Genomic DNA, 72,089 nt, shown 5'->3' with positions numbered 1-72,089 from the left:
ATGTGACACAGGAAGTGTCAACCTCTGATCTGAGGGATCCTGCCTCAACTTAATAGATTAACTGAACAAACAGAAAAATTATTCTTAGAAAATTATCACCGTCAAGGAATCTCAAAGGAGCCTCTTAGACTCCCTGGCTCTTTGCGTGAAGCGAATACTTGTTAAACCTCTCGGGAGCTCTGTTTCCCTTGTTCCTTTTGAACTGGCTGGAGTTCTGCTTCCTGTCCCTTGTAAACTTTGCAGAATGAACCCTGATCTGTGCCTGAGAGGTTCACTGACACCTACAACTCTTTAAAAGAACACAAGGGTCAGCCATTCAGTCCCTGGGGGTTGCTCTGTAAGATCATGGCTGATCTGATCTTGGTTTCAGCTCCATAGAGCATAGAACATCAAGCACAGAACACTACAGCATAGGGACAGGCCCACCATGTCTGTACTGACCAGGATGCCAGTCTAACTAATCCCATCTGCCTGCACATTGTTCTGTATCTCTCCATCCCCTGCCTGTCCGTGTGTCTGTCTAAATATCTCCTAAATGTTGCCGTCAAATCTGTTTCTACTGCCTCCCCTGGCAGCCTGTTCCAGGCACCTCCCAATCTCTGTGTAACAAGCTTATCACACACATCTTTAAACTTACCCCCTCTCGCCTTCAATGCATGTCCTCTAGTTCTTGTCAATTCCACCCTGGGGAAAAGGGTCTGTCTACCCTATCTGTGCCTCTCATAAGTTTATAAACTTCTATCAGGCCTCCCCTCAGCCTTCGATGCTCCAGAGAACACAACCCAAGTCTGTCCAACCTCTCCTTATAGCTCATACCCTCTAATCCAGGCAGCAGCCTGGTGAACCTCTTCTGCACCTTCTCCAAAGCCTCCACATCTTCCCTGTAACGGGGCGACCAGAACTGCACACAACACTCCAAATGTGGTCCAACCAAAGTCTTTACAACTGCAACGTGACTTCCCAGCCTTTATACTCAACAACCTTACAATGAAGACAAGTACGCTGTACACCGTCGTTACCACCCTATTCATTTGTATGGACATTTTCAGAGAACTATGGACTTGCACCCCAAGATCCCTCTAGATATCAATGCTCCTTAGGGTCCTGCCATTTACTGTGTACTTTCCTCTTGCAAATAAACCACCTCACACTTGTCCAGATTAACCGCCATCTGCCACTTCTCTGCCCATATTTCCAACTGGTCCATATCCTGCTGAATCCTTTCATAACCTCCCTCACCATCCACAAGTCCACCAATTTTTGTGTTGTCTGCGATCTTACTCATCAGACCAACCACCTTTTCATCCAGATCATGTATATATATCACAAACAACAGAGGTCTCAGCATTAATCCCTGCGGAACACCACTGGTGACAGACCTCCACTGTCTTACCTGTTCACTATGATCCTCAACTCCCCTACAGACCAAAGATCTATTCAGTGACTCCCCTCTCCACATCTTCCTGGGGTAGAGAATCCCAAAGACTCACAACTCTCTGAATTCCTCACATTTCTGTCTTAAAAGCCCCTTATTCTGAAAGTATGGTCCCTTGCTCTCATGAGGGCAAGTATCCTCTCTGGATTCAACCTGTCAATCGCCCTCAGAACCTTGTATGCTTCACTCAGATCATGGTCCAACCTGCTCAACCATTCCTCTGAAGACCAGCTCCCACTCCTTCTGGGGTTGCTGGCTGGGACTGGCAGGGTGATTGTGCCCAGCTATTCACAATCTGCATCTGTGATTTGGCTGAGGGGGCCAAACGTAACATTTCCAAGTTTATTGATGGCACAAAATGAAGTGGGAATCTGAGTAATGAAGAGAACGCAAAGAGACTTCAAAACAGCAGAGTCCTGGAGTTGTCCAACACAGGCCCTTCTGCCCACCAAGTCCATGCTGACCTTTTTGTCTATCCACACATATCCCACATGCCCACATTAGGTCTGTCTCCCTCTGTGCCGTGCCTGTGTAAATATTTAAATGGATATCTTAAAGTCGTAATGTCACATAGCACGAAATACCCTTCAGCCCAACTTGTCCATGCCAAACAAAATGTCTGTCCAAACTAGTCCCATTTGCCCGCATTTGGCCCATATCCCTCCAAACCTTTCCTATCTGCCTGCCTGTCTAAATGGCTTTGAAATGTTGTGATTGTACCTGTGTCAACCACTTCCTCTGGCAGCTCGTTCCATGTACACACCACCCTCAGGGTGAAAAAGTTTCCCCTCGGGTCCCTTTTAAATCTTTCCCCTCTCACCTTAGATCTATTTCCTCCAGCAGGTTGTTTGTTGCTCCAGGTTCCAGCATCTGCCGTCTCCTGTGCCTCCACATTAAATTTATGCCCTCTAAAGTTTTAGTCTCACCTACCCTGGAAAAAAACTGTGACCATCCACCTTATCTATGCCTCTCGCGGTGTTATAAACCTCAATAATGTCACCCCTCAGCCTCCTACTCACCAAAGAAAGTTCCTGCCTGTCTAGCCTCTCCTTATAACTCAAGCCCTCCATTCCTAGTAACACGTGTTTCTTACCTGAGCCCTTTGCAGCTAAACATGGAACAGTACAGCACAGGAACAGGCCCTTTGTCTGTCCTGAACACGATGCCAAATTAAACAAAATCTCTTCTGCCTGCACAGGATCCACATCCCTCCACTCCCTGCACATTCATGGGTCTATCTAACAGCCTCTTAAATACCACTATTGTATCTGCTTCCACCACCATCCCTGGCAGCCCGTTCCAGGCACTCACCACTCTCTGTAAAAATCTTGCCCCGCACATCTCCCTTAAATTTTCCCCCTCTCACCTTAAAGGCATGTCCTCTGGTACTTGACTTTTCTACCCTGGGAAAAAGGTTCTGACTGTCTATGCCTCTATCTATGCCTCTCATATTCTTATAAACCTTTATCAGGTCTCCCCTCAGCCTCCGACGCTCCAGAGAAAATAACCCAAGTTTGTCCAATCTCTCCTTATAGCACATACCCTCTAATCGAGGTAGCATCCTGGTGAACCTCTTCTGCACCCTCTCCAAAGCCTCCACATCCTTCCTGTAATGGGGCGACCAGAACTGCACACAATACTCCAAGTGCGGCCTAACAAAAGTTTTATACAGCTGCAATATGGCTTCCTGACTCTTATACTCAACGCCCTGACTGATGAAGGTAAGCGTGCCATACGCCTTCTTTACCACCCTATCTACTTGTGTGGCCACTTTCAGGGAGCTGTGGACTTGGACACCAAATTTCTTACTCGATTAACTCAAGCCCTCTTGTCCCAGTAACAACTTTGTGAATTTTTTTTTGCATCCTTTCCAGTTTAATGACATCCTTACAATAGCTAGGTGACCAGAACTGCACACAGTCCTCCGTATGGTCTCACCAACCATTTGTATGGTTGCAATATGACGTCCCAGCTCCTGACCAATGAAGGCAAGTGTGCCAGATGCTGTCTTCACCACCTTGTCTACCTGTGTTTGCCACTTTCAGGGAACTACGTACCGGTACCCCTTGGTCCCTGTGTTTTACACCACTCTCCAGGGCCCTGCCATTTACTGTGCAAGTCCTGCCCTGGTTTAACTGACCAAAATGCAACACCTCACACATCCTGCGTGGACGTGATGGATCGAAGGAAATGCTTCTGTACTGTACAACTCTAAGACTCTATGACTTTAGAAACCTGAAGGAAGATGGATGCAGAAGTGATTGCTTCACCACAAGGGCTGCGTCTGAGATGTTGCAACACTTTATGTTCCTCTGAATCAATGCACCAGAGCCTTTAGTCTGGTCCAAGTGCATCCCCCCACTGTAGGTCATCAGCCCTGGGCTGATTTTTCCATTGGACAATATAATTCTCTTGTCAGAAGGTTGTTGTGTTGTTCAACAAGCCATGCTCAGGAAGCTGGACTGAGTTTGAAACAACAAAGCTGCCAAACAACTGCAGGAAAAAGTGAGGCTTTAATTGGGTCTACCTGTAATCTCTGTAACTGTGGTCAGGACTTTCCCCAGATCCACGAGTCTTAGCCAGACTCAATTCTTTATTTTGTCTCAAAACTAATGTCTGTCAGTGTGTCTCAGTGTGAAAACATGACCCTTGCTCTCGGTACGTCATCTTTCCAGTGGTCTGACACTGGCACCTCAGCTCTCACAGTTCTTAGAACTACCCATAGTCGACCGGTTCAGCAATACAAGAGCCGTGGGTAGCACTCTCACCTCTGACTCTGAAAGTAATTAGGTTCACTGCCAACGTGATCACAGAAACGTCAGCCGTACTGAGGGAGGGAGTGAGGGAGTATGTGAATGAGTGAGTGACTGAGGGAGTGAGGCAGTGAGTGGGGGAGAGAGTGAGGGAGGGAGTGAATGAGGGAGGGAGTGAGACAGGGAGTAACATTGAGGGAATGAGTGAGTGAGGCAGGGAGTGAGTGAGTCCGTGCCGCACTCTCCGAGGTGTAATGATGAGACGAGACGTTACACTGGTTCTCTTGGCTGATTTTTGGGACTGTAGGTTATCCCATTTGTTGACCCCGTAACATTATCACAACCATGGCCGCGAATTGTAAAATACTCTGCGTTTTGGGAAGCACATTCAGGACATCTTGAGAGACGTGAGAAAGGTGATATAGAAATTCAGATCCTTCTATCTATGAATCTACCTCTGGTAATTGGAAACTGGGAACAAAAAATCAGTGGAATTTATAAATAATGGTTCTATCTCTTCAGGACAGATAGAAAGCATCCTACCGGATGCATCACATCTTGGTATGGCAACCGCTCTCCCCGGGGCTGCAAGGAACTGCAGAGAGTTGTGGACACAGCCCAGCACATCACGGAAACCACCCTCTCCTCCATGGACTCTTGTCTGCATTTCTCACTGCGTTGGTAAAGCAGCCAGCATGATCAAAGACCCCACACACCCCGGACATTCTCTCTTCTCCCCCTTCCCAATGGGCAGAAGATATAAAAGCCTGAAAGCATGTACCACCAGGCTCAAGGACAGCTTCTATCCCACTGTTATAAGACTATTAACCAGTTCCCTTGTACAATAAGATGGACTCTTGACCTCACAACCTACCTCATTATGACCTTGCACCTCATTGTCTGCCTGCACTGCACTTTCTCTGTAACTGTAACACTTTATTCTGCATTTTGTTATCGTTTTCCCTTGTACAACCTCGAAGTACTGATGTAATAAAATGATCTGTCTGGATGGCATGCAAAGTTTTTCACTGTACCTCAGGACATGTGGCAATAATAAACCAATTGAATTTACCTTTGCTGAGGTGTCTCTGCGATTGGGCAGTGAGTAGCCTTTCCCTTTTACTGAGACATCTACACTGTGAAAGCATCAAGCTGCAAGGAGACAGGAACTGCACAAGCATGACAAATCTGTGTGCAATGTCTGAACGTCCTTTCACGTTACGGGGGAGCAAGCACGTTACAAAACATTTCACAACATCACGTTGTGGCGGTCAGCACGAGTTGTCTCTGTGATCATTGCTTAAGGGCAGTACTTCCCGGTCTTACCTCACTGTCCCCTGACTCCCATGCGTCCAATTCAGCAGCTCGAGAACAAGTGACTTAGTTTGCAAATGCAACGTACGGCTCGTGACGGAAGTCTGAAACAAAAACAGAAAACGTTGGAAATGAGGAAAAGAACATAGGAAATGGAAGGAAGGTCATTTTCCCCCCTCACGCCTGCTCCACCATTCTATAAAATATCTCTCATCATTTACCGCGGGTCCACTTCCCTGTACTAACCCCACATTCCAACAACACCCATATTATCCAAATATCTCTCAGTCTCTGTCTTGACATGACTGTCAATGCACGGTTAGTAAGTTTGCAGATGACACTAAAATAGGTGGCATGGTGGATGGTCAAGGAACTTATCAAAAATTACAGGGAGATCTTGATCAGCTGAGTAAGTGGGCCGAGGAATGGCAAATGGAGTTTAATTCGGATAAGTGCAAGGTATTGAATTTTGGAAAGTCAAATCCAGGTAGGACTTTCACAGGGTACGGTAGGGCCCTGGGGAGTGTGGTAGAACAGAGGGACCTTGAAGTACAAGTACATGGTTCCCTGAAAGTGAAGTTGCAGGTAGACAGGGTGGTGAAGAAGGCTTCTGGCCTTCATAAGTCAGGGCATCGAATATAGAAGTTGGGAGGTCATGATGCAGTTCTACAGGACGTTGTGAGGCTGCACTTGGAATATTGTGTTCAGTTTTGGTCGCCCTGCTATAGGAAAGATGTTATCAAACTGGAAAGAGTGCAGAAAAGATCTACAAGGATGTTGCCAGGACTTGACGGACTGAGTTATAGGGAGAGGTTGGACAGGCTTGGACTGAGGGGTGACCTTCTAGAGGTGTATAAAATCATGAACAGCACAGACAGGCTGAATGTACTCAGTTCTTTCCCCAGGGTTGGGGAATCAAGAACTAGAGGGCATAGGTTTAAGATGAGAGAGGAAAGATTTAATAGGAACTTGAGGGGCAACTTTTTTACACAAAGGGTAGTATGTAGTGGAATGAGCTGTGAGAGGAAGTGGTTAAGCAGGTACAACTTTTAAAAGACACTTCGACAGGTCCATGGATAGGAAAGGTTTAGAGGGAAGTGGGCCAAATGCTGGCAATGGGACTAGCGTAGATGGGGATCTTGGTCGGCATGGACGAGTTGGGCTGAAGGGCCTGTTTCCGTGCTGTGTGTCTCTATGACTCTATGACTGTACTCAATGACAAAGCTCGGGAAGAGAATTCCAAACATTCGCAGGTGAAGGCAGTTTTTCTCACCTCTGCCCTGAATGACGATCTCCTTATTTTGAAGCTGTGACCCTGGTTCTAGGCCCTCCCTCCCCCCAGGGGATACACCCACTGCCCCTTCCTCACCTCCACCCTGTCAAGTCCCATAAGAACTTAGTATGTTTCAATGAGGTAAGCAGCTTTGGTGACAAAAGAAACAGGCTCATGTTTTGGCTGAAAGACCTGTCATTGAAATGACATATCTTCTGCAGCGCACCAGCCCTCAGTGTATGGGTCAAATCCATCAGTTGTCAGCATATAGTAAATGTCCTTGTCTTCCCAAGGCTGACTAGTGGATAAACATATATGAAGTGGGAAAAGCAGGCTGGTCTATCAATCCACTGTAGCTGATGCACGGGCTCTGGTGATGATCTCACCCAGAATCAGCAACTCAAGGACGTAGGTGTAAGGTGAGGGGGGAGAGATTTAATAGGAATCTGGGGGGGCAACTTTTCACCCAGAGGGTGGTCTGCATATGGAAATGTAAGTGGAAACAGTTGAGGCAGGTACATTAACAACATTTAAAAGTTGGACAGGTACATGGACAGGAAAGGTTTAGAGGGATATGGGCCAAACGTGGGCAAATGGGACCAGCTTAGATGGGGACCTTGGTCAACATGGACCAGTTGGGCCTAAGGGCCTGTTTTCGTGCTGTGTGTCTCTATGATTCTATGACTCTAATTCTTTGTTCACTCAATTCTGTTGCAGCTCTCAGGAGGCACGAGGGATTCCAAGTGATTTGGGGCTGTTCCAGTGTGTCACTTTGCAGCAACATCTGGTGACCCTGTATCCAGGGTGATGAACAAAACCAACTGAAGTCATTGGTGAGGAGGAAGCAGTGGGAGAGCTGAAGCTCACACCCGGTGGACTTCTCAGTAAGGAGTTGGGGACATGGGTAAAAGGTGGTCAAAACTACCCAAAGCCCCTTCCTCATTCTGAAAATGGCACGTTAAAGGAGGTTAGAAGAGTGTTGTTTGGAAGTATTGTCCACTCAGCTCTGTATACAGTAGCTCTATAATAACAACCTGCCAGTAAGATTGGGCAATGGACTTGGCTAGTTGCCATTGGTCTAATAGCGTGGGTGATTTAGCTTGCGGGAGGAGCAGGGAATGCTATTTCCTACTGTTAGCCAAGATGGGTGAAGATTATCCACAGTAAACAGTACCCAAGGTGCAAGGGAACACCATGCAGGTTCCCCACCTAGTTGTGCACCATCCTGGCTTAGAAGTGTAACACCATTTCTTCTTTGTTGCTGTGTCTAAACCCTGGAACTCCTTTCCCAAGGGCTCTGTGGCAGCACCTTCACCAGAAGAACTGCAGAGGTTCAAGAGGGTGGTTGAATCCCACCTTCTCAAGGCGGGCTGCTTTACCATGAATGGTGTTAAGCTGCTTCTGAGCTGTTTGAACTGCACTCATCCAGGGCAAGTGGAGAGTTTCTGTCACCTCCTGACGTGCCTTGTAGCTGGCTGAAGAGCTTGGGGAGTCAGGAGGTGAGTCACTCACCACAGGAAACCCAGTCTCTGCCCTGCTCCTGTACCCATTGTCTTTATGTGGCTGGTCCAGTTGAGTTTCTGGTCAACGGTGAACTCTGAGATGTTGATGGTGTGGTAGCTATACCATTGAAGATCAAGGGTAGGTGATTAGACTGTCTCCTACTGGAAATGATCTTTGCTTGGCACTTTCATTGCATGGGTATAACTTGCCACCTGTAAGTCATGCTTGAATATTGCCCTATTCTTTCTGCATGTGGGCATGGGATACTCTGTGTTCTGAGCCATTGTGAATGGAATTGACTATTATGCAGTTATCAGTGAACATCCCCACTTCTGACCTCATGATGGAAGGAAGGTCATTGATGAAGCAGCTGAATATGGCTGGGCCTAGGGCACTGCCCTGAGATTTACTGTCACACGGAACACTAGATGTTTTGCATTGAAATTTATGAATCTCTTGAAGTACAAAATCTGATTTAATGTTTCAAACAAACATTTGTAGGCTTTTGTAAATAGTATAAGAGTAGTGAGTGTTACTGACAGACGCTCCTTGATCATGTTTCTGTGGGTGGAGTGAGTCAGAAAAGATGAATTTAGTGGTTGCTTGCATAACTCCTTCTGAATTTTTGGAGTTGTGAATTTGAATGGTTCAAATGATCATCCATTTTGGTTAGCAATTACATTTTAACAATGGAAAATATCTCAAAATAACAGAGAGTAAAAAAATCCCAGAGTATATTTTTGTCAAAGTTGCTTTCAGTCAAATCAGAAAATGCGTATGAACTTCCTGGATTCTAAAAATAATTGTTATGGAAGATTTAGTTTAGAGCAAAGAGCTTTAGTGGGGACAGGCCATAAAAATCTACAGTTCAGCTACCAGAAAGTATTCAATACCTGTCTGTGGTTTAAATATTAAAATATCTATCCATGTTGCATTAAAAAAGGGCAATTTTACATTTCCATGGCACCTTTCACTACCTCAACACATGCTGAATTGCTTTGCAAACAATGGTATTCTTTTGAAGTATGGTAAGTATGGTCACCATAGCAATGTAGGAATCACAGCTGGCTGTTTGTACACAGCAAGGTCCCATCATGTGATCCTGACCAGGCAAGCTGTTTAATTGATGTAGTTTGAAGAATCAGCATTGGATAGGACTCGGGAATACTTCTCTGTTCCTCTACAAAATAGTGCCCTCGAATTTTCTACATCCAGCTGAGGGTCCCAAAGTAAAGTTTCATCCAAAACCCAATACTACTTCACTTCCTCAGTATCCAACTGCCATATCAGCCTACACTAGTGCTCAAATCACAGCCTTTTGGCTCACAGAAGTCAGAGAACAACTCACCACTACTCACATCTGGGGCACTAATCACATTAGTAACACTACTATTTTCTAACTGATTAATTATAAATTGGTAAATTGGTTTATTATTGTCGCATGTACCGAGGTCCAGTGAAAAACTTTGTTTGCATGCCGTCCATACAGATCATTTCGTTACAGCAATGCATTGAGTCAGTACAAGGGAAAACAATAACAGAATGCAGAAGCGTCACAGTTACAGAGAAAGTGCAGTGCAGGCAGACAATAAGGTGTAAGGCCATAACAAGGTAGATTGTGGGTCAAGAGTCCACCTTATTGTACTATTGTACTAGGGAACCATTCAATAATCTTATAACAGCGGGATAGAAGCTGTCCTTGAGCCTGGTGGTACGTGCTTTCAGGCTTTTGTATCTTCTGCCCATTGGGAGGGGGGAGAAGAGAGAATGTCCGGGGTGTGTGGGGTCTTTGATCATGCTGGCTGCTTTACCGAGGCAGTGAGAAGTGCAGACAGAGTCCATGGAGGGGAGGGTGGTTTCTGTGATGTGCTGAGCTATCCACTATTATCCACAGGCTCGTGACCTCCATCATTAAGACCAGAATTTTTTCCATCAACCAACTCCACATCATCAGCATGCCTCTGATCTTCCATGAATCAAACCTCGAATGCCTTCTTACAAACTCAGCGGTACAATGCTTAGCAGAAATGTGTCTGTTAGTCTTGGTTGCTAATCCTTTGTAAGTAACATATTAATATTTCTTTTACCTCTATATTTTTGATCTAGCTCGAGGAGCTTAACTAATTCCTCTTAGAGTCATAGAGTCATACAGCATGGAAACAGGCCCTTTGGCCCAACTGGTCCTTGCTGACCAAGATGCCCATCCAAGCTAGTCCCATTTGCCTGCATTTGGCCCATATCCTTCTAAACCTTTCCTGTCCATGTACCTGTCCAACTGCTTTTTAAAAAGTTGTTATTGTACCTACCTCAACCACTTCCTCTGGCAGCTCGTTCCACATACACACCACCCTGTGTGTAAAAAAGTTGCCCCTCAAGTTCCTATTAAATCTTTCCCCTCTCACCTTAAACATATGCCTTCTAGTTCTTGATTCCCCAACCCTGGGAAAAAGACTGAGTACATTCACCCTATCTACGCCCCTCATGATTTTATACACCTCTATAAGGTCACCTCTCAGTCTCCTACTCTCCAAGGGATAAAGTCCCAGCCTGTCCAACCTCTCCCTATAACTCAAGTCCCTCAAGTCCTGGAAACATCCTTGTAAATCTTCTCTGCACTCGTTCCAGTTTACTAACATCTTTCCTATAGTGGGGCGACCAAAACTGAACACACTACTCCAAGTACAGCCTCACCAGTGTCCTGTACAACTGCACTATGACCTCCCAACTTTTATATTCAATGCCCTGACTAATGAAGGCCAGCGTGCCAAAAGCCTTCTTCACCACCTTGTCTACCTGTGATTCCCCTTTCAGTGATCCATGTACCTGTACTGCAAGGTCCCTCTGTTCTATAACACTTCCCAGGACCCTGCCATTCACTATGGAAGTCCAACATTGATTTGAGTTTCCAAAATGCCACACCTCACACTTATCTGAATTAAACTCCATTTGCCACTCCTCGGCTGATCAAGACCCCCCGGTAATTTTTGATAACCTTCTTCAATGTCCACTATACCACCTATTTGAGTGTCATCCACAAACTTACTAACCATGCCCTGTACATTCTTATCCAAATCGTTGATATAGATGACAAACAACAATGGGCCCAGCACCGAGCCCTGAGGCACACCACTCGTCATGGGTCTCCGGTCCAAGAAACAACCTTCCACCATCACCCCCTGCCTCCTACCTTCAAGCCAATTATGCATCCAGTTAGCCAGCTCTCCCTGGACTCCATGTGATCTAACATTCCAGAGCAGCCTACCATGGAACCTTATCAAGGGCCTTACTGAAGTCCATATAGACCACATCTACTACCCTACCCTCATCAACCTTCTTGGTCACCCCATCAAAAAACTCAATCAAGTTTGTAAGACATGATCTCCCAAGCACAAAGCCATGCTGACTACCCATGATCTACCCCTGTCTTTCCAAATGCATGTATATCTTATCCCTCAGAACCCTCTCCAGTAACTTACTACCACAGATGTTAGACTTAATAGCCAATAGTTCCCAGGTTTTTCTTTGCCGCCCTTCTTAAATGAAGGCACAACATTCACTCCCCTCCATTCTACCGGCACCTCACCTACTGGAGGCTAATGACAATGCAAATATCTCAGCCTGTGTCTGTGATGCTGCTGCAAGTAAGTTTTTCATTGCACCCGTGCACACATGTACTTGTGCATCTGACAATAAACTCGACCTTGACTTTGACTTCAGTGTGGAGTCTGCATGTTACCTCTCCGTGTGGGCCTCCCCCGGGCGCTCCGGTTTCCTCCCACATCCCAAAGATGTGCGGGTTGGTGGGTTAACTGGCCCCTGTAAACTGCCCCCAGTGTGCAGGTGTTTGGGGGGGATAATGGGAACATGGGGAGAATAGACCAGAGGGAAAAAGGATGGGAAATGGGATTGATGGGATTGCTCCGTGAACTGGCAAAGACCCAGTGGTCCAAATGGCCTCCTGTTGTGTTGCTGTGAAATATTAATGAGAGGTAAATGGACAACTTTAAACAGCTGAGAAGTCTGATTGCAACATTCGGAATTGAAAAAGTCCCTAAAGGTGCAGTTTCTGTGGGAGACCTGACATCTCTCAGGCACGGCTGAAGGTGATGGCTCTCATGCTGAGCTGGGTTTCACTTTCCATTTCCATCCATTGCAAACAGAACACGATTGATCGCGCTGATTGAAACAAAACTGCAAGTAGTCAGTGAGCAGCGTTCCCAGCGAGAGAGCCAAAGGCCCAAGGAGCCCAGGTCCCAGAGAGCTGCTCCAGTTGTCACAGCAAAGTTTCCCATCTCTGTACCCCTCAACACACAGAGCCTCAGCACCCTTCTCATTCAAGCACTCAGATACCAAGGGGTAGCCATTCGTTTCAACTTTATTCACAGAAGAACTTATTTTGTGCAAAGCAGCATGTCTCACAGCAGCGTACACCACAGAGACAGCTTCTGGAAGTTTCTACGCTGGAACATTTGCAGCGACATACAGAGTGTGGTTGGTCATGTGCTATGATCCTTAAAGGGGTACACAGCTAAAGTCAAATCACCAGCATTTCTTGCCCATCCCTAGGTACTAAGATGAGCCACCTGCTCACATCCAATGGGAGGAGAGCAACCAGCTGTCCCTGCCTCTCTATCAACACACAATCTGTTGGAGGGACTCAGTGGGTCGAGCAGCATCTGTCGACATTTCGGGTCATAACCCTGCATCAGGACCTTTCCTTTCCTCCCACAGATGCTGCTCGACCCCCTGAGTTTCTCAGCAGTTTGTGGTCCAGATGACAGCATCTGCCATCTCCTGTGTCTCCAGCCTCTGTAGGTGGGTAGCCTGCCTGGTGATTTGCCCAGTGGTCTGGTATGGCTGACTGGGTCACTGAGACTTTTTCAGATGGCAGTAAAGAATTGGTGGTATGAGCCTGGAGTCACCTAAAGACCAGACCAGGTTAGGACAACAGAGTCCCTTCCCCAGTCAGTGATCAGATGTGTCTTACTGACAAACAGTATGCAGAGTTCCTGTCTATGTGCCCAGATCTCTGAATTACTCATCCAGCAAAGTAACAAATATTCTAGCATAACTTATAGAAGCATGGATGGCGGACAGACTAACAAGTTTTAAATGAAAATCGTTAGACATATACTTTGTCTTTACTTTCTTAGGAGGTTAAGGAGGTTTGGCTTGTCACCGAACACACCAACAAACTTCTACGGATGTCCTGTTGAAAGTATCCTGACTGGTTGCATCATGGTCTGGTACAGCAGTTTGAATGTGCAGGAATTCAAGAAGCTGCAGAGAATAACGGACTCTGCCCAATACATCACAGGCACATCCCTCCCCACCACGGGGAGTATCTACAGGAGGCGCTGCCTCAGCATCCATCATCAAAGATCCCCACCATCCGGGCCGTGCCATCTTCTCGCAGCTCCCACCAGGCAGGAGGTACAGAAGCCTGAAGTCCCCACACCACCAGGTTCAGGAACAGTGACAGTTCAGCAACACTATGACCACTTTGATCACTTTGGACTTTTTTTGTTCAGATTGTGCTCTTCCTTGTAAAAATTGTGTATAATTTATGTTTAATTTATGTTTTTCTTGTGAATGCTGATTATCTGATGCTCTGTGCCTGTGATGCTGCTGCAAGTAAGTTTTTCATTGTACCTGTGCACACATGGACTTGTGCAGATGACAATAAACTCGACTTTCACTTTGTTCATTCAGGACACAAGATGAATATTAAAAATAATTCAGGGCATAGAATTGAAACTGGCTGATTTCTTTGGTGCTAATGTCAGTTCTTGGTGTCTTCAGTTCAACAAAGTGAACGTTGTCTCACCAAGTGTTCCTGCTCTTGAGTTGAAAGGTTAGAAGTTCGAACAGCCCAGTACCTTCCAACATGGAACTGGCCTGGTCCTCACATCTAATGGAAGGGGGAGAGGCTCCCCACAGCCTTCCTAACCTTTGTAACTGGCAGTCCTTGTGGTTGAGCTTAGAGTTAAGTCTAATGGCATAAAAAACAAACTGCTGGAGGAACTCAGCGGGTCGAGCAGCATCTGTGGAGGCAGAGAAATGTTTCCGGTCCAGACTCTGCATCAGACTGAGAGGGTAGAGAGGATGCTGCCGGTATAGAGAGGTGAGAGGGAGGGGTGAGACAGGATGGTGGGTGATTGGTGGGACCGGCTGAGCTGTGGGATGATGGGCAGATGGGGTCAGGCGGGGGGAGGGGAGGGGAAGGTAGAGACAGCTGGAAGGTGATGTGGAACCAGATGGGGAGGGGATATGGAGGGGAGGGGAAGGGAGAAGCAAGCCAGGGGGATAGGGGCATGGGTCCTTCTAAAATGGGATGTTGTTGCGGAGAAACCAGGATGTGATGTGCAGGATGTTGGATGGTTTAGCTGGACTGCTGTGTAGCGAGGATAGGAGCAATCCTCCTGACACACCCCGTCCCCTGGACGGGGACAGCATAAGCCTACTCACGGTGCGCAGGGCTGGCAGGGGAGTGCAGGGCTGGGGGCAGGGGTTGGGTCCATCACCGGGTCAGCGTCTGGTCAACGGTCCTTCGGGCTGGGTCTCGGCAGATCGTTGCAGCGTTGTCCTCCCCATTTCCCACGGGGTCGGCTGGTGTGCAGCTTCAGCATGCTGATGTCCTCACCTCACAAGTCAGCATTTCACCTCCCACCACAGCCTGCCATCTGTACCCCACAGTCCAGGCATCCCAGACCGCTCCTCAACTGAACAGGACCGGCCGTCAGATGTCCGCTATCCCAGACATCTCCTCAGGACCAGCCGTCTGATGTCCGTCATCCCAGACCGCTCCTCAACTGGGCAGGACCAGCTGTCAGATGTCCGTCATGCCAGACCACTCCTCAACTGAACAGGACCAGCCGTCAGATGTCCGCCATCCCAGACATCTCCTCAACTGGGCAGGACCAGCCGTCTGATGTCTGTCATCCCAGACCGCTCCTCAACTGGGCAGGACCAGCTGCCAGATGTCCGCCCCTCTGTGGCAAGATCTTCTCGTGGCTCATCAAGGCAAGGGAGCAGCCTTCCAGATGGACTGGAGCTACAGTGGGGGTACTCAGTCATACACCATCCATGCCAACATTTGAGTACCCATCAGTGCTTATCCCATTTTCCATCCCTTGGCCCGTAGCCTTGCAGCAGCTGGACTACAGCCTGAGAGAGGACGTGTGAGCTGGTGCTCACCCTGTGCTTTAATTTCACTGGTTGTCTCCTGGTTTTCAGACGTTACGCAAGAGTCGGAACCCTGACCTGATGAAAATGATAGAGTGAAGGACAAGTCGTTCTGTAAGTGCTTTTGTTTGCTTGTTTAGCTGACAAGTATGTGGACAAATTGGAGTGCCAGCCGTAGGTTGAATTATTAAAATATCAATACTGTTGGTGAATAATCTTCAGATTGAATAAGGAAATCTGTCAGTGGTTTTTGTATAACAGGTCCGACATCTTGAGGAAAGTGGAGACCACCTGACACTGCTGTCTCTGTATGAAGGCAGACGCAGAGGGCCATGAGGAGCAGCAGATGATTAAAATTCTATAAACTGGTAAATTGGTTTATTATTGTCACATGTACCAAGGTACAGTGGAAAACTTTGCTTTGGATGCCATCCATACAGATCATTTCGTTACATCAGTGCATTGAGGTAGTACAAGGGAAAACAATAACAGAATGCAGAATGGAGACACAGGAAATTCTGCAGATGCTGGAATATAGTGTTACAGTTACAGAGAAAGTGCAGTGCAAGGTCACAATGAGGTAGATTGTGAGGTCAAGAGTCCATCTTATCATACTAGGGGACCATTCAATAGTCTTATAACAGTGGGGTAGAAGCTATCCTTGAGCCTGGTAGTACGTGCTTCGGGGTTTTGTATCTTTTGGGAGGAGAGAGAATGTTACGAAGAGCTAAGTAAAGATTAGAATGAGGATAGAAATTGAAGGTAGCTATTATATTAAAATCAATTATACTTTGAAATCGTTATCGGAGGGAATTACAATCCGATGACATAAAATTAGTGTTTCAGGACCATTGAGTTTGCTTGGCAGAGGCTAAGACTTGAAACACCATTACAAGCTTAGGTCTCAAGCAACAGAGTATTAAAGTTATCAGGGTACGGTGATAAGTATCAAGGGTTCACATCAATTCAACTGATAGTTTCCTGATTCTGTTGGAGAAGGCTGCAAACTCACAGTCTGCAGAGCGGGGCAGAATAACCACAGACAGCCGTTCATGGTCAATTTTTTAGTGTTCTGATGAACACGTTGACTACACAAAACGCAGGTCATTTTACAATACTCATGGACATCTGAGACTATGTCTTGCTTTCCATCCCACAATAGAAGTGGTCGTAGTTCTTCACATTCGCGCCTTGCAAACACGCTCCCAAAAAAGGGAACAAAAACTACTCTAGTTGAGAAACCATCTCCCAAATATTCATTAGAACAAAGTACACAGGAAATGGAACTGTGCATGGAAAGGACCCAACAGTCTTGTTCTAATCTGATCTCCACCGTTGGAGTTGGCCAACCTTTCACAAGGCGTGTAGCAATAGTGTACAATATCGCAAGAGTGCATTGCAAAAAGTCCCAGAAAACCATTCAAACTGTCAGATGTTCCCCTTGAAAAGGAAACTACTTTGCCAAAGGAGAAAGTCCAATGATAGAAAAGTATGAGTCTGTAATGTGGGTGATCGAAGAAGCTGGAATGATTAGAGTCATAGAATAACACAGCACGGAAACAGGCCCTTTGGCCCAACTCATCCGTGCCGACCGAGGTGCCCACCAAGCTAGTCCCATTTGCCCACATTTGGCCCATATCCCTGTAAACCCTTCTGATCCATGTACTTATCCAAATGACCTTTGAATGTTATTATTGTACCTGCCTCAAGCACTTTCTCTGGTAGCTCGTTCCATACACCCACCACCCTCTGGGTGAAAAAGTTGCCCCTCAGGTCCCTTGAATCTTTCCCCTCTCACCTTAAACCTCTGACCTCTAGTTTTTAGTTCCTCTGTCCTGGGGAAAAGACTGTGTGTGTTCACCCTATCTATGCCCCTCATGATTTTATACATCTCTGTAAGGTCACCCTTCAGTCTCCTACGCACCAAGGAATAAAGTCCTAGCTTACTCAATCTCTCCCTATAACTCAGGCCAAGTCCTAGCAACATCCTTGTAAATCTTCCCTGCACTCTTTCCAGCTTAATGGTGTCTTTCCTACAACAGGGCGACCAAAACTGAACACAGTACAACTGCAGTCTCACCAACGTCTAACTGAGTGCGGAGAAAGACAAAGGGAGAGTGTGAACAGGGAGAAACTCTTGCCACTGGTGAGAATTGAAAACCAATTCTGATGAAAGAACATTGACCTGAAACAGTGACTTTGTTTCTCAGAGAAAGAGCATATTGGCCCATCAAGTCCCTTCACCGCTCCTGAATCTAAACTTCGGGGATCCCTTCCGAACAGCACTGGGAGCTTCTCACACTTGGCTGAACCTAGAAATGCATCTCCATTATATATAGTTTCTTCATGATTCTAAGCAATGGGTTCCACTGCAGCGTTTGTCTCAGTTACGAAGAAATTCAATTGAGGCTGTATAATTGCTTCAAATTTTTTTTTTGTCTTTTTTGACAAATTGTTAAATCTCACCTCCAATGAACATCTCACAGGAGTGAGGCTAATCAAACGAGGAGCTCGTCAGCCTGTGCCGACCACAATCTGCAACCAAAGTCACCGGAGACAATCGGTAGTTGAGCTTTGCAAATGCCGCTTGTATCTGTGCACTCTCGGGAACTCAGATTCCAGCCTCGTCGGTTCATTGACTGAAGGACACGACAGGCTTTACCCTCACCGCCCACAAGACTAAGGTCCCCGACCAACCTCCCAGCTTCTGCACCACACTGCCTTCCGTTCATTGTGTGACCCTGGAAAGCGTCGCCTGGGAACCACCTCTTGGAGAAGGTAGGCGTCAAAGACGAAACCCACCAGTGCCATCAATGACCCAGATCAGTCTTTGGTTGATTGAGGAAACAGGCGTTTGAAGATCAAGACCTCAGACCTGGCCCAAAGCTCATGGACTACTGGGCATCAGTGATCCCTGCTCTCCTGTTTGTTTCTGAGACCTGAACTACTACAGCAGCCATTCTCAATGCACTGGAGAGGTACCACCGTTGTTGTCTCTGCAAATCCCCAAAATGCAGACAAGGCTTTTCACATGTGACAATAATAAGACAATCACCAATTTACTGGAAGGATCAATCAGTCGAGATCAGTGTCCCCTCCTCGGCCAACATCCTCAGCACTGAGGCCCCAGCTAGACCCAGTCACTCATTGGATGGCCACGTTGTTTGAGTGGAGGACATCTGAGTCAGAAACAGGAACTCTGCCAGCTCTATCATGGAGGAGGAAGATGTTCAAGGACACACTCAAAGCCCCCTTAAAGAAATGCAACATAGTCCTGGGAGTCTCTGGTCCCATCACTGCTCGAAGTGGAGGAGGAGCATTCGGGGTGGTACTGAGGACCTTGAGGCCGTGCATTGGAAGCAGACAGAACCCCAGCGTAAGTGGTGAAAGGAATTCACCACCTCACCAATTGCCCACTCACCTTCCCTATCAGTCATGGGCCCCACATCAGCTGCCTCAGAACCCAGAGTGGAGCCAAACCATCTTCCATTAAACCTACAGAACATAAAGAGGCCATTTGGCCCATCCAGGCTCTGCTGATGCTCAGCCTTGGACCACCTACCACCTGACTCTCTCTCTCTCTCTCTCTTTCTCTCTCTCTCTCTCTCTCTCTCTCTCCTCATTGGCAGGTCTGTCCACTGCCTTCCTTGCGCTTTATATGCACTGCATGAACTAATATATCAGCATCAGTGGAGTCTAGTTAACTGGCTCTGATGAAACTTTCAGATGGTTAATGCAAGTAACTGCTTCAAGTTTCCTCCTTGCTTTGAGCTAACACCTCTGTGGTAGAATGAGTAAAAAGGTAAAACAAACTGACCACAAGTAAGGCTCCTGTGTCATTTGTTAAAAGCACCTCATTGTCAATTAATATCTTTGAATTTGGGGGAAATTGTTTCAAGTTACAATTGCTTTAAACTCACTCTCTTGGTTTCTCTCTCTGCTGTTTTGGTAATAAGCGTGATGCACAGGTTTGCTGGCATTAATCACTCTTCACCACGTCTGTATATTCCCTGATGAAGTTTGAGGTCCCGCCTTTCGTTGTTGTCTTGGTCTGAAGTGGACGTGTTGAAGAGGACTGGGTGGCAGTGAGCTGAGCTATACGATGGGAAAATATTCTCTCTGAAACGCAAGTGAATGACTCAACCAAATCAACAGCCACAAAAGGGAAAGTGACTGATGTGGATTTAAGTCACGTAATGGCTTCAGAAAAGAAAACATTCTTTCGCAGTACCTTGTCCCTTTATGTAACTCTTTGTGCCAACCAAGGTCACTAATGTGATGGTGGATTACAGAAATAACCCTGGGGGAGCAGCGGTGATAATTTACATGGACTTACTGTTGGAGACTTGACAACAGTGATGACCACTTGGTGCTTAGTTTTCACTTTCAAGGACTGTCAATGGAAATAAAATCTGAGATATTACCCGTATTTTCTGATGGCATATAAAGAGGCCATTCAGCTCTTCAAGTTCATGCTGGCTCTCAGATAAATCTTGTTGATTTAGTTCTCCTGCTTATTTCCCCGTAAGGTATTCTCCCCACAATCCCATCAGCTTCCCCCCCCCCAGGTTCTACCACTCACCTATGTACAAGGGACAATTTACAGCAGCCAGTTAACCTACCAAACTCCACATCCTTGGGGTGTGGGAGGGAACCAGAGGACCTAGGGGAATCAGGGAGAACGTGCAAACTCCACACAGACAAGACCTGAGGTCAGGATTGAACCGGGGTTTCTGGAGCTGTGAGGCAGCAGCTCCACGTACCCTCATGTAAGGGCCTAAACCCAGCGATCACAGTCTAATAGGGTGTTGACCAATCAGGATGGAGATGAGATGGGAGAGACACAAGAGACCACAGATGCTGGAATCTGGAGCGACACACAATCTGCTGGAGGAACTCAGTGGGACAGGCAGCAGTTGTGGAGGCAGAGGGATGGTCGGCATTTGGGGTCAAAACCCTGCATCAGGACTGAATCTTTGGAACTCACTAAGCCAGAGGGATGTGAATGTTCAGTCATTGCGTATCTTCAAGTCTGAGACTCCTAGATCTTTAATCGTCGAGGGAAGTGATTTGGAAATCATGAAGGAAAGTGGACTTGAGCCAAATTCAAAGTTGAGTTTATTGTCAGATGCACAAGTCCATGTGTGCACGTACAATGAAAAACGTACTTGCAGCAGCATCACAGGCACATAGCATCAGATATGCAGCATTCACAAGAAAAATATTAATCATACACAAATTTTACAAGAAAGGAATCAATTAGAACAAAAGAAACCATGGTCTTATGTAATGGCAGAGCAGGTTCAGGGGTCAAAATGGCTTATCCCTGCCCCTGCTTCAGTCTTTCCCTCTGGATGGTCCTTTGTCCCCGCCTTGTACACTCTGCTGCGGCAAGCATATTGTGTTGCTGTCTTCTGGGTATCTTTCAATGCGGACAAGTTCTCTCACACTCTCAAACTAATCTATAAATCTGTGACAACATGCTTATACACCTCCTGGACATTTTGTCACTGTCAAACTTGATAAGAACGCCTATTTTCTATAACACTTACTCTACCAGCTCTGATAAGATGCAAGTGCTTGAGGAAGATATTGTTTTACCTGATGAAATGATTACTAATTCTAATTCCATTGCTGGAACTTCGATGCTATTCAGCATCAGTGTTTCCTGGCATCTGTGTGTATTCTTGTATCTAAATTTACAAAAGCATAATTGCTGGAAATAAATTTATAATTCAGATAAATTTTTTAAAACAATTTTTTAATAAGATAAGGTTTCTTTATAGTCACATGTACATCGAAACACACAGTGAAGTGCATCTTTTGCGTAGAGTGTTCTGGGGGCAGCCCGCAAGTGTCGCCACGCTTCCGGCGCCAAAATAGCACGCCCACAACCTCCAAACCCGTACGCCTTTGGAATGTGGGGGGAAACCGGAGCACCCTGGAGGAAACCCACGCAGACACGGGGAGAACGTACAAACTCCTTACAGACAATGGCCAGAATTGAACCCGGATTGCTGGCGCTGTAATAGTGTTACGCTAACCGCTACACTACTGTAAAGCAGTTTTACAAAACCTGCACTTTTGAGTATTTAATAGGCAAAGAGAAACAGTGGTACTGTACAGAAAGAGACCCTTTGGCCCACAGCGTCCAGGTTGACCATTGTACTGAGCTATACTGGGTCCCATTTTCCAGCACTTGGTCCATAGATTTCTGTGCCCTGGTGATTCAAATGCTTGTCTAGATGTTTCTTAACAGTTGTGAAAGTGGATTGACGAAAGGGTGATGGAAAGACAAGGACAAGTCCAAAGTAGTTCCTGTCAGCTGTCAACTGTGGCTGGAAAGGGTCTGGATCTCAAGGCTGGGAGTCCACAGTCAGTGCACAGCTGTGACTTAAGTTCAATAGTTTAAGAGCCTGAGGGAGTTGTGGAAGGCAGAGACCCTCAAAACACCCACAAAACCCCAACAAGGACTTGAATCATTGAGGCAGAGAAGGCTAAATGGGATTAGTGTAGATTGGTGTTTGATGGTGAACATGGAGGTGCTGGGCAGAAGGGCCTGTTTCTGTGCTGTGACTCAATGAGCTTAGGTTAACTCTCCTGTGGGATGTGGTACTGTTGGAGCCTCCTTTTGATATAATGTTAAATTGATGACTTGTTTGCTGGATTTAAACATTCCTATGAGGTTGTAGTGAAACAAAGCAGTGTTTTCCTGGTATCCTGAGTAACATTTACCTTTCAGTCGAGCTCTCTGTGTATAGGGGGATACGGAAAGGTGTGGAGGAACAGAGCGACCTTGGAGTGTAGGTCGACAGATCCTTAAAAGTACCAGAACTGGATGGCAAGGGGGTTAAAACGACGTACTGGGCACTTTTCTTGGTCAGTAGAGGCACAGAAATATTAGAGCGGGGAGGTTATGGGAGGCTCTGCACAGCTTGAGCACTGTGTTCAGGTCTAGTCACCACTTATCAGAAGGATGTGATTGCACTGGAGATGGTGCAGAAGAGATACACGAGAAGGTTGTCAGGACTGAAAACTTGTAACTACGAGGCAAGATTGGATAGGCTGACTGGTTTTCTGTGGGACAGAGGAGGCTGAGGAGCCATGTTTAGGTACATAGAGGAGCTGAGGTAGATACTTAAATTAGGAAGGACATATCTATTAGCAGAGGGGTGAAACACAAGGGGTCATAGATTGTAGAAGGATTAAAGAGGAAAAGTTTTCATCCAGATGAGGGTGGGACTGGAACTCACTGCCTAAAATGGTGGGAGAGGCAGAAATTCTCTTCACATTTAAACAATACTTTAATGTGTACTTTAGGGGCTGTAAATTACAGAGTTATAGAGGGATTAGGCTGGGGGTTTAATTTATGTTTTTCTTGTGAATGTTGTGTCTCTACTGCTATGTGCCTGTGATGCTGCTGCACCTGTGCACACATGGACGTGCATGTGACAATAAACTCGACTTTGACTTCAAATTTGACTTGGAATTGTAGCCACAGAATGATGGGCTAAATCCTTCCATGTTTCTGTGGTTCTACTAAAATGGATTATCTGGTCATTGCTGCTTGTGGGATCACACTGCGCATAAATCGCCTGCTGCATTTCCTACTTTACAACAGTAACTCCACCAAAGGTTCATCACTGGCTCCAAGGCACTTTGAGATGTTCTGAGGCTGAAATCCCTTACAGTAGCAAGTCTTTTTATTGTTAAGCTCTAATTTCTCAAAAACTTCCACTAAACCAGATCAATGCAGGGGAGGTTGAGAGGGGATTGAAAGACGTGTTTGGAATCATCAAGGGGCCAGTTGGAGTGAACAAGGAGAGACTGTTCCCATTACCAGAAGGGTCAGCACTCAGAGGACAGAGACATAAACTGATTGGTAAAGGAACAAGGAATCCCTTAAGGAAAAACCTTTTCATACAGTGAGTGGTCATTCTCTGAGTAACAGGGTAGTGAAAACAGATTCCATCATCCCTTTCAAATGGAATTGGATAAATAGGTTTGAGAGAGAACAGAATGGTTAGAAGATGGGAGAAGCACTGAGAATGGGACTGATTGCAGGGGCCTGCACAGCTCAGTGGGTTGAATTACATGCTGTTATGATCATTATGATTCTGTAAGAAGACAACAGCTGGATAATTGAAGATTTGAATAAAATGGTATTTATTTAAACAGTGCTATCAGGTATACTACAGTTCAAGTTCACACACTACACATGGCTTGAGGTAGGTAGAGTGCATTAATACATCAAAAAAGCAGAAACATTAACGTTTTGACACTTTAACACTATTGGTGAATACATCCAAAGTACAATCATTATTTTTAACTTGATGTAACAAATGTCGGGATGTTCTTAAACCCTAATTCAACTTTCAAAAACTTGTGAGAATTTGCACTTTGGATAGGAACGGCATTAAAAACTTTCAGAGGTTCAACAGCTCAAAGGATCAACGCTACATTTTACTGTAAAACACATAATACTGAGGTTAGTTATTTCATTAATAAACTCCCATCCAGGGGACTCGCTTTGAAATATATACATAATGAGGTATGCTTGTTAACATTTACATAGATTGCAATGTTCACATTGGTTTTGTCTCCATCATCGTTGGAAAAACTCATGTGACAGTAATGACTGATTAATTTTTACCCGCTTTCTCGCTCCCTCACACACTAACATAATGTATGCCAGGCTGGTAAGATTTAGTTCCAGATGCATTGAATAATCCCAAAAGATTTTCTGCACCATTTTTAAAAGGCTAATACATCATGATGTGTTCAGATGGGAGAATTTGACAGAGTCTTAAAAGTGTGAAGATCTAGTGCACACAAGAGTTTTATACTTTAAACTAGCCTAAAATATAGCTCCTAATACTGCAAACAATTACTGGAGACAAGGTATCATAACTTATCATAAAGTACACACAAGTGCACATTCTTTTGAACACAGACAGCATTCATAACAAGTCAATAAATATTTGGATTGAATCAGGCTGTACTATTGCAGTAAACGTCTTTGAAATGGGTGTTACTGATTTACTGATACAGTAATGGATGGATATATGAAAATACACTGACAAAGTATTTAAAACTCCATATTGCACTCTCATAAATAGTAAAAAAAAGCAAATTAAAATATTTCAGTTATGTATCAAAATATACAGACCACAAGCAGTAAAGAATATCGAGCAAATAACAAGAACTGATACTTATTTTTGCTCTATTTCTTAATTCTCAAATACATTAATAATCAAAACTATAATTGCTGATCTAACAAAAGATTATAAAATACAGAAAATATCATTTGCATTTTCATTCTATTGAAAAATAAAAATTGAATGAAATTCATTCAGATGTGATTTACATTTAGATTGAGCAGTCACAGGACAAATTGCAAAGGACGGGGTCTGAGAAAAAGTATTTTTAGATACTGTGAAGAAATTGTGAGATCGATGTAACCTAATTGACTTCTGGCGCTGGAGTCATATGGTGAATTCATTTGGAGTCAACAAGTATCATTGGGTAAAAGACTGGCACTCCAGCACAGGAGAGCAGGGTGAGTCAGAAAGACAGGGGAGATTCAACCAGCTGGTTACAGACTGGCTTAATCTACCCCATCGCTCAGGTAGGTGCTGGGGGAATGCTGGAAGTTCAGGTGTAATTGATGGTGCTAACCCTGCAATCTCTCATTGGCTGCTCTGCTCCCAACATTCACTTTAGTGTCTTCAACGGAACTAAATTTCAGAAGCAAGGGCACAGTACAGAATTGTTCTAGACTGAGAACAACACCATCAATCAGAGAAGTATTTTGTTAATTTTACTCTAAATGGTCAACAAATTTTCGGAGTAGCAAGCATCATAATGAAGTAGCAAAAATGCTGAAACTGCCAAGCCTAAATATAAATATGGCTTTAAATACTAGTGACTTTCTTAATTAAGGAAGTGTTGGGACTCTTTCAGACAGCTCCGCTCCTTCTCAATTTCGTCTCATGTTTATGTAGTTCCAAATCCAGTCAATGAAGGTGTTAAGTTCTCCCATGGCTTTGTACACACCTTTCACCTGTAACTGATGAGGACGGTAACACGTTATTACACAATGACCATCGGTTGCTTGAAATTCAGCTCTGCACAGGTAATTCAGAACATGATTATTCTCTTACCTGCTTGAATGTCCGATGAATGTTCTTGAAATATGAAACTTTGTTGCAGCTACACAGGTCACAATTGAAGAATTGATGCTAAAAGGCAAAAATCTCATTTTACAAAATGGCTTACTGCTGTCACCAGTTGGAAATGATACACATTCTGATACCAATTTATAAATACTGTTATAAGTCTAATGTTTCAAAACTGAAAGCAGTGAAAATATTAACAGGAGGGTAATTAGTTTGAAACTCACCACTGAATGGAAAAAATAGAATCACATGCTTCATTTTAATCCATTCACATTTTAGCATGTAAATATGCTACAAGGAAAATTGTTGGCTCCTGTGACACTTTGCATTCTAGACATTATACCTTACACATCCCATTAAAAAATGAAAATGTGATAATCCTTTGATTTTAAGCAGGTAGACTCAGTGCCTCAGTCCCAGTGCAGCCTGAATTCAGTTTAAGGCATGACATGACTCTGTCCCCCTGCTTTGGTCTAGAGCTTGCTTAGGCCCTGACTTGAAACATACTACAGCAACTCAGCCAACACCAAAGTTGTAGAGGTTAATATGCCTTAGCAATTGCTGCAGATTAGAATGTTTAGCAGGAGTGCAAATAATCACTGTAGTGTGGGTGTGGACATGTTCTGAAAGCATGGGAGGGATCTCTCTCAACACAAACCCAGGAAGGGAAGAGGCCACTTTATGTCCTAGAGCCTCAGAGGCAGCTTTTATTGCTGAATCACTCCAATGAGTCACAAAGGATAAAGAATACTATCTTTTTGCGGCTGTTAGAATTCAGAAGTTGATATTATTTAACAGGCCAGTATGAGACCTAGTTTATCCTTCAATAACATTGCAATTGGTTGCCATTGCTTTGATCAGATGAATTAGTTGCAAAAACAACTAGGTCAGCAGTTCTTTTTTTCATTTAAGCCCTCTGTTTGCAAGTGGTACTGTCCCGCTGAAAATTTGCATTCTTTATTTTCGCTCAGGCTTTTGCAAGTACGCTCCAATTGCCTGGTTATCTGGTTAACGGTTTTCACAGTAACTACGGTGAAACATTCATTTTATGCCTGCCTTTGTTTCATTCTGAATTGGTGCAAATCTTCAGCTGCGTATACTTCAGCTGCTGATGTTAACCCAGCCTTGCTCCAGAGGTGATCTCTTCACTTTTGCATGATAATTCCAGCAAAGAAACCACAGCCTCTATTGCTTAGGGTCAGGACTCTAAGATAACTCCCACTTCCCTGTTGCAAACTGGTCACAGAATAATATTCCACTTTTTGACTTGTTGGTTAGATTGCTTCGGAAGGGTTTTTTAGCCTCAGTGCTTTGCAATGAGCTGCAACATGACCTGCTCTTGTAAGTCTACACAATGAAAAGAAGTACCTAGACCAGCACTTGAAACATCGCTGGGAGCCTCCTCCTGAAGCTTACAGCAGCACAGAAAGAGGTCATTTAATCCATCCAATCCGATGCCCGCTCCCAGAGGGAGCAATCACATTACTCCCATTCCCTGTCTCCTTATATCCCTTTAGCTGTACAAACCTGTTCTCTATCACAATCACCCATTAACTCCCCTTTGACTCTTCTTGCCATTAACCTACACTAGAGGCAATTTACAGCAGCCAACTAAACTACCAGATTATCTTGGCACATTGGAGTAAAATGGAGCAACTGAGGAAACCCATGCAGTCACAGGGGGAACATGAAACTCTACACAGACAGCACCTGAGGTCAGGATTGAACCCGGATCTCTGTAGCTGTGAGGCAGTGGCCCCACCAGCTGTGCCAACCCCAAATAAGCAGTCACTTCAGTGTCCGTCTACAACTTATCCGTCCTGAAGGCAACTCCGTCAGTCAGTGGTCTGGAGCTGAGGTGCAGTCAGTGGAGGTCAGTGCAAACAGCAAGGTTCTGTGAACAAATGAAGCATAATCTGTCTCCTGGCAGAGTTACGTAAGGACGGGATGTTGACCAAGCAGAGGACCCATAACTTTTCCTCAGTTAGCACCGTGGGATAGTTTCATCCCCCTGAGGAATCTGCCAACTGTTCTCAGCGAAGTCCTGAAGTGCAAGTGTGCATACATGTGCATATGACATTAAACTCAACTTCAACTTTGTATTAGTGTAGTCAGCAAGCTCCATTCAATCTTCCAAATGGGAAAGGATAGTGTTTTTAATTGATTAAAATATCTTTTCTGGATAAACTGTGTAAATGTTGGTTGTAAGGTGTCACAGTACTGTGCCATTTACTCTGGGAAGTGGGGGTGTTACAGGCATTTTAGAGAAGTTGGAGACACACGAGACTCCAGATCGCTGGAATCTGCAGCAACAAATTATCTGTTGGAAGAACTCAGCAGGTCTCTGTGAGCAGCATCTGTGAGAGGAAAGGGTTTTCGACCCAAAATGTTGACAATTCCTTTCCTACCTCCCAGATGCTGCCTGACCCACTGAGTTCCTCCAGCACATTGCTTGCTGTTTACAGAGAAGCTGTCTGATTTTCATTCCAATAGTTTCACGCTGAAACTGGAGCCCAAGCCCACATGTGAGTTGGGATGGTACATGGAAACAGGCAATAAAATTCAGAGGAAAAGATTGTAATTCAATCACTGCTGTTTCACATTAGGAACGATACTTTGGGTATTCAGATACATATCGAAAAACAGCTGCTGATGTTGCATTTTCTGTAAACAACACAGCTCAAGGTGAGGCTGAACATCCAAAAACTGTAGAATATTGCACAATTTTTAGCAAATATTTCAAACAGGTTAAATAAACATTGAAAGGTTGTTGAATTCAAGTTATCAGATATAAACTACAAAATAAATCTTAAAAATCTTAAAAATCCATGAAGTTTTCAAGGAAATCCATGAAAATCCACAAACCCTCAAGCCAAGGAATCTTTTAAGCTGAATCCTACAAACTCATGTTACAGTTCGTGTGATTTTCAGCGGCTTTAGAGTGGGATTAGTTCACAGTAAAGCTACACAAAGCAGTGATCTCCCTGGGTTGTGTTGGAGAATGATCCAAACACAACAGCTTTAGGGGGAGTGCAGAAATTGTAGCTTCAGGATTTCCATGTGAAGTTCTGAGGCAAACACTCTGAAACCACTGTCATATCCGACTCTGGTGAATGCCGGTAATTTTGTCATTAATACTTTCACAAATGACATTCTCTTCCATTTAAGAACAATCACATAATATAACAATAAAATAATAAAAAATCCTCCTAAGTTATCACAGTGTTTTTCCCTTCGTATATCCAAAGGAATTCATGAAAAAGAATACAATACTTACACAATTTTGTACGTTCTCGTGCAGCTCATGCAAGGCATTCCCGATTTTACTGATGTGGCTATTGATGGTTCTTTTGTGGGTTCTGGCTGCAGGGATCACATCCTTGAGGTAAAAATTCAGCATTTCCTTCAGGAACTTGCAACTGTGGTTATCCTAAACATTTACAAGCAGTTACTATTGTGTCTTGAATGTGGTCATGGCACAAATAGAAAACAGCAAGTGGTTAACAGTTTTTGGAATAATGCCACAGTCTGTATCCTGATTTAGACAGCATGCACTTTCAAAATCCTCTATTTGGAGACTCATGACCCAAAAGTGAATTTGATACAAATAGGATATTATTTCAAAATACTGTAGAACTAAATTGTTTCATTTTCTATTTTTAACTTAATTTTAAAATTAGTTATTTCTTCCCTCAGCATTCGACCAACTAAAGCAACTACAATGCAGACGTGTTGCTCAAAGTTCAGTTTCATTTGACTTCATTAAAGGTCACCAATCCGAAACACTGACCCTGCTTCTCCACAGGTGCTCCCTGACCTGTTGGGCATTTCCAGCTTTATTCTGGTTTTATGTTGGATTCCCAGCATCTGCAAAACTTTGCTTTTGGCCAGGGAAATACTTTCACTGGTATTTCACTGGTAATACAGAATCCCATGCCTGCATACAGCAAGTCTTTCACTACAGTCAGGCACTGACTGATGTGTGGGGCTTTGTGGTGTATATGGGTCCTATTTATTGAGCCATCTACACCACTCCTTGTAGTCACTTGCCATTTTACTATTAACATTAGGTTACACTATATGAGATAACAGAGAGAGGGCATTGAGCCCATGATCGCTGGGTCTAAATCCTGCAACTCTGGCCCCAACAGAACTATGGGAGTACCTTCACCAGAAGGACTGCAGTGGTTCCAGAAGGTGACTCACTACAACCTTCTCAAGCAAAAAAAAACAAACTGCTGGAGGAATTCAGTGGGTCAAGTGGCATCTGTGGAGCCAAAGGGATAGTAAACGTTCTGGGTTGAGACCCTGCATCGGAACTCAAGGGTCGCTAAGGCTGGTCAATAAATGTTGGCATCATCAGCGATGTTCACCTCCCTTGAATAAATTAAATTAAAAATTCTTCCTAAATTATTCCAATGTTTTCCCTACAGATGACCAATAGGAATTCATGAAAAAGGCATCCTGAGACCTTCTTAGTTTAAGCGTGATAAGGTTTTCACTGCCCACTGGTTTAGATCTAATCACTGCCATATTAGCACATCCTTCTAGCTAGAGTTCTAAATAGTAAAATGTCAGTCTGCACCCACTGGTAATAACCATAAACAACACTATTGATAACACCTCTAATGGCAGTGAGCACCTAACAGCAAAATCAGTCTTCTCAATCTCAATTTCTGTTTGGTAAAAGTTTGGGTTGTTGAAAGTCGTGTCACTGATGAGATTGGTGTTCCATGTAAGTCCACAGTTCTCATCCCTTGGTCATGATGGTTCTCCACCTTCTGTTTATTTTCTGATTACTTCAAAGGGCTTAGTGACTCACAAGTCACGAGACACACAAATCAATGCAGTGAAACCAGCCGCTAGAAGGGAATCATTTTTCTATGTGAGGCGTCCGATCTAGCAATCTCTTTATGTGGGGTCACTCCCCAACAATCCCCTTATTCAAGGCACCTGGCTACAACACCAGGACAGCCCAGCAGTGGAACCCCACCACAGAGTTCAGTTCATGCCCAGCTTTAACAGTTTACGTAAGACTGTTGAAGTTAAACTTTCCTCACCTTGAATCCCGGCAGACCTTTCCTTTCCAGCAGTGTTATCTTAATATTGTCATCTTTTCTTTGCTGTTATAAGCAACAAACACAAATCACTAAATGCAAACTTATTTCCATTGAATAAATTCCCCCTTCCACTGATTGCCTGACCTGTACACCTTATGCCACAAATGTTTATTCCCGATACAAAAGTTGATCCCTGAAACCATTGCCTGGCTTCAAGCTTTGGAACTTTTTGTTTCTGTTTGATTAACTACAGGCAGAGAGTTCATCCCATTAAAAATCTCCAGGATAACAGAATCTCCAATAACACCACTAACGTTTCCTTAAATGAAGCAACAATCCTCTCCTGCTGAATATTGCAAAGTAAAATTGAACAGCTCTATATATAAGATCTTTTCAGCATTTAATTTTAATTATTTTAATAAAATTATTTTAATAAAACCACATGTACTTGCTTAAAATAACTGATATCAAAGCTCAATTGCATTCAGCTGTTTTAATATAATTGTTGCTAGATTTTGAACTTCAGATTTACATTTTTTTTCTCTTCAAGTACTATTTACAATCAACTTGCATTAAGAGCTGTAACTAATCCTGACCCCGTCTCCTCATTAACTGTCCTGCACTTCAGAAACTGGAGAGCTGTAATTTACAAAGAATTGCCCTGCACCAGGCACAAAAACACACTTCCACTTAATACTTACAAAATAATTCTTTATCTGGCGATAAGAAGTTCTGAGTTCTTCGATATGAGCGGGGAACACAGCATAGTTAAAGCAGAGATGATGTGAGTGGCTCAGGCTACAGCAGCAACACTGAATGCTAATCAGTGCACACAATATCGCAGTGAGGCTCTTCATAGTTTCTGTCTAGTTCACACAGCAGTGCGTATTAGGCATATGGATTGACACTTAGTCCTTTTCTTTATATATTTTCCCTTTGTGGCTACTATTGGTTTCTAACTTCCTATTGAAATTTCCTGTTGGTTTTATTATTTGAGGTGTCTGTCAAATTTTAAATGTCACAAAAGCTTCCTGGTAATTGAAGTTTCCATTGACCGCTTGTGTGCTTTAATCATTGTGAAATTTTTGCGCAGAACTTCAGATCATGTATGTTTTTTTCCCGTCAGACTAACTTTTTGCAGTGCTTGTCGATAAATAATTCTTATGCAATTAATACTTTGAAGCTAAAATATTGCTGTTACAAACCTCAATATCTGGTCCTCAAACTTTCCTCTACAAGTTGGGACCATTTGTCCATGTTTGTGTTCTTTGTAGCTAAAATATTGCTGTTATGAGCCTCAATTTCTGGTCCTTAAAACTTTTCTCTACAGGTTGGGACCATTTGTCCATGTTTGTGTTAATGTGGGTCAAGAGCTATCCACTGCCAGAGTCACCCAGGGTCCCATTGCATTGGTGAGTGGACATGGGGCTGGACCAGTGAAAGTATTTCCCCAGCCTGCCACCCCCTCCCCTTTCCTCCATGAAGGTGCAATGCATTGCTGATTACTTTTTCTCTGTGCATTAGAGCTCAAATTTTCGATTTTGACTTACTGGAGTCTGACATCACACAACACTTTGAGAGTTCCATGCAAACTTAACTGGAAGTGGAAGGTGCTCTGCTGATCTGCATCAACTTGGAGAGCAGATTCTACCCAAATGCAGGCAACACTGAGAGGGCAGTTCAACAAATGGAGCAAGTCCAACACACCCAGTGAGACAGCAGTTGCCTTTGTTTTTTTTGTGAGATTGTTTCCTGATCTCTGCTCTGCAAATTACAAAGCTCTCCAACATTATACTCTGAAGCTGTCAGGCACAGCAGAGATTTGGAAATGCATAGAATCTGAGCAGATTATGGTCCCTGTCCTTGTACTGATATCGGGAGATCCCAGACGCTCCGGACGAGAGATACCCCACACACTTAAAAAAAGCAGCTCGATTAAAGCCACAAAACCACCATTAGGCAATTTAACAAATCAAAGGAAAAGGCACCCAAAAGGATTGTTCATTGTTGCCAGTTTCTTTTCCTCTTGTATAAACTTTGGTTTTAGAAACTTAATTTTGCCTCGAATGCAGGCACCTTCATGAATTGCTGACGTGAGTGTTGTGATCTGCTCCATGACTGAGTGGAACTGGCGCCCACTCTAGTAAACACAGACACGTGTGAGATGGTGATTGCAAAGCAAAAATCACCTTCAATATTAAATAAGGGTTTTTTTCTCTCTTGATGGAGATTTAATCTTATTCTGAGTTTCGAAACAGGATATTAGTGGTTATGAGCTTAAGTTGATTCGCAGAACTGTCCACAGATGTGCTAATAGTTGGCCACTCAGCATTCTTACCAGTGCTCTGAGCCCCAGCAATACCTGTTCAATTTTATCTTTATGACTGAAGTAAGAATTGCAGTTTTGAATGGATCTGATGATGAAAATTTCTTCTCGCTCAATACTAAATGACTTTTACTCATGCAAACCCAAACTCCAGTTCCTCTTTGTCTCTGAAATCTCTTCCACCTCTATAATCCCCAGGAGCTTTGTGATCCTTCAGTTCTGACCCATTGCTCATCCGCAGATGTATTTGCTCCACTCCAGTGACTGTGACTTCAGCTGACCAGACTCTGAGTTCTGGAATTCCCTCCTTAACCCTCTCCACTTCTCTCTGCTCCTTAGAAATGGCCAAGCAGTTCACCACCACCACCTGAAGGGCTATAAGGGATGGGTAATAAATGCTGGCATTGCCAATGGTGCAGGAACCCTGAGAACTCACCCTTCATTCCCTGTTCTGGGCCACGGCTCATTGTCAAATGTTGTTTGGTGAAGCACCCTGAGATGTTCTGGCTTAAGTTAAAGCAGCTTTCTAAATGCAAGTTGCTAATGTAAGTTCCATCAAATGGAACATAGAACAGTACAGCATAGGAACAGGCCCTTTGGCCCACGATGTCTGTGCCAAGCATGATGCCAAATTAAACTAATCCCACCTGCCTGCACATGATCCGTATCCTTCCATTCCCTTCATATTCATGTGCTTATCTAAAAGCCTCTTGAACACCACTACTGTATCTGCTTCCACCACCATCCCTGGCAGCTTGTTCCAGGCACCTACCATTCTCTATGTAAAAATTTGTCCCGCACATCTCCTTTGAATTTACCCCCTCTCACCTTAAATGCATGTCCTCTAGCATTCAACATTTCTACCCTGAGAAAAAGGATTCTGGCTCTCTCCTCTATCAATGCCTCTCATAATACTTCTATCAGGTCTCCTCTCACCCTCCACCGCTCCAGAGAAAACCCAAGTTTGTCCAACCTCTCCCTACAGCACATATCCTCTAATCCAGGCAGCATCCTAGTAAACCTCTTCTGCACCCTCTCCAAAACCTCCACATCCTTCCCGTAATGGGGCAACCAGAACTGCCACACAATACTCCAAGTGCAAGAACATGGTTTGAAGTGCACTGCATTACCCAACTCAGGAATACCGTGACCGGTTTAAGTCCTAACCTGGGTTAGGCTGAACATGCTTGTTGGTTGATTTCAACAAAATCCTGGACCCTCCTTTCAGCCAAAACTTGACAAAGTCACATGCTAAGCAGCAAGTGCTTTCCTAGTGAACAGAGTAAGAAATGGGCATCAGTCCTGAATGCATTCACCCTCCTGCAGTTCACCTTGACAACATTTCTATGTAGCTTAGTATACTTTGCCTGTGTTGGTATCAGTCAGGCCTGAGATGCATTGGGGGAGGGGGCTTCACTGGGGGCAGTGATCCACACTAATGCATGGAGGCCATTTAGTTGAGTGTATCCATGCAACCCCAGAAGGAGTGATGCAGCCTAATCTCATATCCCAGTGCCTGGACTGTGGTCCCTGGAAGCCGGAGGTCCTCAAGGGTTTCAGTGAAATGCAGTGAGGGCTTCTGCTTCCACCACTCGTTCAGGCACTGAGTTCCAGTCCCACATCACTCTTTGGACAGAAAGACTTTTCCTTAGGAGACACAAGGGACGGCAGATGCTGGAATCTGGAGCAACACACAATCTGCTGGAGAAACTCAGCGGGTCAGGCAGCATCTGTGGGGGGGGAGAGGAATTGTTGACATTTTGGGTTGAAACCCTGCATCAGGACTGAGAGGGGAGAGGGGAGGTGGCCAGCATAGAGGAGAGGGGGAGTGGCAAGAAAGGAATCCGAGGTGAAAAACACGATGATGCTGGAGGAACTGGCAGGCCAGGCAGCATCCGTGGAGAAAAGCAGGTGGTCAAGGTTTCGGGTCAGGACCCTTCTTCAGGACTGAAGATAGGAAAAGGGGAAGCCCGGTATATAGGAGGGGAAAGCAGAGCAGTGATAGGTGGACCAAAGAGGGGAGGCGGGGTGGGCACAGGGTGGTGATAGGTAGATGCAGGTAAGAGACAGTGATGGGCAGGTGTGAGGGAGGAGGGGAGAGCAGATCCACCGGGGGATGGGTCAAAGGTAAGAAGAGAGAGGAAAAAAAAGTGCTAGGAGAATTGAAGAAGCACGGTGGGTAGGGGGGTGGGTGGGGGGGGGTTGTTTGGGGAAGGGGGGAGGGGATTACCTAAAGTGAGAGAACTGATTGGTGGACTGAGGAGGGGTGTGAGATGACAGGCAGGAGGTGCCAGGTAGGGGAGGCGGGAGGCAGTGGCAGGTGAATGGTAGATGGAGGCAGACAGGTAAGAGGGGAAAAACAGATGGACTGAGGTGGGGGGGGGGGAGGGTGAAGGTTGGAGGCGGCTGCTGGAGGGAGATAAGCAGGAACACGAGGGGCTGCCAATGCTGGAGTCGGATAAGGAAAGGAGGCCAAAATGGGAACCAGGAGGGGTGGGGTGAACTGTAAATGGAACCAGATGGGTGGGGGGGGGCAGGGATAGTGTGATGGGGGTGGGGTGGGGAGGGAACCTGGATGTCCTCAACTTTTCCTCAACTTCCTCCAACCCTTCCACCAAATCCACACACCGTCCTGAAACATATCGCCGTTCCTTCACCGTCACTGGGTCAGAATCCTGGAACTCCCTCCTTAACCACACTGTGGGTGCACCCGCACCTCAGCGACCGCAGCGGTTCAGGAAGGCAGCTCACCACCACCTTCTCAAGGGCAGCTAGGGATGGGCAATAAATGCTGGCTCAGCCTGTGAAGCCCACACTCCTTGAATGAATATGACAAAAGATAGTTATTAGCCTCTCTGCTAAGGTAATAAAAAAATAGAAAATGCTGGAAGTGCTTCAGAACTGTATCAACCTGACACTAACTCTACTTCTTTCTCCACAGGTGCTGACAGACCTGCTGAGTATTTCCAGCAATCCCTGATTTTATTTCAGATCTCCACTGAAATTATTCCTTCCTCTTCACTTATAATTTTGTATATTGGAATTAAATGTCCCTGCTGTTTCCCTTCCTCCAGAGAAACGTGCCCCACACTGCTCCATCTCTCTTTATAATTAAGCTTCTCCGGATCCACCAAAAGCTGAGGGGTACTGGTGTTCCATGCGGTTTCGGCATCACATCCTGCTCCTGTGTTCTGCGCCTTGGCTGGTTTGCCTTCTTCACCACTGTCCTGCTCCCTTCAGAGGTTGTGGACAGGCAATCCAGGATCCCTCCAGTCAACTATATTTAGTATCCTACCATTTGTTGTCCGTTCCTCTGCCGTGTTTTCCCCCTCACACTCTTCCTGACTGAACTGCTTTCATCACCTTTGTGCTTATCTAACCATTGATAACTTCCTGAGCCCTGGGCTTTTGTACCCCCTATCAGCCACTCTGGCAGTTTTGGTACCACCTACAAAATCACGGCTCCTGTATTCACATCCGAATCACTAATATGCCTTGGTAAATTAACATTGAGCTCCAAGCAACTCTGCTGCACTCAGCACCAGTCTAAAAACAACACTGGTCAACTGTTAACCATTCTCAATCCCAGTTACCACATTCTCTTGGATCTATGGGATTTTAGCTTTCTAGTCCATCTGCCACACCTAAGAAGATACGAGAAGCTGCAGATGCTGAAATCTGGAGCAACACACAGTCCAGATGAAGGACCTGAAACACTGACTGTCCATTTCATCCATGACGTATGAGAATCGTTTGATGGCTCTGGGCCTGTACTCGCTGGAGTTTAGAAGGATGGGGGGGGGGATCTCATTGAAATATTGAAAGGCCTGGATAGAGTGGATGTGGAGAGGACGTTTCCAGTAGTGGAAGAGTCCAGGACCAGAGGGCACAGCCTCAGAATAGAAGGGTTTCCCTTTAGAACTGAGATGAGGAGGAATTTCTTTAGCCAGAGGGTGGTGAATCTGTGGAATTCATTACCACAGACGGCTGTGGAGGCCAAGTCATTGGGTGTATTTAAAGTGGAGGTTAATAGGTTCTTGATTCGTAAGGGTGCCAAAGGTTACGGGGAGAAGGAAGGAGAATGAGGTTGAGAGGGAGAAATAAATCAGCCATGATCGAATGGCGGAGTAGACTCCATGGGCCAAATGGCCTAATTCTGCCCCTATGTCTTATGGTCTTATTTCCCTTCATAGATGCTGCCTGACCTGCTGAGCTCCTCCAGCATCTTGTGTGTTGCCATAACTAAGGCCTTGCTAAACACTATGTAGACAAGATTGAATCCATCACCCTCATTGACCTTCCTTGTTCCCTCTTCAGAAAAATACAATCAAGTTATTCAGAGGTAACCGTCCTATGATAAACCACAGTGACTTTGGGAAATCTCACCGGTTCAAGCGAGGATCTATAACATGCCTCAGAATTTTTACCAACAATTTCTTCACCCTGAATGTTGGCAAAATTGCCAAGAATTCTTGGTATTGGTATTGGTTTATTATTGTCACTTGTACTGAGGTACAGTGAAAACTTGTCTTGCATACTGTTCATACAGATCAATTCATTACACAGTGCATTGAGGTAGTACAGGGTAAAACAATAACAGAATGCAGAATAAAATGTCACAGCTACAGGGAAGTGCATTGTAGGTAGATAATAAGGTGCAAGGTCATAACAAGGTAGATTGTGAGGTCAAGAGTTCATCTCATCGTACAAGGGAACAGTTCAATAGTCTTATCACAGTGGGGGAGAAGCTGTCCTTGAGCCTGGTGGTTTGTCCCCTCAGGCTCCTGTATCTTCTGCCTGATGGGAGAAGGGAGAAGAGAGCATGACCCGGGTGGGTGGGGTCTTTGATTATGCTGGCTGCTTTACCGAGGTAGCGAGAGGTAAAGACAGAGTCCATGGAGGGGAGGCTGGTTTCCGTGACGCACTGAGATGTGTCCACAACTCTGCAGTTTCTTGTGGTCCCGGGCAGAGCAGTTGCCTTACCAAGCCGTGATGCATCCAGATAGGATGCTTTCTGTGGTGCATCGATAAAAGTTGGTGAGTTTCAAAGGGGGCATGCCAAATTTCTTTAGCTTCCTGAGGAAGTAGAGGCGCTGGTGAGCTTTCTTTGTCGTGGCATCTATGTGGTTGGACCAGGATAGGCTGTTAGTGATGTTCCCTCCAAGGAACTGAAGCTCTCAACCCTTCAACCTCAGCACCATTGATGTAAGCAGATGCATGTACACCACACCCTTTCCTGAAGTCAATGACCAGCTCTTTTGTTTTGCTGACATTGAGGGAAAGGTTGTTGTCATGGCAACATTTCACTAAGCTCTTTATCTCCTTCTTTCACTCTGACTCATCGTTAGTTGAGATACAGCCTACTATGGTGGTATCATCTGCAAACTTGTAGATGGAGTGAGAGCAGAATCTGACCGTGCAGTCATGAGTATGTAGGGAGTGGGCAGAGTAGATGGCTGAGAATGCAGCCTTGTGGGGCACCAGTGTTGAGAATAATCGTGCCAGAGGTGTTGCTGCCTATCCTCACTGATTGCGGTCTGTTGGTCAGAAAGTCAAGGATCCAGTTGCAGAGGGAGGAGTCCCAGGTCTCGGAGTTTGGTGATGAGTTTGCTTGGAATTATAGTATTGAAAGCAGAGCTGTAGTTAATAAACAATAATGTAATGTAGGTGTCTTTACTGTCCAGATGCTCTAGAGATGAGTGTAGGGCCAGGGAGATGGCGTCTGCTGTAGACCTGTTCCAGTGGTAGGCAAATTGCAGTGGGTCGAGGTTTTCCGGGAGGCTGGAGTTGATGCGTGCCATGACCAGCCTCTCGAAGCACTTCATGATGGTGGATGTCGGAGCCACCGGGCAGTAGTCATTAAGACACATTACCTTGCTTTTCTTGGTACCAGAATGATAGTGGTCTTCTTAAAGCAGGTGGGAACCTCAGATTGAAGCAGGGAGAAGTTAAAAATGTCTGCAAATGCCCCCACCAGCTGATCAGCACAGTATCTGAGCACACGGCCAGGGACACCATCCGGGCCAGATGCTTTCCTCAGGTTCACTCTCTGGAAGACTGATCTTATGTCCTCTACAGTGACCACAGGTTCAGTTGCATTGGAGGCTGTCGGCGTGGGTGGTGACAAACCAATCCCATTCTGTTCAAAGTGTGTATAGAATGCGTTAAGATCATCACAAGATCACAAGACAAGGGAGCAGAAGTAGGCCATTTGGCCCATCGAGTCTGCTCCAAAGAAAAAGGAAAAAGAAAAAGAAATGAGAAATTTTGGGGTGGGGTGGGGGGGCAAAATAAACCTAACCCCAATTTCCAGCCTTATCCCCATGTCCCTTAATACCCTGACTATTTAGATATCCATCTATCTCCTCCTTAAATGCCTCCAATGACCTGGCCTCCACTGCTGTAGGTGGCAAAGAATTCCACAAATTCACCACCCTCTGGCTAAAGAAATTTCTCCTCATCTCTGTTTTAAACCTGTACCCTCTAATTCTAAGATTGTGCCCTCTGGTCCTGGACTCACCCACCAAGGGAAACAGCTTGACCACATCTACTCTGTCTAGTCCTTTCAACATTTTAAATGTCTCTATGAGGTCCCCTCTCATTCTTCTGCACTCCAGTGAGTACAGTCCAAGAGCCGACAAACGCTCATTTTACATAAGCCCTTCCATTCCAGGAATCATCCTCGTAAATCTCCTCTGAACCCTCTCCAACATCAGCACATCTTTCCTAAGATATGGGGCCCAAAACTGCACAGTATTCCAAATGAGGCCTCACTAGTGCCCTGTAGAGCCTCAGCAACACTTCCTTACTTTTATACACTATACCTCTAGAAATGAATGCCAACATAGCATTCGCTTTCCTTACCACCGATCCGACCTGGTGGTTAACCTTTAAGGTATCCTGCACGAGTACCCCCAAGTCCCTTTGTATATTTGTACTTTGAATTTTCTCTCCTCCTAGATAATAATCTGCCCATTTATTTCTGTTTCCAAAGTGTACAACTGTACATTTCTCAACATTGAATCTCATCTGCCATTTCCTTGCCCATTCTCCTAAACCATCTAGGTCTCTCTGCAACCTTCCTATCTCCTCAATACTCCCTACTCCTCCACCTATCTTGGTGTCATCCGCAAACTTAGCCACAAAACCATTTACTCCATCATCCAAGTCGTTAATGTACAAGGTAAAAAGAAATGGCCCCAACACCGACCCCTGCGGAACACCACTAGTAACCAGTAGCCAACCAGAACAAGATCCTTTTATTCCCACCCTTTGCTTCCTGCCAACCAGCCAATGCTCCACCCATTCTGTTATCCTACCTGTAATTCCATGACCTCTCATCTTATTAATCAGTCTCTTATGTGGCACCTTGTTGAAGGCCTTTTGAAAGTCTAAATACACAACATCTACCGCCTCTCCCTTATCCACCCTACCTGTGATTTCTTCAAAAAACTCCAATAGGTTGGTCAGGCAGGATCTTCCCTTCACAAAACTATGTTGGCTAGGACCTATCTTGCTTTGCACCTCTAGGTATTCCATAACCCCATCCTTGAGGATCGATTCCAATAACTTTCCCACCACTGACGTCAGACTAATGGGTCTGTACTTTCCTTTATGCTGCCTCCCACCTTTCTTATACAGTAGAACTACATTTGCGACCCTCCAGTCCTCTGGAACCTCATCATGAAGGGATGTGCCATTGTCGGTGATGCTACCCAACTTTGTTTTGTAGCCCGTTATAGCATGTAAGCTCTGCCACAAATGACCAGCTTTGTCTGGGACCGATTTTGAACCGGTATTGTCTCTTGGCATCTCTGATAGCTTTACGGAGGTTGCTTATCCTTTCCTCCCTCTTTAAATCATGTGTGCTTGGCAATTTATGGTAAAGTCCTTAATATTTCCTCTTTCTCATAGAGTCATCAAATCATTGAGTCACACAGCATGGAAACAGGCCCTTCGGCCCAACTGGTCCATGCCGACCAAGATTCCCGTCTAAGCCAGTCCCATTTGCCTGCATTTGGCCCATATCCCTCTAAACCTTTCCCATCCATGTACTTGTCCGACTGCCTTTTAAACCTTTCTCTATTTACGGTGTTTAACATTTCACAACCTGCCTCCGAACGACAGCATCTTTCCTTCTGCTTCTTCAGTTAGAGTCTCTCTCATGTGTTCTCCTCCACACAGACAAGTGAGACAAGTCACGAACAGGACCCCTCTTTTATCCTTTGCATATTTATAAATCTTTAGGCTTTCCTCAGTTCTATTTTCCAGGTTTGTTGTGTATCCTCAATCTTCTGGCTTGCTTTAACAGTTTGACCTCTGCGCCCTCTATCCTCCCCTTGCCTTCCCGTGGTCTGGTCTTCTCCACTTCCTTGCTCTGCTTTACCCTAGCCTGTATGCTCCTCAATGTTTGAAGAGGGAATCAGGATCTGGGAATCTTGAGAGCAGCGGAGGTGGTCAGGAAAATAGCAGAGTGGACTGGTGAGGGGAGAAGGTGGGCAGGAGGGGATGGGGATCAGCATGGCTTGTTCCAAAAGGAAGCTTTTCTTAATTCTCCAACATTTAGCCATACTCGCAACCCCCACTTACAACCACCCAACTCTGTGACCTTGAAGAACGCAGGGGCGACTTAGGGATCACAGATACCTCCATGTTGTCCTAATGGTTACACAAACTCCAAGAGAAATGCAGGGAGCAGCGATGTCCACATCCATGGCTTTTATCAACCTCACTAGAGCCTTTGGCTCCATCAGTCAGGGTGAACAGTAGAGGTCCTTCTCAAGTTTGGCTGGCAGAGAAATTTGCCTCCATTTTACATTTGCTTTGAGGTGCCAGGTCAGCTACGATCCTAACCAAGGGCGTTGGAATCTTGAAAGTGGTGGTGAATTTCATCATCAATGTCTGCTTCCTGAGGTATGAGACGTGGTCCATATTTTCCAAGCATAAGAAATAGGAGCAGGAGGAGGCCATCTGGCCCATCAATCCTGCTCCACCATTCAATAAGATCATGGCTGCTCTGGCCGTGGACTCAGATCCATCTACCTGCCTTTTCCCCATAACCCTTAATGCCCCTACTGTGCAAAAATATATCTAACTGTGTCTTAAATATATTTAACGGGGAAGCAGAGGGCCTCTACTGCTTCCCTGGGCAGAGGGTTCCACAGATTCACTACTCTCTGGGAAAAGCAGGTCCTCCTCATCTCCGTCCTAAGTCTACTCCCTCGAATCTTGAGGCCATGTCCCCTAGTTCTAGTCTCACCTACCAGTGGAAACAACCTTCCTGCCTCTAATCTATCCCTTTCATGATTTTATGTTTCTATAAGATCTCTTCTCTTGCCTTGAAACTTTATTGCTGGAGGGTGATGCTCTACAGTGTAACACAACCTGGTGTCAGTTCCTCTATTTTTGTTCCCTTATCCCCCTCCAGCCCCCCTAACACCCACTTCATTCCCTTGCTCCTGCTGGTTCCATCCACCCACTACACACACTGCTAACCCACTGGCTCCCCCCCAACACTCTCCCCTCCCCCCTCTAGTTCTGGTTCCACCTGCCATACAGCTCTCCCCCAATGGTTCCCATTATCACTTCCTTAACATCAGATTCCAACACCAGTAACCTTTGTGCTCCCACATCACCCTCCAGCCTCTGTGTCCACTCTCCCCTCTTCCCACCTCACTCCATCTACCTCTTTTGTTGTATCTGCCTCTACCTATCACCCACCTCTCCCAAGTCCACCACTACGCCGCCCCGACCAGGCTTGATCTGCCCATCATCCTTCACCCCTCCTTGTTCCACCAATCAGCTCCAGCCCTGGTTTCAGCACACCCCCTCTACTCTTTATGCTGGTTGTCTCCCCTCCCCACTCTCACCCCTGATGCAGGGTCTCAACCCAAAACGTCGACAATTCCCCTCCCGCCACAGGTGCTGCTCAACCCACTGAGTTCCTCCAGCAGATTATTTATTGCTTATGATGCTAACCAATGTGACCACCATAGAACCAATCTCAGTGAAGACTGGTGTCTGGGGTCAAGCAAGCCTGCTTCATCACCCAACACTTTTCCGAATCTTGTGCTGTGTTAATTCACCCCACCTCCAACAAGCACCTTGCTACACCAGAGTGATCCAATGAGATGTTGGATGCCTCAACTCTGGAACCAAGGTCACCCAAGCCTCAGCAGCTGAGCTGCCACTTGCAGAGACTGCATGCATTTGTACTCATTCAAGGCCCATCTCCAAGTCATTGTTGACTCATTCACTGAAGTGTACAAGAGAATGGACTGTACACTCAACATCCATAGGACAAAGGTCCTCTCCCACTTGTACAGCATCACCCTTGGGCAATCAAAGTTTACAGCAAAAGCTTGGACAATGTAGACCTCATCTCGTATCTCAGGAGGCAGACATTGCTGATGGAATTCGCCATCACCTTCAGTGAGCTAGCGCTGCCTTTGGTCAACAAGGAAAACGATATTTGAAGATCAAGACCTCAGTCCTGACATTAACTTACGGACTACTGGGCAGCAGTGATCCCTGCCCTCCTGTATGCCTCTGAGACTTGGACCACTAACAGCAGGCATCTCAAGAGAGGGAGAGAGATCCCACCAACATTGGGATTCAGTGAACCAAAATCGGAAACCTCTCCCAGGCCCGATCCTCTCCTCCCTCACCTCTGAAGCAGGCACTCTACTCTGAGATGTCAGAGGAAGAGATTGTCAAACAGACAGAAAAAAATTCAAGGATGTGTTCAAAGTCTCCCTGAAGAAAATACAAAATCCCGTCAGACTCCTGGGAACCCCTGGGCCATAACCATTCATAATGGGAGAGAATTCAGGATGGCACTGGGAACCTTGAGCTGATGTTTTGGGAGCACACAGAAGCCCAGTGTAAACAGCAAAAGGGATTGATGACCTCACAGGTCACCCATCCACTGCCCACCCACAATGCAGTCCATGGATCCTGCACTGGCCTCTCCACCCACCCCAGATCCCATGAAACCAGGGTAGTAGCAAGTCATTCAGGGTCTCTAAGAGGAAGAAGGAGATCTGGGCATATATTACTGTTCCATCATTGTCACTAGATGCGAATCTTGGCTTCCTGACTGGAATTGGAATTGGTTTATTATTGTCACATGTACTGAGGTACAGAGAAAAACTTGTCTTGCATACCGTTCATACAGATCAATTCATTAGAACAGTGCATTGAGGTAGTACTGGGTAAAACGATAACAGAATGCAGAGTAGAGTGTCACAGCTACAGGGAAAGTGCAATGCAGGTAGAGAATAAGGTGCAAGCTCTTAATGAGGTAGATTTTGAGGTCAAGAGTCCATCTTATCGTACCAGTAAACCATTCAACAGTCTTATAACAGTGGGGTAGAAGCTGTCCTTGAGCCGGGGGTACGTGCTTTCAGGCTTTTGTATCTTCTGCTCAATGGAAGGGGGGAAAAGAGAGAATGTTCAGGGTGGGTGGGGTCTTTGATTATGCCGGCTGCTTTACTGAGGCAGCGTGGAGTATAGACAGAGTCCATGGAGGGGAGGCTGGTTTCCGTGATGTGCTGAGCTGTGTCCACAACTCTCTACAGTTTCTTGTGGTCTCGGGCAGAGCAGTTGCCATACCAAGCCGTGATACATCCAGATAGGATGCTTTCTACAGTGCGTCAGTAAAAATTGGCGAGTGTCAAAGGGGACATGCCAAATTTCTTCAGCCTCCTGAGGAAGGAGAGGTGCTGGTGAGCTTTCTTGGTCGTGGCGTCTACATGGTTGGACCAGGTCAGGCTGGTGATGTTCACTCCTAGGAACTTGAAGCTCTCAACCTGATACCATCTGTGAGGAGCTTGCACGTTCTCCCTATGACCGGGTTTCCACTGGGTGATAGATAGGTAGATAGAACAGAGCAGCATGGGAACAGGCCCTTTGGCCCATGATGTCTGCGCTGATCATGATGTCGATCTAACCTATTCCCAGCTCCCTGCACATGCTCTATTTCCCTCCGTTCTCTGCCTGTTCATGTGTCTGTCTAAATGCTTCTTAAAGACTGCCACCACCTCTCCTGGCCGTGTGTTCTCAGCATCAATCATTCTCTTTGTAAAAAACCTTGCCTTTTGAATCTCTTTTAAACTTTCTCCCTCTCACTTTAAGTTGCACCATCTTGTATTTAACATTTCTATCCTGCAATAAAGACTTTGACCATCTATCCTATCTATGACTCTTATAGTTTTATACAGTTCTATCAGGTCTCCCCTCAGCTTCCTACACACCAGAGGAAACAATCCAAGTTTGTGCAACCTCTCCTTATAGCTAATACTCTCTAATCCAGGCAGCATCCTAGTGAACCTCATCTGCACCCTCTCCAAAGCCTCCACGTCCTTACTATAATGGGGCGAACAGAATTGCACGCAATATTCTAAATGTGGCCGAACCCAAGTTTTACAAAGCTGCAGCATGACTTCCTGATCTTCAGATTCAGTGCCCCCACTGTTGAAGGCAAGTATGCCATAAGCCTTCTTTACCACACTGTGTTGCCATTTTCAGGGAGCTATGGACTTGCATCTTAAGACCCCTCTGTGCATCAATGTTCCTCAGGGTCCTGCCATTCACTGTATACTTTACACTTACATTTGACCACCCAAAATTCACATTTGTACAGATTTAACTCCATCTGCTGTGTCTCTGCCCAAATTTCCAGCTGATCTACATCCTGCTGTATCCTTTCACAACCTTCCTCACTATCCACAATTCTGCCAATTTTTGTGTCATCTGCAAACCGGCCAATCAGACCACCTAGATTTTCATCCGTATCACATCTGTATCACATATGTATAACAGAAGTCTCAACATTAATCCCTGTGGAGCACCACAGGTCACGGACCTCCAACCAGAATAACAACCCTCCACCACTACCCTTCTACGACCAAGCCAGCATTGAATCCAATCTACCATGTTACTCTGGATCCTATGTGACTTAATCTTCTGGATAAGCCTACCATGGAGGACCTTGTCAAATGCTTTATCAATTCCATGTAGACAACATCCACTGCCCTGCTCTCAGCAATCATTTTCGTCACCTCAAAAATACCAATCAATTTTGTGAGACGTGACCTCCCCCACACAAAGCCACGCTGACTCTCCCTAATGAACCCATGCCTTTCCAAATGTGCCTCAATCCTGTCCCTAAGAATCTTCCCCAATAATTTCCCTACCACTGAGGTAAAGCTCACTAGTTTATAACTTTTCCTGGATTATCCCTTGTGTCCAAATAAAGAGACTAACATTGGCTGTTCTCCAGGGTGCTCTGGTTTCCTCCCCCATCCCAAATATCTGTGTGCTGGCCCCTATAAATTTCCCCTGGTGTAGGTGAGTGATAGAATCCGGGAGGAGATGACGGGAATGTGGGGTGAATAAAATGGGATTAGTGTCAATGGGTGATTAGTGGTTAGCATGGACTCAGTGGGCTGAAGGGCTTATTTCTGTGCTGTATAACTCTATGACTCTAAACAGGGTCCCTCTGCTCTCCCTTGTGTGGAGATAAGATCCCATGTTACTATTCAAAGAGCGGAAACTCCCACTGGTATTCTGACCTATCCCTTATAACTTTTCTGATACGTATACCCGTCTTCCATGGTCACTCACCTGCGAGGGTTTATGAGCAAAGCTGTGGTCAGAGTGACTACGCAATAACTGTAAAGTATTACCAGTGCACTAATATTTGATTGAGTCATGTGTTGGTGTTGTTCCAGTCACCACCCGTGTAAACGTGTGGAGAGAAATTACTGAAAAGTACAAATGTGAAAATGAACCATTCATATTGGCAATAAAATAAGAATCAAAGGACACGTTTTGCATCATAATTTCTAAATCAATCAATCCAGATATTTGCGATTTTCTGAAAACATAACCCCTTTGAACAGAACTGGTTCTGTGGCTTTTCACAACACGGAAGTGTCTAAGTGTGTTGATCACAGGAGAGTAAGAGCGATTTCTTTTAAAGAGTGCTGGTGATATTGAAATTATTTTCTGGAGGGAGCTAGGGTGGGAGATCAGGAAGCCATTTATTAGTGGGAAGACTCGGATCTTTGAAGGGATTTCAAAAGAAATAACTGAGTGAAAGGTTCAGAATGTTTTTGAAGAACAGCAGGATGGTCTAATGATGGACCTGGAGTATTGAGAGCAGGCATTGGAGAAAGATCTGCATTTCTACAGGGCTTTTCATCAACTCAGGAAGTCCCAACTGGATTCACAACCACTTTTTAATTGTATGCTTGATATAGGAGATATAGAAACCAAATTGCACACAGAAAGATCCCACAGAGAGAGATGAGATGTGTGACCAGTCATCAGCTCTGGGGGTGTTTTCTTGAAAGTCCTTTTTTTCTGTTTATTGTAAGCAGCTCCATGCCCAGGGACATGACTAATCCGGGGCATTACACTGATAGTGAAACACAACAGCTACGCACAAGGATTAGACTTAAAAGAAAATCGTATAAAATCTGCCTTGTTTAAAATCTCACATTAATCTTCACAAGCTGTGGATAAGTAACATTGCAGAAAAATGTCCCTTTTTTGTACAATCTCCTTTGTACTTACAGTGAAATTGCTGCACTAATCATAGTTTGAAAAACTAATAGATAAATAAATAGATATTTATTAGTCACATACACATCGAAAGACAGTGAAATGCGTCTTTTTGCGTTACTGAGAATGTGCTGGGGGCAGCCCGCAAGTGTCAACACTCTTCTGGCACCAACACAGCATGCCCACAGCAAATAACCCGCACATCTTTGGAATGTGGGAGGAAACCGGAGCACCCGGAGGAAGCCCACACAGACATGGGGAGAACGTACAAACACCTTACAGACAGTGGCGGGAATTGAACCCAGGTTGCTGGTTAGAAATCCATGTGATCAAAATTTAATAATCATTGGTTATTATTGTCACATGTATTGAGATACAGTGAGAAGCTTTGTCTGCATGCCATCCAGGCAGATCATTCCACACACGATTTTACATCGAGGTAGTACAAAAGAAAAAACAATAACAGAATGCAGAATATAGTGGAGAAACAAAGGACTACAGATGCTGGAATCTAGATGAAAAACAACTAGATGCTGGAGGAACTCAGCAGGCCAGGCAGCATCCGTGGAGAAAAACAGACAGTCAAAGTTTCGTGTCAGGACCCTTCTTCTTGAGTCCTAAAGAAGGGTCCTCACCCGAAACGTTGACCGTCTCATCCGTTTTTCTCCACAGACGCTGCCTGACCTGCTGAGTTCCTTCAGCAACATGTTATTTTTTCAGGCAGAATATAATGTTACAGCGACAGAGAAAGTGTGGTGCAGGTAGACAAAGTGCAAGGGCCACGACGAGGTAGAATGTGAGATCAAGATTTCATCTTTATCATACAAGAGGTCTGTTCAAGCATCTTATAACTGCAGGATAGAAGCTGTCTTTGAGCCAGGTGGTACATGTTCTCAATCTTTTGTATCTTCTGCTCAATGGAAGGGGGGAAAAGAGAGAATGACTGGGGTGGGAGGGGTACTTGATTACGTTGACTGTTTTCCCAAGGCAACAGGAATTGTAGACAGTGTAACAATGTAAGATAAAAGCAATGATGGGAACACTTTGCAGATCAGGCAGCATCAATGGAGAGGAACAGGATGAAAGTTTTAGGTTGAAGCTTTTCATTAGAACTGAGAAAAGTTAGAGGTAAACAAGTTTCAAGATCTGGTGAAGGGGGAGGTGAAGGAGAGAACACAAGGGAGATTAAAGGATGAAAAAGGACGTTAGAACAAAGTGAAAGTGGGGACGGGTTGCGAAGGAGTAGGGATAATTTGGAGGAGGTGCAAGTGCAGGATAATTGCCTGAAATCACCAGAAATGCTGATTATCTGAAACTTGAAGTCATCATTGAGTCTGAAAGGCTGCAAGGTACCCAGTCAGGAGGTGAAGTGCTGTTCTTTTAGCTTCTGTTGTATTTTTCTGGAACACTGCGGGAGTCTAAAGGCAGAGGGTTAAAGTGAAGTCATATCCATGGACTGAACTCAGATGGTCCACGAAGTGATCACATGACTGTGTGACAGTTCTTTGAAGAATAACTAATTTATTGGCCAAATGTGTGTCCATTGGAAGAAATTGTGAAAATGGTCCCACTCCTACTGTTTTAACCTGAAGGGTAAAACAGGTTCTAACATAAAAACAAAGAAAAAGAGAGAGTAGGGATAGGCCATTCAGCCCTTCAAGCCTGCCACACCATTCAACGTGATCATAGCTGACCATCTATCACAATACTATAGACCCGTGCTATCCAGAAATCTATTGCTTCCTTCAATATACTTCAGCAACTTGATCTCCACTGCCCTCTGAGGTAGAGAATTCCACAGGTTCATCACCCACTGTGAAGAAATTTGTCCTCATCTCAGTTCCATATCCGAAGATTATAACTCCTTGTTCTGAACCCCCTTTACTCTGCCCAGATCCACGCATCCAGTCTGTCAAACCCTGCCCAAATTTTGCAAGCTTAAATGAGATCCCCCCTCATTCTTCCAGTGAATAGATACCTAGTCAACCAACGTCTTCCCGAGATAGTGCAGTCAGCTTAAATCTTCAAAGGTTATTTCATGTGACGTAACATCAGCAATGTCCAATGGCCGATTTTGTTGGTGAACAGCAGGGATGTTGGCAATATGTTGAATGATAAGTTAACAAAATACGAAGCAGGCAAAACAGAGTTACTGGAATTGGGATTGGAAATGGAATTGGTTTATTATCGTCACTGGTACCGAGGTACAGAGAAAAATTTGTCTTGCATACTGTTTATACAGATCAATTCATTACACAGTGCATTGAGGCAGTACAGGGTAAAACAATAACAGAATGTAGAGTAAAGTGTCACAGCTACAGAGAAAGTGCAGTGCAGGCAGACAATAAGGTGCAAGGTCATAACAGGATACTGAACCAACAAAACCGTCTTGACTTTTTTGTCTCTTATGACAAATTAACACATCCAAGATCCTGGGCTGTTTTATTGCTCATTGATTCCAAGGCTTGGTAAATTGGTAAATTGGTTTATTATTGTCACATGTACCAAGGGGCAGTGGTTTTGTTGCATTTGCATTGTGCATTCTCAATGAAGGGGAAAATCCTTAAGTAACTTCCCTAATTTGTAGTGCTCTGCAGCTGGTAACATGCCAGCAGGGAGAGATAGTTAGAACGACTCTTGGGGATGCAACGAGACTGGCAAAATCTTAGCCACCGATAAATAACTCAAGAACCCAATCTTTGGGTATGTGCAGTTGAAGAGATCACAGTTTTTTGGGTAAATGACCAGTTAAATCTGCAAGGACTCCTAAGACAATGCACCTATGTTTACATCTGTGATAAGAGATCACTCCTTTAAGGTTGACAAAGCATTCTTTTTCTTTCCACTTTCATAGTTTTGTGTGAAAGTGGAAAATTTACCAGTTTTACTAGACTGATATTTATCTGATGTTCTCATAACCAGAATAACAAGTGTGATCTTTCAAAAGAAAACATTTTTCTTCCCCTGTTTTTCAATTAAACAATTGGTTGAATATTTCCACCAACAAATGATTGTACAGTATTTGAATTCTTCTCCAGGAGAAAATCTAAGATTTTCACCAGTGGCGTTGGTGTGATATTTGCTTTGCTATCAAAGCACCCTCACAAAGCCTTGTTATCACTCGAACTGCCGAGCAAGGAAGAGCTCACCACCACTTTCTCAAGAGCAACAATACGGACAACAACTGTTGGCCTGATGAGCAACACCACATCCTGAAACATGAAGTTAAGAAAATTAAGAAATTCATCCTCAGAGTTAATATTTTTTCCTCATTGAAGCCTCTTGACTGTTTAGTTTTACCACCCTCCTGTCCAAGTACCCCCAGTGTCTGTGGGCTTCTGTTCCCCGGTCTGGCATCCATTCTTCTTTTGAATCAAATTTCTCATCAAAGATCCCCACTATCTGGGCTATGCCATCTTCTCACAGCTCCCATCGGGCAGGAGGTACAGAAGCCTGAGGTCCCACACCACCAGGTTCAAGAACAGATACTTCCCTTCAACCATTTGGTTCTTGAACTGACCAGCACAACCTTAATCACTATCTCAGTATAGCAACACTATGACCACTTTGGACTGCAATGGACTTTGTTTTTCTTTTGTTCTAATTGTGTTCTTTCTTGTGTAATTTTGTGTAATTTATGTTGTTAATTTATGTTTTTCTGTGTCTCTGATGCTCTGTGCCTGTGATGCTGCTGCAAGTAAGTTTTTCATTGCACGTTTAGTTGTGCAGATGACAATAAACTCGACTTTGGACTTTGGACTTTTGGTACCTCACCATATCCTGCCGAGGACAGAAGCAAAGTGACCAAGTTATTGGGCTAGTAATTTTGGCATTGATCCAGTGATCAGACCTTGAATCTATCCATTGTACTGTAGGTTAAGTAACCTGGAAGTAAGAAGCTGGTATCGACAGTGTGAGGATGGTTCGACAAAATGTTCTCTAATGTCCTCCATTGAAAGAAACATACCATCCAATCCTGGTGTGTGACTCCAGACCATCAATGAGTTTGATTTTTACTTTCTTATTGCCCATGCAAGCCAGATCAAGGGCAATAAGAACACAAGAAACTCGGAGTAGCAGTAGGTCTCCAAGCCCCTCAGTCCTGCCCCACCATTCAATGTGACCATGGCTGATCTATGTTGACCTCAACCCCTCTTCTGTGCCGGGTCCCCATAACCCTCAATTCCTCGATCTCAAATATTTATCTACCTCCACCTTCTGATGACCTGCCTCCACAACCCTCTGGGACAGAGAATTCCAAAGATTCACCAACCTCTGCAAAAAGAAATTTCTGCACACCTTGGCTGTAAACGCTCAGCCCTTTATTGTGAGGCTATGACCCCTTATTCAAGACTCTCATCTTCCTTTAAGGAGGTAGGATTTCAGTTCAGCAGCCAAACTAATCCACCAGCCCAGGTCTCAGAGGTAGTTACAGCACAGACAGAGGCCACTGAGCCCAGTGTGCTCAGGATGGCTCCAAATGATCCCAACCCCACCTCCCAGATCCTGGCACGCAGGCTGCCAGTCACGGCTCTCATGTTCTTACCCAGGTACCGGCTGAAGGTGGGGACAGTCTCTGCCTCCACCACCCTACCAGGAACTGAGTTCCAGACCCACCACCCTCAATAACCCTCAATTCCTCGATCTTTCAAACATTTATCTCTCTCCACCTTAAATATATCCAATGATCCAACCTCCCCCACCCACGGGGACAGAGAATTCCAGAGATTCACCCCCCACTGAGGGAAGAGATTTCACCTCACCTCGATTTTAAATGACAGACCCCTTATTCTGTAGCTATGTTCCCTTGTTCATGACTCTCCCACTAGTGAAAACATCTCAACATCGAACCCGTCAAGCCTCCTTGGCATCTTATATTTTTCAATAAGGTCACCCCTCATTCTTCCATATAAAGAGATGAGTGTCGAGACCCAGTTCTTTTCCAGGTAGCGAGGGCCGTGACTTGGAGCGAGAAGCAGGTCTCTTGGTCTTTAGTGCCCAGCTAAAGTAGTGACAATGGATCCAGGGTCAGTAGTGTGTTCTTCCTGCCAGGTGTGGGAGATCTGGGAGATCTCAAGTCTCCCCGACAGCTACATCTGCGAGACGTGCATCCAGCTGCAGCTCCTTACAGACTGTGTTAGGGAACTGGAGCTGCAGCTGGATCACCTTCGGCTCATATGGGAGAATGGTGATAGATAAAAGCTATAGGGAGGGGGCTACACCTAAGTGGCAGGAGGCGGGTAGGTGGATGACTGTCAGGAGAAGGAAGGAGAATAGGCAGGTAGTGCGGGGTACACCTGTGGCCATTCCCCTCAATAACAGGTATACAGCTTTGGATACTGTTGGTGGGGACGACCTACCAGAGGAAAGCCGCAGCGGTCAGGTTGCTGGCACTGAGTCTGGCTCTGTGGCTCAAAAGGGAAGGAGGGAGAAGAGGAGAGCGGTAGTGATAGGGGCTCTATAGTTAGGGAAGCAGACAGGAGATTCTGTGGACATGAAAGAGACTCCCGGATGGTATGTTGCCTCCTGGGTGCCAGAGTCAGGGATGTCTCAGCTCGGGTCTACAGCATTCTAAAGGGGGAGGGTGAGCAGTCAGAGCTCGTGGTACATAATGGTACCAATGACGTAGGTAGGAAAAAGGATGAGGTGCTGAAAGGTGAGTATAGGGAGTTAGGTTGGAAGCTGAAAAGCAGGACCTCAAGGGTAGTAATCTCTGGACTGCTGCCTGTGCCACACTGTGATGGAGCAGCTAGTGTACAGGTCGATGCAGCATGCAGAGAGACTGTGAGGAAGGATAGGCAGTTGATCGGGCAAAATTACAGTCAATTGAATGGGTTGAAGTTTGTCTATTTTAATGCAAGAAGTATCAGGAACAAGGGTGATGAACATAGAGCATGGGTCATTACATGGAACTATGATGTTATGGCCATTACAGAGACTTGGTTGTCACAAGGGCAGGAATGGCTGCTGGATGTTCCAGGGTTTAGATGTCTGAAAAGGGACAGGGAGGGAGGTAAAAGAGGTGGGGGAGTGGCTTTGCTAATCAGGGATAGTATCACAGCTGCAGAAAGGGAAGACATCCTAGGGAGAATCATCTACTGAGTCAGTGTGGGTGGAGGTCAGAAATAGGAAAGGAGCAATCACTCTATTGGGAGTATTCTATAGACCCCCAATAGCAACAGAGGCACTGAGGAACAGATTGGGAGGCAGATTTTGGAAAAGTGCAAAAATAACAAAGTTGTGGTTATGGGTGATTTCAACTTCCCTAATACTGATTGGCACCTCCTTAGTGCAAAAGGTTTGGATGGGGAGGAATTTGTTAGGTGTGTCCAGGAAAGATCCCTGTCACAATATGTAGACAGGCCGACTAGAGGAGAGGCCATTCTGGATCTGGTACTAGGCAATGAACCTGGTCAGGTGTCAGATCTCTCGGTGGGTGAGCACTTCAGAGATAGTGATCACAACTCCCTGACCTTTACCCTTGCCTTGGAGAGGGAAAGGAGCAGATGGTGTGGGAAAGTACTTAATTGGGGGAGGGGGAATTATGATGCTATTAGGCATGAACTGGGAGTGTAAATTGGGAGCAGATGTACTTGGGGAATACAGAATGGAAATGTGGAGGTTGTTTAGAGATCACTTCCATGGGGCTCTGGATAAGTTTGTCCTATTGAGGCAGGAAAAGGATGGTAGAGTGAAGGAACCATGGTTGACAAGAGATGTGGAATATCTAGTGAAGAGGAAGAAAGAAGCTTACTTAAGGTTCAGGAAGCATGGATCAGACAGGGCTCTGGAGAGTTACAAGGTAGCCAGAAAGGAGCTTAGGAATGGACTTAGGAGATCTAGAAGGGGGCATGGGAAGGCCTTGGTGAATAGGATTAGGGAAAACCTCAAGGTGTTTGACTCATATGTGAAGAACAGGAGGATGACTGGAGTGAAGGTAGGACCGATTAGGGATAGAGGAGGAAACATGTGCCTGGAGTCAGAGGAGGTAGGGGAGGTCCTTAATGAATATTTTGCTTCAGTGTTCACCTGTGAGAGAGACCTTGATGTTTGAGGAGAGCGTAAAACAAGCTAATAAGCTAGTTCATGTTGATGTTAAGAAGGAGAATGTGCTGGAACTTTTGGAAAACATTAGGATAGATAAACCCCCGGAGCCAGACGGGATATATCCCAGGATACTACAGGAAGCGAGTGAAGAAATTTCTGAGCCCTTGGCGATGATCTTTGCATCTTCACTGGCCACAGGAGTAGTACCAGATGATTGGAGGGTGGTAAATGTTATTCCTTTGTTCAAGAAGGGGAGTAGGGATAATCCTGGGAGTTATAGAGCAGCGAGTCTTACTTCAGTGGTGGGCAAATTATTGGAAAAGATTCTCAGAGACAGAATTTACGAGCATTTGGAGAAACACAGGCTGATTAGAGCCAGTCAGCATGGCTTTGTGAGGGGCAGGTCGTGCCTCACGAGCCTGATTGAAATCTTTGAGGATGTGACAAAGCACATTGATGAAGGTAGAGCAGTGGATGTGGTGTATATGGACTTCAGTAAGGCATTTGATAAGGTTCCCCATAATAGGCTCATTCCGAAGATCGGGAGGCATGGAATCCAGGGAAACTTGGCTGTGTGGATTCGGAATTGCCTTGCCCATAGAAGACAGAGGGTGGTGGTAGATGGAGCGTATTCTGCCTGGAGGTCAGTGACCAGTGGTATTCCACAGAGGTCTGTTCTGGGACCCCTGCTTTTTGTGATTTTTATAAATGATTTGGATGAGGAAGTGGAAGGGTGGATTAGCAAGTTTGCAGGTGACACGAAGATTGGTGGTGTTGTGGATAGTGTAGAAGGTTGTTGAGGGTTACAACAGGACATTGCCAGGATGCAGAGCTGGGCAGAGAAGTGACAGATGGAGTTCAACCCGGAAAAGTGTGGAGTGATTCACTTTGGAAGATCGAATTTGAAAGCAGAGTACAAGGTTAATGGCAGGATTCTAAGCAATGTGGAGGAACAGAGGGATCTTGGGGTCCACGTCCCACTGCAATTCGCCTATCGCCGAAACAGGTCTACAGTGGACGCCATCTCCCTGGCCCTACACTCAGCTCTGGAGCATCTGGACAATAAAGACTCATACGTTAGACTATTGTTTATTGACTACAGCTCTGCCTTCAATACAATAATCCCAAGCAAACGTCACCAAACTCTGAGACCTCGGTCTCAACGCCTCCCTCTGTAACTGGATCCTTGACTTTCTAACCAACAAACCGCAATCAGTAAGGATAGGCAGCAATACCTCCGGCACGATTATTCTCAACACTGGTGCCCCACAAGGCTGTGTCCTTAGCCCTCTAATTTACTCCTTATACACTCACGACTGTGTGGCCAGATTCTGCTCTAACTCCATCTACAAGCTTGCAGATGATACCACCGTTGTAGGCCGTATCTCAAACAGCGATGAGTCGGAGTACAGGAAGGAGATAGAGAGATTAGGGGAATGGTGTCATGACAACAACCTTTCCCTCAATGTCAACAAAACAAAAGAGCTGGTCATTGACTCCAGGAAAGGGGGCGGTGTACATGCACCTGTTTACATCATTGGTGATGAGGTTGAGTGAATTGAGAGCTTCAAGTTCCTGGGAGTGAACATCACCAACAGCCTGTCCTAGTCAAATCATGTAGATGCCATGGCCAAGAAAGCTCACCAGTGTCTCTACTTCCTCAGGAGGCTAAAGAAATTCAGCTTGTCCCCTTTGACACCAAGTATTATCGATGCACCATAGAAAGCACCCTATCTGGATGCATTACAGCTTGGTACGGCAACTGCTCTGCCCAGGATCGCAAGAAACTGCAGAGAGTTGTGGACACAGCCCAGCGCATCATGGACACCAGCTTCCCCTCCTTGGACTCTTGTCTATACCTCTCGCTGTCTTGGTGAAGCAGCCAGCATAATCAAAGACCCCACCCACCTGGGTCATTCTCTCTTCTCCCATCAGGCAGAAGATACAGGAGCCTGAGGGCATGTACCACCAGACTTGGCTAACACAAGCGAACATAATTTTAAGGTGATTTGAGGAAAGTACAGGGGGTTTATCAGGGGTAAGTTTTTTACACAGAGAGTGGCGGGTGCGTGGAATGCGCTGCCAGGGGTGATGGGAGAGGCAGATACATTAGGGACAGTTAAGAGACTCTTAGATAGGCACATGGATGATAGAAAAATGGAAGGGTATGTGGGAAGGAAGGGTTAGATTGATCTTAGAGTAGGTTAAAAGGTCGGCACAACATAGTGCGTTAGAACATGGAGCAGTACAGCACAGGAACATAGAACAAAGAAATAGAACATCGTACATAGAACTTAGAACATAGAACAGCACAGGAAGAGGCCCTTCAGCCTACGATGTTGTGCTGAACTAATTAAGCTTGAGACATATACTTCCTTCTGCCTGCACGTGGCCCATATGCAGCACACAAGGTTCAGTCTGAGGTAAGCTTAGAGCTGTCGCAATGGAGGTGGGATTGGGGAGGCAGGTTTGGAGGGAAGAGGTGCATCTTGTCTGGATGGGAATTAAGATGGACCAAATGACGTTCCTCGTCATATGTTCCCGTGACGTTAATGTGACGAGGCACAGGTGGAGACGTTTGGAGTGAATGCAGTGAGTCTGCGGATGACACAGGGGTTTGGCAGATTAGTATCAAAGTCTTATCTTTAATTTCCTCTTGTTGATCAATGTTTACATTCGGTCTGTATAAGTGAGGCACTCAGGTCACTAGGAAGCTTCACCTGGCTTCATAGAACACCTGTGCTTCAGGTGAGACCCAGCTGCCCTGTCTGGGGATGGAAACATCTCCCAGCCCTCCCTTCCAAAGCAAACGGGGATTCTTCCCCCCATGGTGGGCACCTCAAAGATTCTGAATGTAAAGTGTTAGTGGTTGTGGAAGTCATTATAGAGGAGGGGCAGGGGGGTGCAGGTGTACAACAGTGAAGAGTTTCTTCCCAACAGCACATGGAGAGAATTCTATGAAGGGCAACGGAGACTCTTGCATGTTCCATTAAAATGTCCGCAAGGTGCTGAGGTTTCTGTTCAATGTGACCCATCGCCAATCTCTGATGGGGTTTATTACAAGACTAATAGCTGTGTGTGGGCCCATCAAACACCTGTCATGTCACACTGGTCAGGTGCAATCTCTCTGTTACTTTCTTTTCTACTTTTCACTCCTGTTGCCAGCAATGAGTTAGCACGGACATGATAAACTCCGGTCTAACGCAGAAAATGCTCACGCTTTCACTAGCCCAGATACACCACTGATAAGTACCGGCAGGGGTAAAGTGGCGAAATGGCTGAGGTCAAGGCACTATACTGATGAACGAGAATGTGTGTCATCTTCAGAGAAAAGGCCACAAATATCGAGAATCAACTGTAAATGAATGAATCAAGTGGTAGACTGTTGTGATCATATACTTGGTGTCCTCACTTTCAGAGGCTGGGTGGAATGGTGATCACACACTACAGAGAAATGAGAGGGATTTTTGATCTCTCAATAAACAGAATACTTACTGTGTGTTTTTCAGGACTCTTGGCCAGTGTGTAGATTTATTAATGGACGTTGATGAACTCTATAAGGCCTTGGGTTATGGATGAGGCCCAGCAAGTCCATGTTTCTCGTCCCTCCTTGCTTGCAGTGACATTGAGGGCCATGGGCAGGTGAGACATTGAGTGACTTTGAGGCTCTCGTGCCTAGTGGAGGTCATAGATCTGGAAGATTTGCAGATGATTAAGGAATAGATTTTAGTTTTGTCCTCACCGGTTTACCAAGGAGAGTGTACCTTTCCTTGACAGTATAGGGGGAGGAAGTGTCCACCACTCAGTCCTCACGGAAACAGGGCCCAGGTCGGACCAGGACACCCTCTGTCACATTCCGCGGCATGACCCATGTGCTGCTACAGGGGATAGCCATAGGCACCTGTGGCAGGATGAAACTGAGAGAACCAAGGCACTGTGGAACTGTGCTACACCACACAGCCCAGAATATCGCTCACTTCATCATTACTGTCCAGTCAGGGGTACAACCATCATCAGATGTAGCAGGATGTCCAGGAGAACCTAGTCTGGTGAACTGCAGACAGAACTAACTCTGTGATAAACAGTAAAACAATGTTCAATAGTGCAGAGCAAATCTGACAATTTATGGATCATATCAAAGCTCTACAATACCGCCATTCCCACTCATGACTGGTGGAAGGCAATTCAACAGCTAATTAGAGGAGGAGGCTCCAAGAACGTTGTCATCCTCCTGAGATCCCCACCTTCACAGAAACCGGTCTTCAGCCAGTTCAGTTCATCTAGGTGATATTGAGAATACTGGAAGGGTGCAGAAAAAGATTTACGAGGATGTTGCCAGGACTGGAGGGCCTGAGTTATAGGGAGAGGTTGGCCAGACTGGGTCTTTATTCCTTGGAACGTAGGAGAATGAGGCGCGACCTATAAGTGTTTAAAATTATGAGAGGCGTAGATAAGGTGGACAGTAACAGTCTTTTCCCCAGGGTAGGGGAGTCCAAAACTGGAGGCCATAGGTTTAGGGGGAGAGGGGAAAGATTTAAAAGGGACCTGAGGGGCAACTTTTTCACGCAGAGGGTGGGGAGTATATGGAACGAGCTGCCAGAGAACCACCTTACCCTGATACTTAATGGCATTCCCTTCACTGAGTCCCCCACCATCAACATCCTGTGGGTGACGAGAACTCAGCCCCATAGGTACAAGAGGCTGGGTCTCCTGTGGTGAGCGACCCACCGCCTGACACCCCAGAGACTTTCCCCATCTACAAGGCACAAATCAGGAGCATGACAGAACACTTTCCACTTGCTTGGATGAGAGCAGCTCCAACAGCTCTCAGTGAGCTTGACCCCAAGCAGGACAAAGTAGCCCTCCTGACTGGCAGCCCACACACCACCCGAAACACCACCAGCACACAGTGGCTGCAATGTGCACCATCCACAAAACGCTCGGTTACTCTGACAGCACCTCCCCAACACGCAACCCTCAGGAAGGACAAGGGCAGCAGGTATAAGGGAGCACCACCACCTGAAGGTTCCCCTCCACTGCATCAGTACGACATGGAAAAGTATCGCCTGCCTTGCATCGCTGCAATATCTAAATCCTGGAAAACCATCTGCAGCAGCACTGCGGGAGTACCGTCACCAGAAGGACAATCGCACTTTAAGAGTTGGCTCAACACAAGGATGAGGGTAGACTTATGGCAAACAGCTGGGGATTCCACTACCTGGACTGCACAGGTTTAATGGGCCAAATGGTGTCCCTGTTGTAATGGTGTATAATAGTTGATTAAGATGGGAGACAGAAGCTGGAGCTGGACAGTCACCGACCACCCATGACTGAATTACGAAGGAACCTGTGATGGTGCTGGTAATTGGGACTAGCGATCAGTCAATGTGGTTCATACAGCTACATGGGGCTATGGGAACAGAGAGACAGCACCACCTCAGCAACACTGCTGAACTTTACAAAGTATCAAGATCAAAGATGATATTGGTATCACTATTAATGTGTGCAAGAGCTCGTGGCAGAGTGACTGGGAAGCATCTACTTTCCTCAGCTGGGAGATCCACTACAGGAGTTAATGTTGTTACTGGAAGACTTTGAGGGGAGTTGAGGACATGACTTTCCATGCTGAGTGTGGTGGGGTCCGGAGCTCGCTGTGTGGAGGTGTGCAGGGGACATAAGCAATCGGCATGTTAAAAACCTACCTGGATAAGCACTGGATGCACTCGGGACCGTGAGACTGTGGGATTGGGAAACAGTCTTTGGACTGACTTGTTAACTGTTATCTTTTCCACAGATGGTTCCTGACCTGCTGACATTTTCCAGAAGCAATCTGGTGTATATGTGACTCTATTCTCACCCACTGTCCTCTGCAATACTGCTTAGTGATGAGGGTGTCCACATCTTCTGAACAAATACATCAAAAAAAGATCAGTTTTTTCTCTCCACTGTTCTGTGTGGAAGTGAGTTCCACACTCTGGATAAAGAAACACCTCCGTCAACTGCAGAGGGACTACTTCGACCAATGCCACATTCCCAGCTGGGGAATTTGGAATTGGTTTACTATTGTCACATGTACCGAGGTGTGACTTGGATACTGTTCATACAGATCAACTCGTTACACAGTGCATTGAGGTAGTACAAGGGAAAACAATAACAGAATGCAGAATAAAGTGTTACAGTTACAGAGAAAGTGCAGAGCAGGCAGACAATAAGGTGCAAGGTCACAACGAGGTAGATTATGAGGTCAAGAGACCATCTCATCATACTAGGGAACTGTTCAATAGTGTTATAACAGCGGGATAGAAGCTGTCCTCGAGCCTGGTGGTACGTGCTTTCAGGCTTTTGTATCTTCTTCCCGAAGGGAGGGGAAGAAGAGGGAATAAGCCGGGGTGGGTGGGGTCTTTGATTATGTTGGCTGCTTTACTGAGAGAGCGAGAAGTGTAGACAAGAGTCTGTGGAGAGGAAGGCTGGTTTCCGTGATGTGCTGAGCAGTGTCCACAATTTTTTTTTATATAAGATAAGATAGATATCTTGCATTAGTCACATGTACATTGAAACACACAGTTGAAATGCATCTTTGCACATAAGTGTTCTCAGGGCAGCCTGCAAGGCTCGCCACGCTTCCAGCGCCAACATAGCATGCCCACAACTTCCTAACCCGTACGTCTTTGGAATGTGGGAGGAAACCGGAAGCACCTGGAGGAAACCCACGCAGACACCGGAAGAACGTACAATCTCTTTACAGGCAGGGGCTGGAATGAACCGGGTTCTCCTTGCGCTGTAATAGCATTACACTAACCACTACACTTCAGTTTCTTATGGTCCCGGGCAGACCAGTTGCCGTACCAAGCCGTGATGCATCGGAAAGGATGCTTTCTATGGTGCATTGATAAAAATTGGTAAGGGTCAATAGGGACATGCCAAATTCTTTAGCCTCCTGAAGAAGTAGAGGCACTGATGAGCTTTCTTGGCTGTGGCATCTACGTGATTGCACCAGGACAGTCTATTGGTGATGCTCATTCCCAGGAACTTGAAGCTCTCAAACCCTCTCGACCTCAGCACCATTGAAGTAGACAGGTGCATGTACACCACCCCCTTTCCTGAAGTCAATGACCAGCTCCTTTGTTTTGCTGACATTGAGGGAAAGGTGATGTCATGGCACCATGTCACGAGGCTCTCTGTCTCCTTCCTGTACTCCAACTCATCTGGGTCGGTATCCCTGCAGTGTCTGTCAACTCAGCCAGCTCATAGAGTCATAGAGACATAAAGTCACAAAGACACAGCATAGAAACAGGCCCTTCAGCACATCAAGTCAATGCCGACCATTCATCCTACATAAATCCCATTTTTTATTCTCCTCATGTTCTCCTCAACCTCCAGATTCGACCACTCACCTATACACTAGAGGAGATTTGTAGTGGTCAATTAACCCACCAACCCGCACGTCTTTGGGACATGGGACGAAACTGGAGCTGTTTGCATTTACTGGAAATATTTGAACTGGAACTGTCAATTACTTACTGGATGTGAAGAATGGGTGTTACTTCAAATGTGAGACATATTTAGATGAATGAAAGATCAAGACAAAATATTGGTCCATTGCATATGCTGCAGTTACTTGTGACTGAATATAAATTTGTTTCCTTTGAGTTTCAGTTTTGGATGTCATTGGCATGGATAACCATTTCTTATCCTTTTTTAGGTGTCACATAAGGGCCTGAGTGAGTCAGAGTGACAGATTTTCTTCCCCAAAGGAGAATTCCAATTGATTTTAACAACAATGCATTATTTTTAAATTCCAAAGGATTGAATTAACTGAATTTAAGTTCCCCTGTTACTTCAGAATCGTTAGTCCAGGCCACTGGATTGCCAAATGTAGAAACTTTTCCTCAGTGTTGTCAAACTCCTGGATGAGCTTCCAGGGTTGGATGATCGAGATTGGTTCCTTTAGATCTAGGAAGATGCAGGGGGAGATTGAGGGGTGGAAGATGATGGGGGCCCAGTTAGTGTGAGTAGGATGGAGCTGTTTCCCTTTGTTAAAGGGTCAAAAACCAGGGGACATGGAATTGAAGCCATTGGTAGAAGGATAGGAAGGGGAGGTCAGGAAACTATTGTGGGGGCGGCAGAAACCTCCATCCACACTCCTACAGAAGATCCATTCATCTGCCATCTATGGACCCAGAGCTGGGAGGTGGAATTGAGCTTGTGGGACCACACGGACACAAGGGTCAAATGGTCCCCAAAACTGATATAAACTGGCTGTGATTCTATGTTGATTCTTCATATCGCTGAGAGAAAATTGGATGGCTACTGAGATGAACGTGATGTATGACACAATATGATTCTGAAAATGATGCATATTTTGTAGTAAATTGCAGTTTTGGCAACAGTATCGATTTCACAAGTCATCAGCTGTGTAGAAATGATTTGTGTCTTGACATAAACCCTTGAGAAGCTCTTATAATTCTGAATGCTGTTTGCATTTACTGGAAACACTTGAACCCGGAACTGTCAATTACTTACTGGATGTGAAGAATGGGTGTTACTTCAAATGTGAGATATATTTAGATGAATGAAAGATCAAGATGAAATATTGGTCCATTGCATATGCTGCAGTTACTTGTGACTGAATATAGATTGTTTCCTTTAAGTTTTCAGTTTTGGACGTCATTGCCACAGATACCATTTCTTATCCTTTTTAGGTGTCAATGGAGTGACACTCCAAGCAGTTTAGGGGGGCAGTTAATAAGGTGTCACATTAATTTAGAATAAAACAAAACAATTGCTGGGAACACTCAACAAGTCAGGCAGCATGTGTGAGAGAGAAGTGGTTCAGTTCAACAAAGTGCTGTGTCTGTTGAAACATTGGAAACAGAACTCAGAATGCATTGGGATGGGACTAGACATAGAAAGGACAAGGGTTTACTGCTCTGAAGGACATGCATGGCCCATGCTGAGATCTTGTGATAATCAAGCAAAGCATGTACTGAGGACGGGACCTGTGGAGTCTTGTTTAGGAGTGACCATCCACAGTGCAGCAACACCGCTATGGTAGTAACTTGGTGCACAGGCTCATTAGCTCGAGACCTTGGCTGTTGCATGAACTGCCTACACCTACCTTTTCCCATATCCTCTTTGGTTAACAAAAATCCTTCAGTTTCAGATTTAAAACTATAAATTGACCCAGTATCAATTGCCAACTGTAGGAGGTTTTCAAATCTCTCTGCCCTCAGCATGGAAGGGTTTCTGAACTTCACTCAGCCGCTGGTCCTGGACTTCCACCGGTGACAGCTTACCTTTGTTCACCTTATCAGCTCCTTTCATATTTTGAAGACTTCCATCAAACCACTGCACAACTTTCTGAATTCCAGGGAGGTCTGTGGATTCTGTCCTCATAACTTGACATCTGGTATCCAAGTGACATAATCTCCACCACTTGTCCTGGTTAGAGCTCACCTGGAGTCACGTGATGTGTCGCCCAGGTCTCCAGGTGAGATCTAACCAGGGCTTTAAGGAGCAATTTGTAGCCTGAATGTGCTTCTCTCAACTGGGCCTGTAAATTAAGTCTGGTTAGGCTGTGGAGGTGTTAGCCTAAGATGAACATAGAACATAGAACATTGCAGCACAGTACAGGCCCTTCGGCCCACGATGTTGTGCTGACATTTTATCCTGCTCTAGTATCTATCTAACCTTTCCCTCCCACATAGCCTGACATTTCTCTATCATTCATGTGGCTATCTAAGAGTCACTTAAATGTCCCTAATGTATCTGCTCCCACCACCTCTGCCGGCAGTGCGTTCCACGCACCCACCGCTCTGTGTAAAAAACTTACATCCCCCCTTATACCTTCCTCCAATCATCTTAAAATTATGCCCCCTGAATTATTCAGGTATTAACCTGAATTATTTTCTCCTCAGTAGTTACTGAGTCATAGAGTCACAAAGTTATACAGCATGGAAACAGGTCTTTTGGCCCAACCTGTCCATGCCAACCAAGTTGTCTACCTACCTGAGCTAGTCCCATTTGCCCATGTTTGGCCCATATCCCTCTAAACCTTTCCTATCCATGTACCAGTCCAAATAACTTTTAAACATTGCAATTGTACCCACCTCTACCACTTCCTCTGGCAGCTTGTTCCGTATACCCACCACCCTCCGTGTGAAGAAGTTGCCCCTCAGGTCTCCTTTAAATCTTTCCCCTCTCATCTGAAACACATGCCTTCTAGTCTTAGACACCCCCACCCTAGGGAAAAAGACCGTGAATATTCACCTTATCTGTGCCCCTCATGATTTTATAAACCTCTATAATGTCCCCCCTCAGCCTTCTTCACTCCAGGGAAAACAGTCCCAGCCGATCCATCCTCTCCTTATAACTCAAGCCCTCTGGTCCCGGCAACTTCCTTGTGAATCTTTTCTGCACCCTCTCCGCATTAGTGACATCCTATCTATAGCCGGGTGACCAGAACTGCACCCAAAATTCCAAGTGCAGTCTCACCAATATCTTGTACAGTGGGACATGGCATCCTGACTCTTGTACTCAGTGCCCTGATAGATGAAGGCAAGCATGCCACACACCTTCTTCACCACCCTGTCTACTTATGTCACCACTGTCAGGAAACAATGTACCTAGGTCTCTGGGTTCTACACCACTCTCCAGGGCTCTTCCTTTTACTGTGAAAGTCCTGCACTGGTTTAAGTTCCCAGAATGCAGCACTTAACACCTGTCTGAGTTAAATTCCATCTCCCACTCCTTGCCCTACTTTCTCAGTTGGTCCCGATCCTGTTGTAATCTGAGATATCCTTCACCAGCCCACCATTTCTGGTGTCATCTGCAAACCTAAGAACCATGCTACCTACATTCTCATCCAAATCGTCAATATAGATGACAAACAGCAGAAGGGGGGGAGCCGATGCAGCACACCGCTGATCACAGACCTCCATCCTGAAAAACAACCCTTCACTACCACCCTCTGACTCCCACCACCAAACCAATTTTGTATCCATTTTGGCTGCCTCACCCTGGATCCCATGTGTTTTAAACCTTCTGGACCTGCCTACCGTGTGGGACGTTGTCCATGTAGATAACACCTACCACCCTGCCCTTGTCAATCCTCTTGGTCACCTCTTCAAAAAACTCAATCAAATTTGTGAGATGCGATTTCCCACACACAAGGCCATGCCGACTGTCCCTAATCAGCCCTTGCCTTTCCAAGTGGAGATAGGTCCGGTCTCTCAGAACCCCCACCCAGTAACTTTCCAACCACTGATGTTAGGCTCACCAGCCTGTAGTTCCCTAACTTGTCCTTGCAGCCCTTCTTAAATAAAGGCACAACATTAACCACCCTCCAGTCTTCTGGTACCTACCTCACCCATGGCTACTGATGGCACAACTTTCCGTGCCAGGGCCCCAGCAATTTCTTCCCAGCTTCTCAAAATGTCCTAGTGTATACTTGGCCGGGCCCCAGGGATTTATCTGGCTTTATCAGCACCTCCACTTTCGAAATGTGGATTTTTTTCTCTCTGTAGTCAGTAGTTGAACTGCAAGAAAAATCCCCGGAGCCTTGTACTGACTGGAATGAACAGTGTCATCCCAATTCACAGGGCTGTCCACAGAGTTCTCACCTGGTCACACCTAACATATGCAGCAGCTGCAATGTTTGCACAAGGAGCATATTCTGGATGTTTATTTCCAGTTTTGGTTTGAGAATTTCACAGTTCTTTCACACACTTAACCAAGTTCACACCTAACACCCATTAATTATCACTCCCTGGTAATGAATTTGACAGGGCCTACCATGAATTCATCTGCTGTGCCCATTTTACTGAAGGCATATTTAACTCAAGGATCTGTCTGAAACTGGTACAGTAATTGAACAAATGAGCAGTGGTTAGATCAATGAAATAACATGCAGTTTTCTCACCGACTTTCTAATGTGCTGCTTTAATCTCATAGTTTTCTGCGTAGCTGCAGTGCTTTTCAAAGGGGAGGAGATACTTCAAGTTATTTCATTGTTTCATAAGATAACTGATAGAGATAATCAAAATACAACCAGTGATTCTGACTGAACTGTCATATAAGATAAATTAGATGCTATCAAGTTTAATTCAGAAAAGGCTGGTAAAACAATAGTAACAAAGGAGCAAGAAGCCACTCATCTCCTTGAGCCTGTTTTAAGAACACAAGAACATAACAGGAGAAGGAGCCAGTCTTGAGGCCCCTCAACCATGCTTCAATGTTTATCAAGATCAAGTCTGATCTTCTACCTCTTTTCATTTTGTCGTCCTCTCCTCTAGTTCAAATAGACATCTTGGTCGGCATGGGCGAGCTGGGACAAAGGGCCTGTTTCTGTGCTGGCTCTATGACTATGACTCTAGTCCTTGAGTGTCTGAATATCCAGAAATGTATGATAAGATAAGATATCTTTATTAGTCACATGTACATCAAAACACACAGTGAAATGCATGTTTTGCACAGAGTGTTCTGGGGGCAGCCCACAAGTGTCGCCACGCTTCTGACGCCAACATAGCATGCCCACAATTTCCTAACCTGTAGGTCTTTGGAATGTGGGAGGAAACTGGAGCACCCAGAGGGAACCCATGCAGACATGGGGGGAGATCTCTTTTCTGAATGAACTCAGCAACTGAGCCTCCACAGCCAACCAGGGTGGAAAATTCCGAAGGTTCACCATGTCTGAGTGAAGAAATTTCACCACAATTCAGTTCCAAAGTGCCTAGCACCTATCCTGGGATCATAACCCCTGATTTCAGACTCCCCAATGAGTGAAACAACCCCCTGGCATCTGCTCTGTGGATCCTGTGAGAATTTTGTGAGTTCCAATGAGACCTTCTCTCATTCTTCTAGAATTCAATCTCAGTCTACCCAGTCTCTCCTCATACAGTAAACTCATCATCTCAGGATCCAGTCTGCTGAATCTTTGGGTCACTCCTCTTTCTTAAGTAAGGAAACTAAACCAAGGCGTTATACAATTGAAGTAAGACCTTCTTATTCTTGTATTCAAATCCTCTCATAATGAACACTAACATACCATTTCCCTTTGTAATCACTTGTCGCACCTCCATTCTGAACATCGCTGACCTCAATCTCTTTGAACGTCAACACTATCCAATCTCCCACCATTTGAAAAGAATTCTGCTTTTCTGTTTTGTGTTCCAAAGCAGATGACTTCACAGTTTAACGAATCGTTAGCCATCTGCCACACTCTCTCCTACTCCGTCAGTTTGAAGCCTACCACATACTGAAAGGCCTGGATAGAGTGGACGTGGAGAGGATGTTTCCATCAGTGGGAGAGTCTAGGAGCCGAACGCACAGCCTCAGAATAGAGGGACGTCCCTTCAGAACTGAGATGAGGAAGAATTTCTTCAGCCAGAGAGTGGTGAATCTGTGGAATTCGTTGCCACAGATGGCTGTGGAGGCCAAGTCATTGGGTGTATTTGAGGCAGAGATTGATAGGTTCTTGATTGGTAAGGGGGTTAAGGGTTATGGCGAGAAGGTGGGAGAATGAGGTTGAAAATCAGCCATGATTGAATGGCGGAGCAGAGTCGATGGGCCGAACGGCCTAATTCTGCTCCATATCTTATGGTCTTATGGTCTTTGACCATTTCTCCCTGAAGTCACTTTCTTTGTGCTCCCAATCACACTGAGTTTGGTATCATCAGCAAATTGTGGCAATTGATCTCTGCAGCTGAATCATGGCTGTAGGCTGTGAGCTACAATCCCTGCAGTGACCGAATGGTCACGGCCTCCCATCCCGAGGAAGATCCGTCTATTTCCACTTTTTGTCCAATAACCAATTCTCAATCCCTGGCAGCACGTGACCCCACTTTCACAATTTCATGTGATCACACAATGGGAACATGACCTAACTCCATGTCCACCTTCTCCCATACCTCAGTGTCCATCAGTCTCAGTTTTAAAATAACTGACCCAGCATCATCTGCATCTCTGAAGGAGACGTGCCTGCTCTCCCTTCACTCCTGAAATCTGGGCTCTTAAGCTTTGACTCCTGGTACCAAACTTCCCACCAGCTAGAATGGATTCTCCCCATCACCTCTGTTAATTCCCCTTCATGTTTTGAAAAGTTCAATAAAACCATCCCTTAATCTCCTAAATTCCAGGAGATAGAACCAGAGTTTATGAAAACTCTCCTCATCCAAGTTTCATTCCAGAGAACCGGCACTTCTCTTCCTCCTAAACCAATGTGCCGTGATGGTGGAATGGGAGGTGTAGGAAGTGCTTTCCCCATTCTCCAGAAGGCACTTGTTTTGGGCAAAGCTCCTTTGGAAGGAGTTGAAGTGAAAAGAGGAGTGGGGCATGAGGACAGAGCAATGATCCAACAAGCCTGGGGAGTGAGCTGCTGGTGGTACATGTCTAAGCACAAGGGATAGGAGCAGCAGTAGGTCTTTCATTCCCTGGCACCCACTCATCATCTACCTGTGTCCCAGTTTCCTGCTCTATTCCCAGTCCTTGGATTCCTCTGAAATCTAGAAATCAGAGTACGCTCAGTGACTGAGCCTCCCCTGTCCACTGGGTAGAGAATTCCAAAGATTCAACAGCTTCTGAGTGAAGACATTTCTCATCTCAGTTCTGAACAGTCTGCCTCTTATACTAAGACTGTCACCCTGGTTCTGGATAGCCAGCTGGGCAAACATTATCCTTGCATCAACCCTGTCAAGAATGTTGTATCGTTCAAAAGGGGGGAGCAAAGAATCAGTGCGTATATGTGTGTGTCATGTGTGTGAGAGTGTGTGTGTGTGTCTGTGTCTGTGTGGGGGGGTGTGAGTGTGTAGTATGTGTGTATGTGTGTATAGTGTGTGCGTAGGGTGTGTGTATGTGTGTGTGTGACTGTGTGTGCGTAGTGTGTGTGTCTGTGTGTATGCTTGTGTGTGGTGTGTGTGTATGTGTGTGCTTGTCTGTGTATGTGTGTGTGCACGTGTGTGTGTATGTGTGTATCTGTGTATGTGTGTGCATGTGTGTGTGTGTCTGTGTATGTGTGTGTGCATGTGTGTGTGCACATGTGTGTGTGTGTGTGTGTGTGTGTGTGTGTGTGTGTGTGTGTGTGTGTGTGTGTGTGTGTGTGTAAATGCTGGAAAGCCATTCTTTTTAGCAATTGTCTCTGCCTCAATACCACAGTGATGTGGTTTTTCTTGTTCCGTGACTGTGTTTATGTCACTGAGGCATTATTGGGCTTTAATTTATCTTGAGTGTTTTTCTCAGCTTAGATTTCCTCAGAAGACGTTGACTTACCTTTGACACTGGAAAGATAACAAACCACATCAAAACGACTGACAGAAAGGAGTAAGCTGATTCTAAACTGATTACTCTTGTTAGAAATTATTTAATAATTAGAACTGCACATTAATTAGGGATCTCATTGACACAGCTTTAAAGCAGCTCAGAATGACGAAAACTTCATTTCTTTTTTGTTAGTGTTTCCAGATGTGTGGATGTGATCATTGCTGGAGAAGATAAGTAGGTTGTGGTGCACGGCAGCAACACATCAAAAGACAAGGTGGCTTCAGTGAGAGCCACAAAGCACAAACAATTCATCAGCATTAATCTTCGGGCCCCGGTGTATCGCTCCTGCATTAGCGAGACAGACTGAACCATTGTCCTAAGCTACCCCTGGACATTTGTTAGTGTAACACATGATTTCAGCACGAAAGAGTATCTGTCAGCTGGGAGTTCCCCCAATCCCAACGTGTTAAAATGTTTCTTAAACCAGTAACCACTCTCTGACCTTTGATGCATAAGGTGTGGCGTTCAGCTCTAATGTTAACACGTAACAATCACTGACCATGGTGTGGACACAGGCAGGTCCCAGGAGAGCTGAGAAAATCACAGCCAACATTTATCTCCTGGTTTGAACTTCAGGGGCTGCTGCACCGTGACATTTGACTCCGTCCCATGTGTATTTTAATGCAATGCATGGATCCAGTGGCTGGTTGATCCATTCCCAGAGAACTCAAGTTGAGTTTATTGTCATGTGCACAAGTACAGTGAGGTACAGGTACAATGAAAAACTTGCTTGCAGCATCATCACAGGCATTAAATAGTGCTGCTGGCTGCCTCCTTCTCCCCATCCACTTTACCTTCCTACTCCTCTGCATCAGATAGGGCTATGTAACTACTGAGAACACTGCCTCATCCTTCTCCGGAGTGACACTGAAGTAGTGCAGCACTGTCCGGGGTGCTGCCTTGGACTAAGGTGTTAAACCCAGGCCACATCCGCCCTTTCAAAGGGATCTGGAAGATCCCAAAGCCAGAGATTTGATTAGAGGAGGTGTTCTCCCCAAAGTTCTGTCAATAGTCAACCCACCATCACCATCACTGAAAGCATTGCTCTCTGTGGAATCAGAATCAGGTTTATTGTCGCTGACATATATGCTATGAAATGTGTAATTTTGCGGCAGCAGTACAGTCCAAGACATAAAATTGCTATAAATTACAAAATAAATAAATAGTGCAAAAGAGGAATAACGAGGTAGTGTTCATGGGTTCCTGGACCGTTCAGAAATCTGATGGTGGAGGGGAAGAAGCTGTTCCTGAATCATTGAGTGCGGGTCTTCAGGCTCCTGTACCTCCTCCCTGATGGTAGTAACAAGAAGAGGGCATGTCCCGGGTGGTGAGGGTCCTTAGTGATGGATGCCACCTTCTTGAGGCACTGCCTCTTGAAGATGTCTTCAGTGGCAGGGAGGGTTGTGGCGTGATGGAGCTGGCTGCGTCTACAACCCTCTGCTTCTTATGATCTTGCGTATTGGAGCCTCTGTACCAGGCGGTGATGCAACCAGTCAGAACGCTCTCTGCCGTACATCTATAGAAATTTGCAAGAGTGTTTGGTGACATACCAAATCTTCTCAAACTCCTAACGAAGTAGAGTCGCTGGCATGCCTTCTTCGTGTTTGCATCAATGTGTTGGGCCCAAGATAAATCCTCAGATGTTGACACGCAGGACAAATACACAAAGACTGCTGGAGGAACTCAGCAGGTCAGGCAGAATCTATGGAGGGAAATAAACAGTCGACGTCTTGGGCCGAGACCCTTCATCAGGATCAGGAACTTGAAGCTGCTCAGCCTTTCCACCACTGACCCCTCAATGAGGACTGGTGTGTGTTCTCCTGACCTCCCCTTCCTGAAGTCCACAATCAGTTCCTTAGTCTTGCCGACGTTGAGTGCAAGGTCGTTGTTGTGACACCACTCACTCAGCCGATCTCTCTCACTCCTGTACACCTCCTCGTCACCATGTGAGATTCTGGCAACAATTCATCGGCGAATTTATAGATGGTGTCTGAGCTGTGCTTAGCTACACAGTCCTGAGCGTAGAGAGAGTAGAGCAGTGGGCTAAGCATGCATCCTTGAGGTGCGCCTGTGCTGATTGTCAGTGAGGAGGAGAAGTTACTACTGATCCGCACTGACTGTGGTCTCCCGAT

General features: G+C 45.4%; 1 protein-coding gene across 2 annotated transcripts; it reads right to left on the bottom strand.

Moving 5' to 3' along the window:
- Positions 1-23,612: 23,612 nt before the first annotated feature.
- Positions 23,613-31,560, bottom strand: il10 (interleukin 10). 2 transcript variants are annotated; one of them, XM_052034750.1, is made up of 5 exons: positions 31,403-31,560; positions 30,702-30,764; positions 28,919-29,071; positions 25,627-25,704; positions 23,613-25,532 (listed from the first exon to the last, which is right to left on the bottom strand). In XM_052034750.1, exons 1-5 carry the CDS (start codon positions 31,556-31,558, stop codon positions 25,443-25,445), a joined length of 540 nt encoding a protein of 179 aa, XP_051890710.1. In that variant the 5' UTR covers positions 31,559-31,560; the 3' UTR covers positions 23,613-25,442. The 2 variants fall into 2 exon arrangements, with proteins under 2 accessions (XP_051890710.1, XP_051890711.1); XM_052034751.1 differs by lacking the exon at positions 30,702-30,764.
- Between the last annotated feature and the right edge of the window lie 40,529 nt (positions 31,561-72,089).

Source organism: Pristis pectinata, chromosome 20 (assembly GCF_009764475.1).
Source record: "Pristis pectinata isolate sPriPec2 chromosome 20, sPriPec2.1.pri, whole genome shotgun sequence".
NCBI classification, from domain to species: domain Eukaryota; kingdom Metazoa; phylum Chordata; class Chondrichthyes; order Rhinopristiformes; family Pristidae; genus Pristis; species Pristis pectinata.
Note: the sequence above shows the minus strand (reverse complement) of the source record. Positions and strands in the feature narration are given on the sequence as shown.

What these genes read in the sequence shown, in the direction of transcription:
- il10 (XM_052034750.1), bottom strand. Translation starts at nt 31,558, where the DNA reads ATGAAGAGCCTCACTGCGATATTGTGTGCACTGATTAGCATTCAGTGT. An exon ending in ACGAGAACGTACAAAATTGT is followed by an intron (nt 25,705 to 28,918) that starts GTAAGTATTGTA and finishes TTTGCCTTTTAG; the next exon opens with CATCAATTCTTCAATTGTGA. An exon ending in TTCATCGGACATTCAAGCAG is followed by an intron (nt 25,533 to 25,626) that starts GTAAGAGAATAA and finishes CGTCCTCATCAG; the next exon opens with TTACAGGTGAAAGGTGTGTA.